At 38.0% G+C, this 72,089-nt stretch overlaps 1 protein-coding gene across 5 annotated transcripts; it reads right to left on the minus strand.

Annotated features, from left to right (window-relative positions):
- Positions 1 to 5,887: 5,887 nt before the first annotated feature.
- Positions 5,888 to 42,533, minus strand: LOC110612557 (ENHANCER OF AG-4 protein 2). Of its 5 annotated transcripts, none has more exons than XR_006350457.1 (14): positions 41,722 to 42,533; positions 40,924 to 41,000; positions 38,936 to 40,110; positions 38,005 to 38,836; positions 37,388 to 37,904; positions 35,704 to 35,812; positions 35,441 to 35,553; positions 35,108 to 35,295; positions 26,666 to 27,317; positions 26,074 to 26,566; positions 21,604 to 21,690; positions 21,401 to 21,493; positions 15,578 to 15,780; positions 5,888 to 6,249 (listed from the first exon to the last, which is right to left on the minus strand). XR_006350457.1 is itself a non-coding variant. In XM_043955969.1 (13 exons), the coding sequence occupies exons 1-12, from the start codon at positions 41,830 to 41,832 to the stop codon at positions 21,420 to 21,422; spliced, it is 4,428 nt and encodes a 1,475-aa protein (XP_043811904.1). In that variant the 5' UTR covers positions 41,833 to 42,533; the 3' UTR covers positions 15,504 to 15,780; positions 21,401 to 21,419. The 5 variants fall into 5 exon arrangements, 1 of the variants encoding a protein (XP_043811904.1); XR_006350460.1 differs by having other exon boundaries at positions 38,936 to 40,036; positions 41,722 to 41,771; XR_006350458.1 differs by lacking the exon at positions 41,722 to 42,533 and adding an exon at positions 41,251 to 41,710.
- Positions 42,534 to 72,089: the final 29,556 nt, after the last annotated feature.

Consider the following 72,089-nt stretch of genomic DNA (forward strand, 5'->3'; position numbering starts at 1 on the left):
CAAAGATGGATAGATTATGTGCTCCACAATCTGCAACTATTAGACTGAATTTTTTCCAAAAATTAACATCATCTCCACAATTCGTAGGAGTATTTATATGTTTCAGTCTTTTATTTTCCCACAACTCTTTTTCCAAAAGAGTTGTGTTCAGAACCCACCAGCACAATCTCGCAGATACTCAAATATCTTATGTGATAGAGTCCTTTATCTGTAACAGTTACAGATAGATTTGCAGATCTTTTAAATATTATTATCTCATAATAATAAATAATTAATAATTAATATTATTATTAATAATAATAACACTTTATTATTATTAATTATATTAATAGGCTTTTAGCCCATTAATATGTCATAGCACATCAACGTTCTTTTGTGTGTGACCTAATAGGCTCACATTAATTGGCAATAGGTCCAGTCTCACAAGACCCATAAGTCATAAGTGGCCTCTAGCAAGACATTATGATTACCCAACTAATATGAGGATCAATAGTCCGATAAAGCCTAATAAATAGAACATGTATTACTCCCTTTGTCACATGATATCTAGTTTGAACATAAGTCATGGTCAATGTCAAACTTATAATGCTCAAACTTATGATTTCTCGATCTCTAAGTAGATTGATAAATTCAAATAATATTGATCACACTATCAATTCATTTGAGCATGGCCATGCATTTTTCAGTCTTACTTATCGAGGGGCCCAGAAGATATCTCTCTCAAAGAGAAAGACAAATCATATCTTGATTGTTCATTATCTTTTACATAATTTCTATTATGCTCAATCATAACCTTTATGATTGTCCGATTAAAAACAATATTTGGTTATGTCAAAACATAATAGTCCTTATTTTAGAAATTATGACAATCTCAAGTCAAAGGATTAAGACATAACTACTTTGAGATTCACTTATGACAATAACCCATGTAGTGATCTCAAGGCGGGTCCATTCAATACTTTGTTCTCTAACAAGTATCTATGATTATTGAATTATATCAACATATACATAATCATCTTATAATTATCAATCAATAATCATACTAGCTATATTTTATTATTATCAACATAATAATAAGTAACTAGGGATGATAATCATTATTATGTAACATGCAAACAAATAATAATGATAAAAATCTCTTTTATTAATAACCAAAACGACATATAAAAAAGGTCCAAGATAATGACCTAGGACATATACACTAACAGTAATATCTCTGAAAAAATGACTTAACTCAGTTAATGCATCCCACACTGCTTTAGGTAATGCATCATGAAATGCAATTGGGATCAACCTTTGCATGAATATATGGCAATCATAACCTTTTAGTCCATGAAACTTACAATCCTCTACACTTATAGATCGTGCAGTGCTGGAAGCATAACCATCAGGCAACCTTAACTCCCTTAGCCACTTACAAATTGATTCCTTTTGTTCCTTATCCAAAATATATGAAGTTTTAGATTTGTAAAATCTACTATTATACTACACCAATTCTAATTCAGGACGCTTGCAATGAACCTTTAGATCCTCTCTTGCTTTAGAGTTGTCCTTTATTTTTCCTTTAACATTCATAACTATATAAAATATATTGTCAAATACATTAATCTCTATATATATCACATCTAAATTACATCGTATTAAATTTGCATGCCAATACAAAAGCTCTCAGAAGATACTCCTTTTGACCCAATTGGGGTTTACCCCAAATCTAGGTATCATTTGTTTTCCACTAGTAGTCCCAAAAGTTATATAAGGTAATGAATTCACCTGATATTTCATAATATCACCTTAAAAATGAGGAGGGGAGGACTCCTTTCTATGAATTTTTTAATTTATCTTTTTGCCTTTTTTATGGGTGATTTAAAGGAAGAAATTGGCGATGACAACATGATTTCCCTTCGTATTGCAGAACAAATGCTTTACTACTTTCCATACAATATAGACATGCTAATTTTCTATAAATGCTCCATCTGAAAGTTTTGCTTAGTATGAACATCATGAGTTAAAACTCTTTAGTCCATAATTTTCTCAACTCATCTATCAAAGGCTACCAAAACACATCTAAATTCTTGTTGGGGCTTTTTGGACCTTGAATCACCATATTCAAGAACATATAAGTATTTTTCATGGCCATACAAGGAGGCAGGTTGTATACTACAACTATTACTGGCTAACAAGAGTAAGGATTTGAGCATTGCCTAAAAGGAGTAAAACAATCAGCGCATAATCCATGCCTCACTATCAATAGGATGTGACATAGACCCATCAACATGTTGGTTAGCAACATGCCATACTATGTGCTCTGCAGTTTTGGATGATATAAATAGCCTCTGAAGCCTAGAAATCAATGGCAAATACCGTAACACTTTAAATGGTATATTCTTTTTTTAGCCTATTCTTGATTGCTTAGGCTTATATCGAGGGTGACCACATATAGAGCATGAGGTTTTGTTGATGTTTTCATTGTAATATAACATGCAGTTGTTGATGCACATATGGATCTTCTGATAACCAAGCCCAAGAATTGTCATTATCTTTTCATGTTGTAGAAGTTTCTTGGGAAAAGATTTTCTTCTGGTAGCATACTTTTTATTATTTACATAAGCTTATCAAAACAATTGTGACTAATATAAAACTTTGACATGCAATTTAGTAATTGAGATACAAAAAATAATCTTGTATGATTACTGCAACCTTCCCATAAGGGTGCATCTGCATCATGTAACAATCTATGAAAAATTAAAGTTTATGGACTTGGTTCTTCATGTTTAACACCTACCTCATAATTATCTGCTCCAATTGTGTCATCATCCATGTCCAGAGCTTCCATAACCATGCTTCTATAATTATTTATATAATTTGTTGGGTTCGTGCAATCAACTAAATAACTTTGAATCCATTATGAATTTGATACCCGTATAAAAGATTCATCGTGTGCAACCCACTTAGTGAATGCCCTAACAAATCCATTCTTATAAAGATGATAAGTGACATCATCTCTACTTAGGAATCTCTTGTTCTAACATTTAGAACAAGGGCAAAGAAACTTGTCATTTGAGACAAATTAAATTAGTATGTGAATGTGAGAAATTCAAAAAATTGTCTACTCCAACTTCAAACTCTAGCTTATTCTACGATCGATAGGAGATTGAGCTCTCAAACTTGAGATTGTTTCTAGTTCGCATGGGTAAGACGCAATCCTCTCCAACTTTTTATTTATTCTAAGTTCCAGTCCTTTTCTCTATTCTTTTCTCTTTTACTTTGATTTTCTTGGATTTATTCATTCCATTTCAGTGATAATCAATTAAAGTACTCATAGAGGAAGGAAGACCTAATTGAATACCTTTCTCTTCATTTTCATTTCCAATTTCAATTCCTATCAAATTCTCAATCACATCAGGTACTAATTCTCATTGTTTTTTTGAGATTTTCTTCCCATCTCTATGTTTATCCACGACAACCATTTCTAATCACTTCATGCTATTTGAGCTATACCATTTTCAATGTTGCAAATTTCCATTATAGAACAGCCCATGTTGATTTGGGATCTCTTTTTAATATGGGGAAGGACAAGGACAACCTTAAAGTTTAGATTCTAAAATAGGGCAATAACTAATGTGCAGGAACTTGATCATAAATGTTATGGACTTGTATTGATAAGTGCAGCTTGGAAAGATCTAACAAGTAATAGAAGCAAAACTTATGAACTAAACTCACCCTTCTAATGAGTATTGCTTCTTCTTTCTCATTAAAATCTTCAATTTATGAGGTTATCTCTTGATTATAAATTACTATCTAATTATGAGCTTAAAATGTCCTGCATTTTGGAAATTTGATGGGATGAGGCTTGAGAGTGAATGGCTAATTATTAAACCATTGCCAATGGTAGATGAAGGGATACAAAAGGTGAAAGGTATAACAGTCTCATTTTTGGAACAAACCTTATTGATGTTGTAATATTGATTAAAGAAATGATGGGTTTTAGGTGTCAATGCCACAATTGATGGTCAGGGTGATATCTGGTAGAATGTACTACGCAATGGAGAATTCATCTAATCTAGGCCTCGCTTGTTAGGAATCCAACCATACATTGATGAACTCTCCTTCATGGTACATCCTATTTATAGCAGGACCATTTATTGTGCTTATTATTCTCAATTCTATTATGTTTGGTTCTGATTAAGAAAATATTGAATGCAATACAACAATTTGACCTTTCCTTTCCCTTTTAACTTTGAACAACTCAAGTGAATTTTGCTACCATTATCCACGTGGCCAGTAATATCTATTCACTCAATATAAAGTAATTAGTTTTTTTTTTTTTTTGAAATAGAGGGTTGGGAGAGTCGAATCTTAGACCTTTCAAGACTACAGGATGCATTTTCCACCAGGCTAAGCCTTGAAGTGCAAAGTGATTAGTTTTTGCAATATCATTTTTCTTATTATCTTCTTATTTTGTGAATTGAAATGAAATTAAATATCCCAGCAAGTTGTTCTATGATTTCAATTACACAAACATTGTCACCCCTCACTGTCTCTCTCACTCCAGCCATTACTCGTGCTCCCGCCCATGTGTTGCTGCCGCTCTTGCTCTCACGTGCATTGTTGCGCTCTCGCTCTCGCATTCCGTCATTGTCACTCTTTCAGTGTCTTTACTGCTCTCGCATGGTCATCGTTGTTGTTCTCCATCTAGCCGTCACTCTCACTCTGGAAGTTATGGAGCCAAACATAGACCATCACTGTCGCCATTACTAGTTTTTCCTTAATCTACATATTTGAGTTTTGTGGTTATGTATATAACATTCATAGCATTATAGCATTTTACAAGGTCCCTTAAAAAGGACAACCATTGGGAAGGGGTTGAGATGCCGGCTTTGACTAAAAGATTGAATTAATTCCCATAAAAGGAATGCGTCATAAATTTTGCTGAATATCAGAAATTACATCATAAGTTATCCATTTCCTAAATATACTAATTTTATTTTGATCGTCTGTCATCCTGATATTTAGCAAACCCCGATTGCACCTGGACTAAATTAGAAATTGGATGACTTTGTTGAGGCTTAATTAATGATCAATTTCATTCATCTGCTATAAACTTTTGTGTCCAAATTAGTCCAGGAGTTCTAATTTAAGTCAAGAGATTAAGAAGTTTAATAAAAAAAAATTAAAGGTCCAAACAGGAAATCAAGAAATTTAACCATAATATTTAAGCCAAAACTTAAAAGACTATTCAGACAAATACTTGAAACTAAACCAAGTAGAACATCCATATAAATACTAGATTTTGTTGAACCATTTATGAAAGCATAAGGTTTACATAATATCACATTTGATCACACCAGCTAGGACATCACTTTCAACCATTTCTTTGATAGCCTCTCCTTCAAACACTCAGACATAAAAGCTGACGACTGTCTCAGCCAATTTCGTCTGCAGCCAGTCAACATCTTGCCTTTCAAATTCCTTAAAGCAAACCCAGAGGAGAACATGTGTGCTGCTCTCCCTTAACCTTATATAGATCAAGTGTTTTTCCCAACTCAAATATGCATTTCGCTTGCACCTATTATTATTTTATTTCATTTACTATTATTATTATTATTAATTTCAAATTCAGCAAACCTGTTCTCATGCGCACATTAAGATTTCTTTACTCAAAACCAATTAATTGCTAGAAGGTACCATTTTGCAAACTAATCTAGCAACAAATAATCACACCCTTTGACAAAACATATTATGCAATAAGAATCAATTGAATATCCTATCAAATAGCAATGTTTTGCAATTCACCATATAACCATCCTGACGACAAATATCAATTATCATTTGTACTCGGCAAGAATCATATCTGATGCAAGCTCAAAAAAAAAAAAAAAAAACGATATACTCCTGAAATCGGAACTTTTTATGTAAATATCAAAGAGGAAAACTTGACGGTAGTAAATACAAATCAGAACCCGAATGTATTATATCATAGACATTCACAAGGACTTGATACTTTGTTAACTAATTGCTATAACTTTTTCTTTCTTGGAAAAAAATAAACAATTGTTTATAGAACATTCTTTTAAGCTAATTTCTATCCAAAAAGACAAAATTATGTATGTCATCTGGCTTGAAAATCCATGATTAATATTTACCTCAATTTTTTGCAGAAATTGTCTGCCGGAGAATCTTATTCTTCAGTTTTTACGATGTCGAAAAGTCAAAAATGACAGCAATGTTTCGCATAATGTTTTGCTCAACCTGTAATAACAAAGCTTCCAGTTATCATCCTGACTCAGAAATTTGAATTCCCTGAGGTTGATAATTCATGCAGTACAAATTTATATATTTCATATCAGTCTCCTGCAACAGCAACACACACATACCCACACACAAGCCAAGGGCAAGCATGCATTGCAGACGAAGCCAGCAATCTCAGGTGGCTTAAGGGTACAAATAGAAAATTAGAAAGATACGGAGGTGGGTTCTGGATGCAGAGTGGCACATCGGTTTTAAAGCTAAAATCACAATCGTAAGATGGCTACAATAAATAATAGCAGCCATATGAGATTACTGGGGAGCTTTCAGACATTCACTCATGAAACATACGCACATACACACACATATATGAGTAGGGAGCTTTCAAGTAATCAAGTTGCTCACAAGTAAACAGACTCTGGAAGCTTCAAGCAAAAGTGATGCAGGGTTACTTTCATTAACTTCACAATCTAAATAAACTGAACTACAACTACTACGCCAAGGTTGAACACAGGTTGAACCGACATATAGTAAATAATATTTTTTTTAAAATGTAGAAAGACAATATTTGTTGTATATTATAATAGGGATTACAACCTATTTATACATGAGAGACTATATCTAAACAAGAAAAAAAATCAAGCTTATGATCATACAATCCTTAAGATTAAGCAACTGACACATTTATCAATATTTACTTTCTATATTTACATATTTACTTCCTATAACTTATAACACTCCCCCTCATGTTAGAGTATAGATGTTAATCATGCCCAACTTATTACATATATAATTAACTCGAGTCTCATTTAAAGCTTTAGTGAAGATATCTCCTAATTGTTCTCTAGTTCGGATATGTCCTGTTGATATTATCTTTTGTTGGACCTTCACACGAACAAAATGACAATCAATCTCGATGTGTTTAGTCCTCTCATGAAATACTGGATTGGAGGCAATATGGATAGCTGCTTGATTATCACACAACTTAGCAGGCACCGAATTTGTAAATCCAACTTCTTCCAATAATTTACGTACCCACAATACTTCACAAACGGTTTATGCCATGGCTCGATATTCAGATTCGGCACTAGAACAGAAGACCACATTTTGCTTCTTCCTTTTCTATGAGACCAATTTACCTCTCACAAAAACACAATATCCAGTAGTTGACCCCTTCGAGCCTGCCCAATCAGCATCAGAAAAACATTCAATATTTGAGTGCCCATGGTTACAATAGAATAGGCCTCGCCCTGGGGTCCTTTAAGGTAACAAAGAATCTGTCCCAGAGCATCTCACTGGGCAACAGTAGGGGAGGACATAAACTGACTTACCACACTCATTGAATATGCAATATCATGACGAGTTATCGTCAAATAATTCATCTTGCCAACTAATCTTCTATACCTTTTAGGATATGCAAATGGCTCACTATCTTCTGTGGTAAGTTGAAACTGTGTGGGTTATTGGGGCACTATAAAGCTTAGCACCCAATTTTTATGTTTCTGCCAACAAAGATAACAAGATGCTTTTCTTACACCGCATAACTTTGATTCCCAAGAAATATTTCAAGGAGCCCAAATCCTTTGTATGGAACTGTGTTTTAAGAAATTCTTTTAGGGATGTGATGCCAGCAACGTCACTTCTTGTGATAACGATATCATCCACATATACTACAAGTAGAATTGCTCCACTATCAGAATTTCTATAAAACACTGAGTGATCACACTTACTCATCTTCATTCCAAACTGTTGGACCACCTCACTAAACCTGCCAAACCAAGTCCGAGGACTCTGTTTCAAGCCATAAAGGGATTTTCGAAGTCTACAAACCTTGTCTAACACCCATTTGCACCCAATAGCCCGCTTTCCTGGGGGCAAGGACATCAACTCCCAAGTACCATTAGTGTCAAGGCCATCATTTCCTTTTCCATTGCAGCATGCCAACCAGCATGGAACAAAGCCTCAATAACAGTTTTGGGGACTGAAATAGAATCTAAAGCAGTGGCAAAAAAACGAGAAGAAGAGGATAATTGATCATAGGAAACACAAGATGAAATAGGATAAGTGCAAGTACGTTTACCTTTGCGAAGAGCAATGGATAAATCCAAATCAGACAGTGAATGATCAGTGAGAGCAGTATCTGTCAACGAAGAAGCGGGTAACAGAGCAGAGTCAGAGTCCTCTAAGCGTCTAGAATACACATGAAAGATGAGAGGACGACCTGGCACATGAGCGGAAGGTGTAGTAGTCTGAGGAGACAGAGAGCGAACAATATATAACAAGAGGTCATTTTCCTCCCCTTGGGTGTTATAAACAGATGATGGCGGAAAAAATAGAGTGAACTCAAAGAATGTTACATCAGCAGACACAAGATACTGATTCAGAAAAAAAACAACGATACCCTTTCTGACGTCGAGTAGCCAAGGAAGACACATTTGAGTGATTTGGGATCCAATTTGTTAACCTGTGGATGAACATCACGAACAAAACAAGTACAACCAAAGATACGTGGCTCAATAGGAAACAAAGATTGAGTGGGAAACAAAATGTTATAAGGGATATTACCATGAAGGATGGAGGAAGGCATGCGATTGATAAAAAACAAGTAGTGGATACAGCATCAGCCCAAAAACATTTAGGTACTTTCATTTGGAATAAGTGGGTTATCCAGGGTAACATTTGAAGACTTAAGGCTCTGTTCATTTGGATTACCCATAAAGGATAACATTTGGAGACTTAGGGCTCTGTTCATTGGGATTACTCATAAAGAGTAATATTTGGAGACTTAGGGCTCTGTTCATCGGGGTTACCCATAAAGGGTAACATTTAGAGACTTAGGGCTCTGTTCATTTGGGTTATCCATAAAGGATAACATTTGGAGACTTAGGGCTCTGTTCATCGGGGTTACCCATAAAGGGTAACATTTAGAGACTTAGAACTCTGTTCATTTGGGTTATCCATAAAGTGTAACATTTGGAGACTTAGGGCTCTGTTCATCGGGATTACTCATAAAAGTTAACATTTAGAAACTTAGGGTTCTGTGCATTTGGGTTACCCATAAAGGGTAACATTTGGAGACATCTGTTCATTGAGTATTGTTCACGAGAACTGTTCACGGCTACTGTTCATCGGTTACTGTTCTTCTGATCCTTTGTTTATTTTGATTGTTTTGGGTAGGTTGTTCTTATGGCTGAAATTGATTATATATGTAACAAGTTGGGCATGATTAACATTTATACTCCAACTTGAGGGGGAGTGTTATAAGTTAATAGGAAGTAAATACGTTAATATAGGAAGTAAATATTGATAGATAGATCAGTTACTTAATCTTAGGATTGTATAATCATAGACTTGATTTTCCTTCCTGTCTAGATACCGTCTCTAATGTATAAATAGGTTGTAATCTCTATTGAGAACAATAACAACAACAAAATATTATCTTTCTATATCTTGAAATATACCTTAAAATTTCTTTTTTTTGAGCCCTCAGCCTTATCATTACTTCCCTGTTGAGGATCAGTCTTGTCCTCAAGATTGAAGTAAGGAAATTGTTCCTGGAAGTCTGATAAATTCATCCATGTAGAGTCTTCAATCCCCTTTCCCTTCCATTTCACCAAAACTTGTTCCACTGTTTGATTTTCCAATTGATCTTGCTTTTGTTGTAAAATAGTTTCGGGTTCCACCAAGAGTTCTTCATTCACCTCCAGATGGTCAGGGATAGCTGCAATCACGGGATGGTTACCTACTACTTGTTTTAGTTGAGAAACATGGAACACTAGATGTATACGTGATTCTTTTGGCAGATTAAGCTTGTAAGCTACAGATCCTACCCTTGCTAGAATGGTGAAAGGCCTAAAATATCTAGCCAATAACTTTCCAGATGCCCTTTTTGCCACTGATTGTTGCCTAAGTGGTCGCAATTTGAGAAAAACCGCATCCCCAACTTCAAATTTTAAGTCCCTACGATGCTTGTTGGCACTTTTACTCATAATCTGTTGAGCTCGACATAGGTTATACTTTAATAGCCTTATCATTTCATCCCTGTCAGCAAGTTGCTGTGCTACCTCTTCTACTTTAGTTTCTCCTGGTAAGAACTGTTGAATAACAGGAGGTAATCTCCCATAAACAATCTTAAAAGGAGTCTTCCCCACAGAAGATTGAAAATTGGTGTTGTACCAGTATTCTGCCCAACACAACCATTTGGACCACCTTTTCGGCTGTTCTGAGGAAAAACACAACAAATAAGTCTCAAGGCACCTGTTTATGACTTCTGTCTTGCCATCCGTTTGTGGATGGTATGCTATACTAAATTTGAGTTTTGTTCCTTGCAATCTGAACATTTTCCCCCAAAAATTACTCAAAAATAGCAGATCCCTGTCACTCACAATGGTTCTTGATAACCCATGTAGTCTTACTACTTCCTTTACAAATCTTTCAGCTACTGTCTTAGCGGTGTAAGGATGACAAAGTGGTAAAAAATGGCTTAATTTAGATAAGCGATCAACAACCACAAAAATGCAATCAAACCCATTGGAGCGTGGCAAACCTGTTATGAAGTCGATGGAAATGTCTTCCCATATTCTATCTGGTATTGGAAGGGGTTGCAAAAGTCCGGCCGAGTGTTGTGTATCGTATTTATGAGTTTGATAGATAAGGCAGGCCGCCACAAATTTCTGGACATCCCCCATCATGCCCTTCCAATAAAAATTTGAGGGCAATCGTCGGTGTGTCCTATAGGCACCTAAGTGTCCTCCTTGACTAGTAGAATGAAATTTGGTGATTAATTTTGATACCCATTATGAATTAGCCGGTAGCACTAGCCTTCCTTGATAATACAGTCGGTCATGTATCAAAGAGTAATGAGCATGCCGGCGAGAGTCTATTTGTAGATCTTCGATGATCTTCCTTAGTTGCTTATCAGTCCATACCACATTAATTTGTTCCCAATCAGCCCAAAAAGGCACCGATATTGCTAGAATTTGCACCTCTTCCTCTTGTCTTGATAGGGCATCAGCAGCTTTGTTGGATTTCCCAGATTGATACTCCACCACAAAACTGTATCCCATTAGCTTTGACAACCAGTATTGTTGCGTAGGAGTGGTAGCTTGTTGCATTAGTATGTGCTTAAGACTTTGCTGGTCAGTCTTAACCGTAAACTTTTGCCCCATCAAGTAAGGTCTCCAATGCTGAATAGCCATAATTAAGGCCATAAGTTCTTTGTCATATGCTGAGTGAGCTAATGACTTTCCCGATACTGCCTTGCTGAAATAAGCGATCGGTCTATTTTGTTGTGTTAAGACAGCTCCCACTCCTCTTCCTGAGGCATCACATTCCACTAGGAACAGAACAGAGAAATTGGGCATACCTAGGACTGGAGAGGAAATTATGGCCTTCTTGAGTGAATCAAATGCTAGTTGTGCCTGATCACTCCACTTGAACACTCCGATGTTTTCTTTCTTTAACAGCTCGGTCAGCGACTGTGCCATTTGCCCATACCCTTTAATGAAACCTTCGGTAGTATCCAAAATCCCCAAGAATCCCCGCACCCCTTTTAACAGATCTTGGAGTCGGCCAACGGACAATGGCAGAAACTTTTCCGGAGTCCATTTCCACCCCTTTCTCTGAAATCATGTGCCCTAGGTATTCTACGGATAATTTGACAAAAGAACACTTTTTCCTGTTCACGTACAGTTGCTGATCTTGCAAGGTGGAGAAAACCTTTTGAAGGTGGACCAGATGAGACTCCCAAGTGCTACTGTATACTAGAATGTTGTAAAAAGAAAAACGAGTACAGACTTCCTCAATTGCGGTCGAAAAATATCATTCATCACTGCTTGAAAAGTGGCTGGTGTGTTTATCAGTCCGAATGGCACCACTAAAAATTCGTAGTGCCCAAAATGAGTGCGAAATGCTGTCTTGTGTATATTCAGAACAGCAACCCTTATCTGATGGTAGCCAGATCTTAGATCCAATTTAGAGAAATATCTCGCCCCGTGTAGCTTATCTAGCAACTCCTGAATAACTGGAATAGGATACTTGTTAGGCACAGTCGATTTGTTTGAGTTGGCGGTAGTCTATACAGAATCGCCAGCTTCCATCTTTTTTCTTCAACAACAAGACAGGACTCGAGAAAGGGCTAGTGCTAGGCTGAACGATGCCAGCTAAGAGCATTTCTTTCACCAATCTCTCTATTTCATCCTTCTGTGTATGTCCATATCGGTACGACTTCACTGAGACTGACCCTGTTCCAAGTTAAAGCGGAATACGATGATCTGTAGTTCTTCGAGGAGGAAGGCTCTGAAGTTCTTCGAAAATCTTCTTATTCTTGTCCAATAATTTCTGCAGCTCCATCTGTTGTTTTTCCAACAGGGTAACTTCTCAAGTGTTACTATGTTAGTGTAGTTGAAGGCTTGAAGCTTGAACTGTTGCTTTTGAACTTGAAGTTATCTTACTAGAATTTGGAACATGTAGGCCCTACTTTTTCGGGACAAAATAGAGAGTTTTGAAACAGATTTGGCGCAAAAGGCAATTAAGTTCACTAATCCAGGTACTAAGTTTATAAAATAAGTATAAATTATTTTTGTTCATTCATTTTTATACAACTAAGTTCATTAAAATAATAAAAATTTAAAAATATTTTGCAGCTGAATGGTGGATTAATTATGGAGAAAGTGCTCCTGAGTTGAGAAAAATCGCTATTAAAGTACTGAGCCAAACAACTTCAGCTTCAAACTGCGAGAGAAATTGGAGCACTTTCTCTCATTCACACAAAGACAAGAAACAGATTGAAGTATCAAAAATTACATGCACTTGTCTTTGTGCACTACAACATGAGGCTGAAAATTAGAAATGTGACAAGAAAAAGCCAATAGGAGTTAGACAGGAGCTACGATCCAATTAATTTGGATTATATTTTTGAAGAAGATGATCCGTTAAACTCTTGGTTAGAGGAAAGGGAACCTTCCTTGCTTGATGGGCAATCAAATCCATGGTTGGATGATAAAGAGGCGGGTAATGCTCCATCACAGTCTGAATCTGCCACTCAAACTCAAGGACAACAAGGTGGTGCTGGTGATGATGATTCTTTTATTTTATCCAGCTCTAGTAGTGATGATGATGATGGTGGTGGTGATCAAGGTGGAGGAGGAACCACAGTTGAAGGAGGTGGTAGTCGTAGTTCACAAGATGCACCTAGTCAAAGACAAAGTGGAATTAGAATTGCTTCTGAACCATCTCCGATGCGTACATATCAAAGATCACGAGGGTCTCATAGTTCTGGTATTGGTGGTGCTGAAACATCCCAAACAAGGGATAAGAGTGTTGCATATGAGGAGGGGTCAATTGATTCATTAAATTATGGATACGACGTTGGCACGTATAATCCAAATTTTATGTATGGTGGTGGACCTGAAGAAAGAAATCAAAGCAAATTATAGTGGACAATGAAGGCTCAATCTACTTTTCTCGGCCTCAAACAGGATCTCACCACTTCCCCAAATATTGGCTACACTTGATTTCTCAAAACCTTTTGCGTTGGAATGCAACGCATCTGGTTTTGGGGTAGGCACCATCAACCTATTGCAAATTAGAAGCTGTCAGCAAGATACTTTGGGCCATTTAAAATTATTGCTATGATAGGAGTTGTTGCCTATGAACTCCAGTTACCAACATATTCAAGAGTGCACCCTTTGTTCCATGTTTCTCAGCTAAAAAAAAAAATCAGTGAGGAGTCACTCTGTTATGACAGATTTGCTGAAGGGTTTAGAGGTCCAAGATGACAATTTTGAACCAAAAGATATTTTACAGCACCACATTCTGAATATTGACAATTAAAGTGGAAGAACAAGGCCCCAGAGGAGGCAACCTAGATGAATTACAATGATTTTGTTAATCAATTCTCCGCATTCAGCCTTGCAGACAAGGCTATTTTTCCCGGGGAAGGTATTGTTACAAGACAATCCAATGAGCCAGGCCCAGCTCCAAATCCATTAAGAGTCTGCTATCGAAAAAATATCAGAAAGAAAGATGATGCATGTAGTAGTAGTACAGAAGATTCCGGCCACAGACGCCTGGAAGAGAAAAGAGCAGGACACTTGCAGAAAATGGGGGCTGCTGCTATATCGTTGGGAGTGATTCTTGCTGGTTAGGAATTCCCTAATGGTCAGAGAAAACATTTGTGTGTATAAATAATAGGATCATTTGAGAGGAAGAGGGGGGATTTTTGTTGTTAATTTTATATCTCGGCTATAGCTGGACTTGGCTCTGAGTCGGGAGTATTCGGAAAATTGACTCTGTAAGAATTACTGTAATAGCCAATTTTCCCTCGATACAAATTATACAGACAAACTCTATAGAAAAGAAGAGAGAAGGAAAAAAAATTGAAATCTGAAAATATCGGTCAACTTTGAAGGAAAATGGGTTAAAGCAACCACAGAGTGATAAACTGAGAATAAAAACCATTACTTATGAGCCACCTATTATTCTTGCTCAACAGAGATCAGAACTGAACCCTAATTCCAAAGCTAAACTAAAGCATTTGAAAGAGACCGCAGGGGGGGGGGGGGAGGGGCACTAAACTAGGCTAGTGCTTAACATTATCAGCATTAACTAGAGTTTTATAGACTGGAACCCTTTATAAATAATTGATTAAATCGAGTGAGACTCGATCGATTCATTTAATTCATCATTGATTATTTCGATTTAGTCACAATTTAGGTTAGGTAGATTTGCAATTTAACCTATATATTTGAAAAGCTAGGATGTGGAATCAAATCCGGAATCGTAAGATTCGAATAAAGAATCATAAAATTCAGGTAAATTTAAGATCAACTATAGATTTGAACCAATTTATTGGGAAATTGATTCAAATTTTAAGATTCAAATCAAGAATTGTAAGATTCTAATAACAATGAGAGGATGGCTAAAAGTACACCCCATCGCGTAGCAAATCTCAATTGGGCTCTCGATGCACCAAAAGAAAAAAGAACTAAAGCATTTGTGTCACCTTAGAAAACAACTTGAATGTAATATTGACAATAGATGGAGGAAATCATTATGCTAAAGATAATCACTCTCTCTCTCTCTCTCAAAGAGAAAAAGGTCCTAACAAATCAAATTCATAAGCAAATTGCTTTGCAAGGAATATGAGCCATGATATTGCATCCATGGCCATGACAGACTAATGGTGAACAATATATCAGGCCTATATATATATATATATAGCCTTGAAATGATCATAAATTAACCATGCTCAAATCTACCACTTAACAAATTCTCTTATATAATAAAAATTCAAGTGTAATTACAGGAGTTGAGAAACAGAAGTACTAACCAAGTTAGAACATGGGCCTACACTCGAAGACAATGTTCCCGGAATACATTTGTCAGGAAATACTACAATATATACAGTCCTGCCAAGAGCTTCCATAGGGTATAAACATAGCCTTCAAATGCCAGTTGTCTCTTGTCCAGAAGTGGAAACTTCATTTTAAGTTGTACTTGAGTGAATTCACAAAATGTAGTCCTGCCTGCAGCCTTGACAAAATCCATAGAGATTGATCACCCATTAGTCAGATATTAATTTATCGCCGAAACTTGGATAATCATATTAGGCATGTTGAACTTGTTCTAAATAAGTTGCGTGAACATGAATTGTATGCTAATCTTAAAAAATGCACATTTTGTACTGATAGTGTCATATGCCTAGGATTTGTTGTTAGTTTACGTGGAGTTAAGGTAAATACTGAAAAGGTTAAGGCTATTAAAAAATGGCCTACACCTACGAATGCCGCTGAGGTGAGATCCTTCCATGAGCAGCAAGCTTCTATAGGAGGTTTGTTAGAGATTTTAATACTATTGTTGCACCTCTAAATGAGATCATTAAAAAGGCTGTTGGGTAAAGAACAGGAACTTGCTAACACATTAAAAGAAAAACTTACTACTGCTCCTGATTTAAGGTTACTTGATTTTTCTAAAACCTTTGAAATCAAATGTGATGCTTCTGGGATTGGCATTGCTGTTGTTCTTATGTGGAAAGGCCGACGTTTTGTTTTAATTGAATATTTGAATAAATGATTACTAATAAATAACAATTTTATTTATAATGTATGAATATAATATTTTGGGGTAAGAAATGCACTGTCGTTTATTTTGCGCCCCATAGTTTCTTTTTTAATGTTCTTGACTTTAAACTAATTTAAGTAACCAATTAAAATTTTATTTTAATTGAATATTAGAATAAATGATTACTAATAAATAACAATTTTGTTTATAATGTATGAGTATAATAATTATGGGTAAGAAATGCACTTTCGTTTATTTTGCGCCCCATCGTTTTTTTTTAATGTTCTTTGTCTTTAAACTAATTAAAGTGAACAATTAAAGTTTTGTTTTAATTGAATATTTGAATAAATGATTAATAATAGATAACAATTTAATTTATAATGTATGAGTATAATATTTTGGGGTAAGCAAGGCACTGTCATATATTTTGGGCCTGATAGTTTCTTTTTTAATGCTCTTGACTTTAAACTAATTAAAGTGAACAATTAAAATTTTATTTTAATTGAATATTTGAACATATGATTAATAATTAATAACAATCTTGTTTATAATGTATAAGTATAATATTTTGAGATAAGAAAGGCAAAGTCATTTATTTTGCACCCATAGTTTCTTTGTTAATGTTCTGGACTTAAAACTAACTCAATTGAACAATTAAAGTTTTATTTTAAATGAATATTTGAATAAATGATTGCTAATGAATAACAATTTTGTTTATAATGTATGTGTATAATATTTTGGGGTAAGAAAGGCATTGTCGTTTATATTACGCTCCATCGTTTCTTTTTTAATGTTCTTGACTTTAAACTAATTAAAGTGAACAATTAAAATTTTATTTTAATTGAATATTTGAATAAATCATTACTAATAATTATTACATTTTGTTTATAATGTATGAGTATAATATTTTGGAGTAAAAAAGGCACTGTCGTTTATTTTGCGCCCCATCATTTCTTTTTTAATGTTCTTGACTTTAAACTAATTAAAGTGAACAATTAAAGTTTTATTTTCATTGAATATTTGAATAAATAATTACTAATAATTATTACATTTTGTTTATAATGTATAAGTATAATATTTTGGTATAAGAAAGGCACTGTCGTTTATTTTGCGCCCCATCGATTTTTTTTTAATGTTCTTGAAATTAAACTAATTAAAGTGAACAATTAAAGTTTTGTTTTAATTGAATATCTGAATAAATGATTACTAATAAATAACAATTTTGTTTATAATGTATTAGTATAATATTTAGGGATAAGAAAAGGCACTGTCGTTTATTTTGTGCCCCATCGTTTCTTTTTTAAAGTTCTTGACTTTAAACTAATTAAAGTGAACAATTAAAGCTTTGTTTTAATTGAATATTTGAATAAATGTTTACCAATAGATAACAAGTTTGTTTATAATGCATAAGCATAATATTTTAGGGTAAGAAATACACTGTCATTTATTTTGCGCCACATTATTTCTTTTTTAATATTCTTCACTTTAAACTAATGAAAGTGAACATTTAAAGTTTTATTTTAATTAAATATTTGAATAAATTACTAATAAATAAAAATTTTGTTTATAATGTATGAGTATAATATATTGTGCCCCATCGTTTCGTTTTTAATATTCTTGACTTTAAACTAATTTATGTGAACAATTAAAGTGTTATTTTTATTGAATATTTAAATAAATGATTACTAATAAATAACAATTTTGTTTATAATGTATGAGTATAATATTTAGGGGTAAGAAAGGCACTATTTTTTATTTTGCGCCTCATCGTTTGATTTTTAATGTTCTTAACTTTTAACTAATTAAAGTGAACAATTAAAGTTTTATTTTAATTAAAAATTTGAATAAATGATTTCTAATAAATAACAAGTTTGTTTATAATGTATAAGGCTGCCTCATGAGCTCGTAATTCATATCGACCATTAATCTCTCAAACACTTGAAGGGACAAGAAGACAAGGTAAGTTGTACAAGCGGCATGATAAGTGGGTTGAGTATCTTGAAATCTTTCCTTATGTGATTAAATACAAGCAAGGTAAGAAGAATGTGGTTGTTGATGCATTATCTAGACGTTATGCATTGATTTCCATGCTTAGTTCCAAGTTATTAAAGTTTGAGCATTTAAAAGATACGTATGAGAATGATACTGATTTTTTTATGTATTTAAGGCACGTGAATATGGGGCATTTAATAAGTTTTATTTGCATGATGGGTTTCTTCTTAGGGGAAAACAAATATGCATATATCCAATTGTTCGGTGCATGAGTTGCTTGTTAGAGAACGCATTCAGGAGAGTTAATGGGACAATTTGATGTGCAAAAAAACTTTAGACATGTTGAATGAACACTTTTATTATCCTAACATGCGAAAATATGTAGAGAAAATTTGTAATCAATGCTTTGTACGTAAACAGGCTAAATCTAAGTCCTTGCTACATGGGTTGTATACTCCTTTGTCTGTACCTACTGAATCTTGGACCGATGAATTTTGTGATAAGTTTACCTATGATAAAAAGATGTAGAGATTTTGTATTTGTTATTGCAGATCGCTTTAGTAAGATAACACATTTTATTCCATGTCATAAAACTGATGATGCAACGAACATAATTGATTTATTTTTCAAGTAGTTCGTTTGTATGGTATACCTAAGACTATTGTTTCATATATATTCTAAGTTCTTTAGCCATTTGTGGCATATTTTTCAAGAAAGTAGTCCGTTTGCATGGTATACCTAAGACTATTGTTTCTTATAGAGATTTTAAATACTTTAGTCATTTCTGGCATGTTTTGTGGAGGAAATTAGGTACTAAACTTTTATTTTCTACTTGTCATCCACAAACAAGCGGCCAAACTGAAGTTATTAATAAACTTTAGAAAATATGCTTCATGCAATTGTGGGTAGGAACTTGAAAACTTGGAAAGAATGTTTGCCATACGTCTTATATTTTTCTAAATTACTAATTTTCAATTTATATCAAGATATTTTATTACTGTCTTATATTAAATATTTTTTTAATTCTGTTGAGGTAGCAAATTATTTTTATAAAATTTATATAATTTTTTTAAAATATATTATATCCAATAGACGTATGAAATGAAAAAAACAAACTACAAACATTTAAATTAAATTATTTATATTAACATGATAGAAAAATATTTAATGTAATACAGCTATAAAATGTAAAATAATTTAGTTCCTAAAACTTTATTATGTTAACAGAATAATCATTTCATTAAAATTCATTGTTCAACTATAATTACTTAATTATTTGAATTTCATTTTTTTATAACAATTTAGTCCTTATATTTAAAAAGATTATATAAATTTTATAGAAGTAATTTATTACTTTAACAAAGTCAAAAAAAATATTTAACATAAGATATAAGATTAATGGTACATATGATCCAAATTTTATGTATGGTAGTGGTAGCTCATCGACTGAAGCTACTTCATCAAGTTATGGGTCATGGACAATTTGGAGGGTGTTGTATCCAACAAATTATCTTTCTGCATATTCATATTCATATTACCCCCTTCAGGAGCAGAGCCAGCTTCATCATATCCTCAACAACCAACACATATGGTGATTCTTATGATACAGGTGGTCCCTTATTTAGCTTTAATCCACAACAATATTACCAATATTAACAACATCACTTTAACGATCAAAGCTCAAAAAGTTAAAATCAAGACCATTAAGAACCTGCAAGGCGTTCTTTTTTGTGGTCGTGAGGTAAGTAATTTTCTATATGATGTAATTAAACTGTCTATATATGATGTATTTATGTTTATTATGCACTTATATGCATTGTTCTGAACTAAATCTATCAAATTATGCCATTTTATGAACTTTGCAAATTGATTTAAAAATTTTGCACAACACCAGGCCATTACATTGTGACTATTGCAGGTCTGTTTCTATGGCTGCGACTAACATGCCTCTACCATCGCCTCGCCTCACTTAGGCCAAGTAAGGCGCCCTTCAATGAGGAGCTCACCCAAGGCAGAGAAGCGCCTTAACTCTTCAAAGCAATAGTATGTTTTTTTTTAATGAGTTAAACCCTAGCCTCCTCCATTCCAAAGAGAGGCAGCTAATCTCTCTCTCTCTCTTCTTCTCTTCTTCCCCTCTAAAGCTGACACACCAACATATCAGGGTTCTCTATTTTTTTTCTCTGGTTACTCCTTTCCTTTTCTCTTTTCTCCTCCCCCTTTTCTCTCCTTTTCTCTTATTCCCTTCCATTCTATTCCCCCCTTTTCCCAAAAAGGCAGCAACAACATTTGTTTATATTTAATAGTTAATATAGAATTTTTTTGTTGATTTCTTTTTTTTATATTAGTGTTGTTTTATTGCTATTCAACTTTTTAAACTTTTTTATTATTTCATAAATGATAGATTTATTTCCTCTTTTTTGGTTATGGCTCTATTTAGATAGGTGTTGTTTTATTGCTTCACTACTTGTTTCAATTGAAGATAGGTTGGTGTTGCTTTGTTTAATTTGTTTCAAATTAATCTACATTGTTTATTGCTTATGCTACTTCTTTCAGTTTTAAATTTAAACTTAAGTTGAAAATGCCTGTATGCATTACTTTCTACTTCTCTTATATTAATGCCCATAATATGTTATTTTAATATGTTTCTTTTACTTATAAGACTAGCTAAAGTATGATACTTTTTATGTTAAAAATATGTGTGTGTGTGCAATGGACAAGAAAATTTTTATGTCAAAATTATCATTTTAGCCACACGAAGTTCAATTTGCTCCTTTAGTATCATTTTCCGCTGACATAATCTCCCACAAGGCATTTCATTATTGCATTAGCTTTTTAATTACCAAGTAATAAAGCATATATATTTATATAATGAGTTAACTTTATGTTATAGGATACTGTAGGATTTTCCTCGTCTAAGTGCATTATAGGGTACTTTCCTCTTGCACTTTTATGGTAAATTTCAGAACAAAATATTAAAAATAAAGCCATTAAGCACAAAAGAATTTAAAATGAAGATGGAAAATGCATCTTAGAAGGAAAATATTTTTTTTCCAAAAGGTGCATGAAGCACGAAAGAATTTAATAGCAATGGAGAAAATACTTCAGTTTTTGTCACGTTCTTAAGCTGGTCTCCAGCAATTAAGGGCAGGCATGTCTGGTCTACATGGCAACATGTGTGAAACACCACCATGACCTGAAGAAAGACAGAAATGAAAAATGACACTTTAGATCATATTGGGAAGATCAAAATGATAGTACAGAAATCAAGAGCTCAGCCAGGAGATTTTTGCAGCAAAAGTTAACCTGGTATTGGAGCTCCAGCAGGTAAATTGTTGGGCTGGAAACCCATATTATTAGAAGGTGGTCCTTCAAGGGGTGGCCGAAAGTAGCCTGTCATGGAAATTTTGGATAGAATCAAGTGTAAAGCATTAAAGAAAAAAAATGATGGGAAAAAAAATAACAACAAAAGCTAAAAAAGAAGACAATAAATAGAAATAAACAATTAATGCAGCAGTGCCCTCCACTCAATAGAGCAAAAGAAGATGTATGTGTCAACCAGATCCATTACTTGCAAAATAAACTTTCCCATACTCAAATTAGAGGCGTTCAGTTTTGGTTCCAGTACAGTTCTATCTGCAAACTGTAACCATAACCAAACTTTGGTTCTTCGATTTTTAGGAATATATCTTGAACCAAACTTCACATTTGGTCAAGCTCAATTCAAGGCAATTTCAGTATGATTCATTTTGGTTCCCATTCTAGTTCAGTTGTACTTCAATTTCAACCCTAGTCACAATTTAGATCAAATTTTGATGTTTATGCCTAAAATTGTAACATCCGCTTATTCATTTTAAACAAGTAAAAGACAATATTAAAATTCTAACATGAAAATAACAATAAATATAATAGCACTAGAATTAAAAAAAATGTTATTAATATCAAAAATATGTTATATATAGTTCATAGTGAGAATATTATGTTATGTTCTACATATTTCTTAATTATATAGCTCTTAGCTAAAAGATACATATATAATTAATAAAAAGCATATTGCATAACCGCCATGTGATTTAGTCATAATTGAGGATTATCAGGTGAACTAATGCATTTAAGACAAATTATTTAAAAAGAATGTAGAAAATAAAAGATAACATTAAATTATATATACATATATTTAAAGATAAATTAGGTTATACACACACACACATGCACATTCTTCTATAGAAATTATAAAACATATCAGGACAGAAAAAAAAAAGTACAAAATAACTTTGTCAGTTTGGTCTGATTACGGTACAGCTCCAGACAGTTCTTGATGAAGAACCACAAACAAACCAAAACAATAAATATAAGTTCCATCCAAAACAGTTTTGTCCTTATAATAACAATTCTATTGCATTCCAATATTGTTCCTTTGCTCAGTTTCTTACCCCTCAGAACTATGCATAGCCCTAATATTTCAATTCCAAGATATACATGATTAAATACATTAAAAGAGAGGATTTTCTTAAGAAAACGAGCTAGAAATACCTCACATCCAAAAGCTAACTCAAGGAGAAGTACCCAAAATTTTATAAGAGGCACATTTATACTTATCTCAAATTGATGTGGGAACTTGACACGCCCTTCTCATGCCCAGCCCAGAACCAAACATCATAAAGTGTGGGAGGCCTTAGATTGAATGGGAGGCTCTAATACCATCTTCAAAAAATGAAATGAACCTAACTCTAAAGTCTAACCCCAAAAAGCTAACTTGAGGAGAGAGTACAGCTAAGTCTTTATATTTGTACAATTTCATTGTAAAAAATGAAATGAACCTAACCCTAACCCCTAAAAGCTAACTTGAGGAGAGAGTACAGCTAAGTCTTTATATTTGTACAATTCCATTGTCCCAAACCAATGTGGGAACTTAACACACTCCCTCACATATAAGGTCAAAATTTTGAATGTGAAAGGCCTAATATTAAGTAGTAAGGCTCTCATACCATCTTAAAAAAATGAGCAGGACCTCATCCACCTCCAAAAGTTAGCTCAAGCCTCAAGGGGAGAGGAGCACCCGACTAAACAAGGGGCATATTACTCCTATCCCAAATCATTGCATGAACTTAACACAATTAAAATTTTCACATAAAGAACATGCAAATTCATAGACTAACTGGGAAAAAATATAAATATTTTTTAGTGCTGATCATCACATGAAATGTTAGGTCCCAACTTCAAAGCTTTGAGAGAAGTCGTAAATTACTAGAATTAGTTAACAAAAAGCTCTGTTATTGATATGCATTATCCTTCTATTTGATAGATTCTTATTAAAGTGGTTGCAACAAATAAGATCAGTATTTTAGCTCTAATTTAATTTATTAGTTGCTATCTTTAGTCTAATTTTTAAATTTTAAATTTTAATAGAAGATAGGAAGTATTTTGAATTCAATTATTGATGCAATCTAAATGTAGCCCTCACTATAAAAAGGCACTTGAGATCATTGAATAGGACACTTAGAAAATATTATTTATCAATTTATGAAATCCGAGAATTCTATTAAACGTGTTCTTAATTTATTTCACAATAGATTCTTTAAAGAAAAGCAGAAACATTAACAAGGGAAATCAGTTTGGCAAGAGGAGGATTTTCTAGTTAATCAACTTGTGACGAGATCCTATTTAAGGGCACATAACAACTTAGTATCAGACCCAGTCATCATGGGCGATTCAACAAATATGGAAGAGAAGTTAAACTCTTTCATGCAATAAACCGATGCTCGATTCAACGACTTCCTCATCAAGTTTCGAAGCTCATTCGCACCTTCAATAGAGAAGCAAACTAAAACCAAGATGGAACGAGTGGCAGCCAACAAAATTTTATCCAACCAAATAATGATCGTTCTGAAGGGAGCGTAATGCTTAGATATACGAAATTTGATTTTCCCCCTCATTTTGATGGCTCCAACAACCCACTTGGATGGCTTAATCGTTGTGAACAATTTTTTTAAAATCAATGATGGAAGCAGATAAAGTCAGTCTAGTTGCCTTCCATCTTACTGGTGAGGCTCAATTTTGGTTTTACTTGAACAAGAAATTGGAATGACATGGCAAGTGTTCAAGGAGAACTGCAACTCGCGATTTGGTCCTCCTTTGCGGAGGAATCCCTTGGGAGGGTTGCTGAATTTGAATAGTTGGATCAGTAGAAGATTATCAGCGCTAATTTCAATCCTTATTGGCAAGAGCGACAACTGTTCGAACCAACCAACAAGTTGACTTTTTTACTGAGACTATTCAGGTTAAGGTGGAACTACAAAACCCTCCCAATTTAGCCTCCCAATTTAGTTATAGCAATGAATTTTGCTCAAACATTCGAAAAGAAAGAACAATTGGGTCAGATGATGACAGCTTACGGGTCATTTCAAAGGTCTGCACCATGCACCACCTACTGGCAGTTTAACTCAAGAGTTTAAGAGAAATAGTAACACAGTAAATGTCAGAAGCACCTCAACTCCATTTGTTAAAAGACTTAGCATGACAGAAATGGCTGAACTTTGAACTAAACGCTTTTGCTACAATTGTGATGAGACATTCTTTTAACCATCAGTGCAAAAAAATTATTTTGAGTGGAGTTGAAGGATCTAGGGTCTCCTATTATTGAACTGGGGACAAGCTTGAGGACAAGCTTTTTCTCCAAGAAGGGGTAATATTATAGATATGCATTATCCTTCTATTTGATAGATTCTGATCAAAGTGGTTACAAAAAATAACATAAGTATCTTAGCTCTAATTTAATTTTTTAATTGCTATCTTTAGTTTAATTTTTAATTTTTAATTTTTAATTTTTAATTTTTAAATTTTAATAGAAGATAGGAAGTATTTTGAATTCAAATATTGATGCAATCTAAAAGTAGCCTTCACTATAAAAAAGCACTTGAGATCATTAAATAGGACATTCAGAAAATATTATTCATCAGTTTATGAGATTCGAGAATTCTCTCAAACGAGTTCTCAATTTATTTCACAATAGGTTCCTCAAAGAAAAATAGAAACATTAATAAGGAAAAATCAGTCTGGTGAGAGGAGGATTTTCCAGTTAATCGACCTGTGACGAGATCCTATTTAAGGGCACATAACAAGCTCACTCTTCACCCTTACAGTTTTAGAATCATCTAAATGATGAACCTTTAGTCATGATATTTAAATGTTGATATGACCATCATATCGAAGGGTTTCATTAATGACCGACATAAGCATGTCCCCCTCGACATATAACATACATAAAGAGAACTTCTAGAAATCTAGTAGAATATCCTTCTAAGAATTAAATAACAATATACATCCATATCACCAATGTGATGCAAGTCAAACCATAATATGACGAGAAAATGAGAAGTTAAAAGCAGACAAACAGCACAGAATAAATGTTCAGTACATGAAGTTCATCATGGCAATAGATAATTAGCAATTACATCAGACTTTTGTGACATTTTATAAAAATACATAGCAGAGTTTATTATGTCAGGCACCTACATTGATCACCTGAAAATACAGAATCCCTCCAACAAGTAAGCATATGAACAGATCTCAGCAGTTCAAAAATAATAGCATCAGAAGGAAACTGATGAATTGCAATCAATGTCTATCCAGTATTGGGAAAAAACATATCTAACATTTAATCAGTAGAAATTAGATACAAATACTATAGATATTTAGATGCTGAGTCTACAGCTGGAACAAGATTTTTTTATAGTCAATGTTTACACAGATCAACACAGGCTAGCAGGTGCATACCTTCATGTCCAAAAGGGCCTGGATGTGCAGGAGTTCTTCCACTCATCCATGTGCCATGCTGATTATCTGTGTTAAATTCACTTGACGGCAACCTCCAAATATCATCACCAACAAAACGCCTTCTTCCATCAGGATGAGAAGGGACAGGATATGGATGAGGAAATGAATGCTGAGGATGTTGCTGAATCGCTGGCTTTGCAAAAGAAAATTGACCACATACATTTTGTGGCAAGGTTGAATGCAAAGATCTATGTGTGAAAGACGCATTTCCTGGTTGAAAATGTGGGTTTTGTTGAGAAGCTTGGGGATTTAAATACAGGTCATTATGTCCATATTCCAATTGCCTTGAAGGATTATATCCTGAAGATTCTCTAGAACTGCAAACTGCTGCAGGCGTGAAGCAAGAAGACTTCTGTGGAAACAGTTCACTCTTTACACCAACAGCCATAAGATTCCCATGAATATTTCCAGACATTTGAGTAAGTTGATTACCCTGAAAATACAAGAGAGGTCTTAATAAACACAATGGCATGATTCTAGAATGCATAAGGGGAGACGACAATTAAAAACAGATAAGATCAAGAAATCATACACTGGATGTACTGCAATATTCATGGGGTCCAGCTGGTGCATACGCCAACTGTGGTGAGGACTGTAATGATGACACAGATGGTAGAATTGATTGAGATATCAAGGAAGGTTGAGTTGGTGTTAACGGTTGAGGTACCAATGATTGTGGAGGGCCTGAAGGTGGTACTGGAGGAGGTGGCTGTGATGGAAGTGGTGGTGGAAGAGGTGGTGGTGATGTAGGGGGTGGAGGTGGGGGTGGTGGTGATGGGGGCAAAGGCGGGGGTGGGGGAGGAGAATCAGGAGGCAATGGTGGAGAACCCTCGGGTAGAGCAGGAAGCTCAACAGATTTGGTGACTACAGGCTCCAGAACTTCATCTGAGCAAAGTTGTGGGGCATCCACTTCAACAGAACTTGATAATAATGATCTCTCATCCTTTTGATGTCCAGACACATCTTCCATTTCAAGTTCACCATCCACATCTTCTAAGATGCAATGACGCCTGTCATTTGGAGTAATATTAAATGTTTCCTTATCTCCTAAAGTACGAGTGGTGTCTGCTAGCGTTGACACACAAGCACCTTCCTTCAATGAACTACCAGGAAGATCATCTTCCTCATCTTCCTCTTCAAATACACTAGAAGATAAAAAGCCAGGCAACTGAAATGTAGCATTGCTGGCAAAACAGCCAAAAGAAGCAGAAAAAAATCAGAAAGCCAAACCACTCAAGCTACGGCACAATAAAAATCAACAGAAAAATTTTGGATAATTTCAGATATCATCTAAAACAAATCCGTTACAGAAGATGAACAAGAGATGAATATAGCATGCTGCACAGAACCAGAAACCATGCACAAATTTGCATAGTTAATGTTAATACATTTTCAAACATTGACAATATCAGACTTCAGCATTCAACAAACTGTACAAAATAAAACTCAGGTAGAGGAAATTATATACTTGTAACCCTAGGGAAGTGTTCCCTGACTTGCACTTTGAAATATTGAATTTTTCCTATTAATATTACTTGGGATGGATATGGCGTGCTACACAGAACCAGAAAAGTGTGCACAAATTTTATGCAACTAGTACAATACATTTTCAAGCAATGTCAAAAAACAGTATAAAACATGCAGGTTCTTGTGTACAATCTCAACCTTGTATATAGAAAATTACCTACTTATACCACTAGGCAGTGAGCACTTTGACAAATTAAAATTTTTCATATTATCACTGTTTACTGTAAATGAATCCTCGACTACATACTTTAGTCAGTAATTTGAAGGTAAATGAAGTTCACGTTATGGATTCTTCAGCGTTGTCCATTTTTTTCCACTGTCAAATCACAAAAATAAAATATATTTTCAGGGAAATGGCCAAAAGATTTCCAAATTTTACCTATTTTACAATGGCATCCTGAGGCATTTTAACAATTGTAGCCTGAACTTTGGAAAAAACGCCCTAGTGTTAATCCTTAGAATCTAACATAGTTGCAATGCCAGCTGCCTTAATACCCCAAAATTAAAATAAAATAACCTAATTAAAAACATCAATTAATAAAAGAAAAAACTGCCTCTTTTTCAACCCAGGTCTGTTCTTCTGCAAATAATCAACCGTCTCCAACCCATTATCTGCAGTTTCTTGCCTTATCTCCTCAAAGGAACACCAAACCCACAAGAACCAATGTGGCCTGAGATCCTTGATAACAACTGGGAAACATAACCTCCTCAACCCTCTTGACCTCACTGTTCGGCAACTAATTTTCCACTGTGGCAATCTCTGGTAGGTCACCTGTGATGCCTCCAACAATGATAGAATCACCATCCCAAGAACAACTTCTTCCAAAAGATGAGGCTGGAAGACATTGAAAACTACCAAGCCTCTACTTTCCTATATGGGATGGTTCATGTTAGCTTCTCAGAAGCCTCCATCCTCCACTCTCAATCCCAAGAATCCTAGGACAAACCTTACAAGATTGGTCACTGTAGAAAGATAATATTTGTTGTATTGTACAATAGAGATTACAACCTATTTATACATGAGAAACGGTATTTAAACAGGAAAAGAAATCAAGCCTATGATTATACAATCTCTAAAATTAAGGGACTGACCCATCTATCAATATTTGCTTCCTATATTAACATATTTACTTCCTATAACCTATAACACGCTCCTCAAGTTGGAGCATAAATATTAATCATGCCTAACTTGTTACATATATAATCAACTCAAGTTCCATTTAGAGCTTTAGTGAAGATATCTCCTAATTGTTCTCCAGTTCGTATATGTCATGTTGATATTATCTTTTGTTGGACCTTTTCACGAACAAAATGACAATCAATCACGATGTGTTTAGACCTCTCGTGAAATACTGGATTTGAGGCAATGTGGATAGCTGCTTGATTATCACACCACAACTTAATAGGCACCGAATTTGTCAACCCAACTTCTTCCAATAGTTGACGTATCCACAAGACTTCACAACCGGCTTGTGCCATGACTCGATATTCAGATTCAGCATTAGAACATGAGACCACATTCTACTTCTTACTTTTCCAAGAGACTAGGTTACCTCCCACAAAAACACAATATCCAGTAGTTGACCTCCTATCAACTTTCGAGCCTGCCCAATCAGTATCAGAAAAGCATTCAATATTTGAGTATCCATGGTTACCATAGAATAGACCTCGCCCTGGACCTTCTTAAGGTAATAAAGAATCTGTCCCAGAGCATCCAACTGGACAACAGTAAGGAAAGACATAAACTGACTTACCACGCTCACTCAATATGCAATATCAGGACGAGTCACCGTCAAATAATTCAGCTTGCCAACTCATCTTCTATATCTTTTAGAATCTGCAAATTGCTCATTGTCTTCTGTGGTAAGTTGAAGGTTAGGGGTCATTGGGGCACTACAAGCCTTAGAACCTAATTTTCCTCTTTCTGCCAACAAATCAAGAACATATTTTCTTTGAGATAACAAGATGCCTTTCTTACACCGCATAACTTCAATTCCTAAGAAATATTTCAAGGAACTCAAATCCTTTGTATGAAACTATGCTTTAAGAAATTCTTTTAGGGATGTGATGCCAGCACCGTCACTTCCTGTGATAACGATATTATCCATATATACTACAAGCAGAATTACTCCACTATCATAATTTCTATAAAACACTGACTGATCACACTTACTCATCTTCATTTCAAAATGTTGGACCACCTCACTAAACCTGCCAAACCATGCCCGAGAACTCTGTTTCAAGCCATAAAGGGATTTTTGAAGTCTACAAACCTACTCATCTTCATTTCAATAATGGCCAATTCAACTCATGATTTTAAATCGTAGTCTTTCAGGTTGTAATAAGACAAGGAATAATTGGGTAATTTCTGTGTATTTTCTCTATTAAAGTAAATGTGTTTGTATACAAATTACAAGGTCAAGTTAAGTCAACTCCTAACCGTAGAAAGATAATATTTGTTGTTATTCACAATAAAGATTACAACCTATTTATACATGAGAGACGGTATCTAACCAGGAAGGAAAATCAAACCTATGATTATACAATCCCTAAGATTAAGGGACTGATCCATCTATCAATATTTGCTTCCTATATTAACATATTTACTTCCTATAACCTATAACACTCCCCCTCAAGTTGGAGCATAAATGTTAATCAGGCCCAACTTGTTACATATATAATCAACTCGAGTTCCATTTAGAGCTTTAATGAAGATATTTCCTAATAGTTCTCCAGTTCGGATATGTCCTGTTGATATTATCTTTTGTTGGACCTTTTCACGAACAAAATGACAATCAATCATGATGTGTTTAGGCCTCTCGTGAAATACCGGATTGGAGGCAATGTGGATAGCTGCTTGATTATCACACCACAACTTAGCAGGCACCGAATTTGTGAACCCAACTTCTTCCAATAGTTGACGTACCCACGAGACTTCACAAACGGCTTGTGCCATGGCTCGATATTCAGATTCAGCACTAGAACGGGAGTCTACATTTTGCTTCTTACTTTTCCATGAGACCAAGTTACCTCCCACAGAAACACAATACCTAGTAGTTGACCTTCTATCAACCTTCGAGCCTGTCCAATCAGCATCCGAAAAGCATTCAATATTTGAGTACCCATGGTTACCATTGAATAGGCTTCGCCCTGGGGCCCCTTTAAAGTAACAAAGGATCTATCCCAAAGCATCCCACTAGGCAACAGTAGGAAAAGACATAAACTGACTTACCACGCTCACTGAATATGCAATATCAGGACGAGTCACCGTCAGAGAATTCAGCTTGCCAATTAATCTTCTATATCTTTTAGAATCTGTAAACGGCTCATTGTCTTCTGTAGTAAGTTGAAGGTTAGGGGTCATTGGGGCACTACAAGCCTTAGAACCCAATTTTCCTCTTTCTGCCAACAAATCAAGAACATATTTTCTTTGAGATAAGAAGATGCCGTTTTTACACCGCATAACTTCAATTCCCAAGAAATATTTCAAGGATCCCAAATCCTTTGTATGAAACTATGTTTTAAGAAATTCTTTTAGGGATGTGATGCCAGCACCGTCACTTCCTATGATAACGATATTATCCACATATACTACAAGCAGAATTACTCCACTATCAAAATTTCTATTAAACACTGAGTGATCACACTTGCTCATCTTCATTCCAAACTGTTGGACCTCACCAAACCTGCCAAACCATGCCCAAGAACTCTGTTTCAAGCCATAAAGGGATTTTCGAAGTCTACAAACCTACTCATCTTCATTTCAATAATGGCCAATTCAACTCATGATTTTAAATCGCAGTCTTTCACGTTGTAATAAGACAAGGAATAATTGGGCAATTTCCGTGTAATTTATCTATTAAAGTGTGTTTGTATACATATTAGAAGGTCTTGTTAAGCCAACTCCTAAGTGTAGAAAGATAATATTTGTTGTTATTCATAATAAAGATTACAACCTATTTATACATGAGAGGCGGTATCAAAATAGGAAGGAAAATCAAATTTATGATTATACAATCCCTAAGATTAAGGGACTGACTCATCTATCAATATTTACTTCCTATAACCTATAATGCTCACCCTGAAGTTGAAGCATAAATGTTAATCATGCCCAACTTGTTACATTTATAATCAACTCGAGTTCCATTTAGAGCTTTAGTGAAGATATCTCCTAATTGTTCTCTAGTTCGGATATGTCCTGTTGATATTATCTTTTGTTGGACATTTTCACGAACAAAATGACAATCAATCACAATGTGTTTAGGCCTCTCGTGAAATACCGGATTGGAGGCAATGTGGATAGCTGCTTGATTATCACACCACAACTTAGCAGGCACCGAATTTGTGAACCCAACTTCTTCCAATAGTTGACGTACCCACGAGACTTCACAAACGGCTTGTGCCATGGCTCGATATTCAGATTCAGCACTAGAACGGGAGTCTACATTTTGCTTCTTACTTTTCCATGAGACCAAGTTACCTCCCACAGAAACACAATACCTAGTAGTTGACCTCCTATCAACCTTCGAGCCTGTCCAATCAGCATCAGAAAAGCATTCAATATTTGAGTACCCATGGTTACCATAGAATAGGCCTCGCCCTGGGGCCCCTTTAAAATAACAATGGATATGTCCCAAAGCATCCCACTGAGCAACAGTAAGAAAAGACATAAACTGACTTACCACGCTCACTGAATATGCAATATCAGGACGAGTCACCGTCAAAGAATTCAGCTTGCCAACTAATCTTCTATATCTTTTAGAATCTGCAAATGGCTCATTGTCTTCTGTAGTAAGTTGAAGGTTAGGGGTCATTGGGGCACTACAAGCCTTAGAACCCAATTTTCCTCTTTCTGCCAACAAATCAAGAACATATTTCTTTTGAGATAAGAAGATACCTTTCTTACACCGCATAACTTCAATTCCCAAGAAATATTTCAAGGAGCCCAAATCCTTTGTATGAAACTATGTTTTAAGAAAGTCTTTTACGGATGTGATGCAAGCACCGTCACTTCCTATGATAACGATATTATCCAAATATACTACAAGCAGAATTAGTCCACTATCAGAATTTCTATAAAATACTGAGTAATCACACTTACTCATCTTCATTCCAAACTGTTGGACCACCTCACTAAACCTACCAAACCATGCCTGAGAACTCTGTTTCAAGCCATAAAGGGATTTTCGAAGTCTACAAACCTACTCATCTTCATTTCAATAATGGCCAATTCAACTCATGATTTTAAATCGCAGTCTTTCACGTTGTAATAAGACAAGGAATAATTGGGTAATTTCTGTGTATTTTTTCTATTAAAGTAAATGTGTTTGTATACAGATTACAAGGTTTTGTTAAGCCAACTCCTAAGAATCCCCTTCTAAAGGCGAGAATATCCCAAAAAACACACTTCAAAACTTTAGAATCAAGTTTAGTCACATGAGGTCTGACATCCCAAATATAGCAAGTGATGCCAAAAAGTCGCAGTCCTAAAGTCAATAAACGAGTTGTCTGCTTTTGAATTAGTTCATTTGGATATTTGGATCTATGTCCGGTTGGGTCTAAAACTGGATTCAGATATTTTATCACTTTTGTGGATGAATTCTCTAGAATGACTTAGATTTATAATATGAAGTATCGTTCAGAAGTGTTTTATCATTTTTTTTGCCTTTTGTACGAACCCTTAATATTAATATTATAGATTGATTCATCAGCTATAGTAACAAGAGAAGGCAATTTATGAGATTGAAAGCTGGAAAAAATATGAGGATCACCTCTTATGCGATCCGTGGCACCAGAATCAATGACCCATTTATGTGAAGAGAAAATAAGACAAATTTTACCCATCTTAGCTGCTACTAGAGACATTGGAATAATTTCAGTAATATAGGTCCTACTGTCAAAGCTATTTCAACCAATACTAGACCTTAATAACACTTCACCCAATAATAAAATCACCAAAACATCCCTCACACAGCCTTGAAGGAAAGAAACAGAACCTGGACAGCTCCAACAGAAGAGAAACTCGACGGCACTAAGGTCTGATGACAATAGCAACCCCAGAGACTGGTCGGAAATGACGAGGCAATCTCAAAAGTGGAACTAGAGACTTGCCAAGGTGCGACGCGCGTTCACGCGCCGGCACATGAACAAACCGAAAATACAAATGGCGCGTGGAGACCACTCGCCGGCAATCTAACCACGGATCTTCGGGGAGAGGCCGAAAACTCTGTTTTGCCACTTCCTAGGATGGTGGTGCGATCAAACAATCACATGGACCGGTGATTCAAAAAAGAACAATATCCCAAACCCAAAAGACATAACAGATGAACCCTAAAGGCTCTGATACCATGTAATAAAATAAAAACTAATTGGATAATTTCTATGTAATTTCTCTGTTGAAGTGTTTTTATATACAGATTACAAGGCCTTGTTAAGGCAACTCCTAAGAATCTTCTATCAATCAATTAGTATCAATTAGCCTATGATTATATAATCTCCTTTAATTATGTATAGATATGTTCCCACTCTAACACACGTCATGATCGTGGGTGATGAAAACTAACCTATAAAACCCATAACATGATGGTAATGGCCTGCTGCTATATGAATTTTTTTAAAAATTTTCAGAGTTCATGAAATGAATAAATATTGACAGATAGAAGTAAGATTAATATACACAACTACATGATAAGCATGATACATCAAATAAAATTATAAATCTATCATTCTTAAACATTATTATCATTAATAATAATGATAATGATAATAAGTATGAAGACAATAAAAAAAAATTATGTATCATAATGTTATTATGATAATGATAATAATCATGTATCATGATAGTAATTACGATAATAATTATTATCGTTACTTTTCAAAAAAGATATTACCTCTAATTAATTTATAGTTAAAATAATTATGTAGACAATAAAAAATTTTTGAAGAGGTCAATTGTTGGTAACAACCGTTACCATTACATAACAACCGTTGCACTTGCAAATTACAGGAAGCCTGTAAATAATAGTGAAACAGGTAACAACCCCTCAAAATCCCATTACATAACCGTCATTATGCTATGAAATGGTCGTTATTTGATTCCAGGACTCGACTCCTAAAAGTAGGTGTAAATAACCATGGACTTACCAACACAGGCACCATAGGGTTCTGATTGTGTTTGTCCTCAGCGCTCACAACATGTGAACAGCTGTGAATGCACAAGGATAGGGTTTAATTTGGAAGAATTTTATTTTATGCTTCTATGTATCTGCATCCTAACATTCCAAGAAAAATAATTTTAGGATCACATTCATCATAAAATACCTACAAACTACAAAGCATTTAGGATAAAGCCTAAAGGTTTATTAAGGAAGAAAAAACCATCTAAAGTGAAAAGGCCATTACAAGATTGTAATGACTTAAAAATTTAACAAAATATAAAGAAACAAACCTGCCATATTCATCTACAAGCATGCCTTCCATTTCTCTGATGGGATCATCTACAGCTCTCTCAGCTCGAGATGGGCGTCTAAGGGTAACTCCAGCAGAAGAATCATCATTTGAAATTCCAATATCATCCATATATTGCCTCAAAACAGATTCAGGTAAAATTTTCCTCTCAAGCCACAAACGTAGAACCTGGTGAAAAAATAATGGATCCTAATTCACCATAAAAAAATATATATACACATATATCCATAAACACATACACACATGCACATGCATATGTATATACGAAGGTTTCCTACAGATACATTAAATAAAAATAAAATAAAAGAATTGCCTTGAGACACTGACGACGATTTTCACGAGCACCGTTTCCCGGAGGAGCAGCAGCACTCAAAAGTCGTGGTAATGCTGCTTGAACTGTTGGAACATATGAAGCTCCAGCAATCCCTGTACACATATTACAACAGGAGTATGGCAAGAATTATATTCATTAGGGCACAAGGGTTAAATCAAATGCTCAACAGCTTTTATATCAAAAGCGAAGGATTAATTATGTGAAGTAAACTTTGAAAGAATCATCACTAGGAAGGAGATAACCTTTTTGATTATGTGAACACTGAGTGATTGAATCAACAAGAAAAAATAGGTCCACTTTACGGTGGAAACTGGATTCAGATTCCAATTTCCGGATTAGAAGTTCCACAACCTGCACAATCATTTTGCATAAATTCAATTCTCCCTGAAAGACACATGCATTTGCAAAATAACAAGAATATGACTATCACCATGCTGGTGCCTGCAAATTTCCTTATGTACATTTATTCCCTTCAAATATGACCATGCTAAACTAGAGCATTGATTCAGGAAAAGAAGAAGACCCTCTATTCTTACAATGTCCATAATTAATGCTATACATATAAACAAATCAATTCATAATTAGCATCCTCAATAACTTTGTTACTGTAATAATCCCAAACAAATTAGTGAACCAAAATTATGTCACAGATTTGACCTGCAGCGATTATCTACCAGAGTGCAATAACATCAGTTGCAGTATGTTTCAGTTACCAGAAATTCAAAGAACTATATCACACCTGATCGCAACAACCCTAACACATATTTAACATCATCATAAGCTCTAGAAAATGGGGAAGTGGAATTTGTTGCACTAACTATTACTCCCATAAAAATTGGGGAAAAAAAAAGGGAAAGAAAATTAGGCTTAAGCTTCCATGCATCTGATATAAGATGCACTCGAAATCGAAAATCCTAAAACATAGCTGCAAAGTGTTAACCAACAAACTACTACGATCACCAACTAATTGTTTTTTTGAGCAGCAAAACTGCAAAAACACTTGCCAGCTTTTGTAGATAACTAAAACAAGGAGAAAACTATCTCCCAGCATCTGAACTGAACACTAGCATAGAACATCAAGCAAGGATATCAGATATGTAGGCCTCTCTATGTTGCATTTAACGAGAATAGGATCAATCACAAGAAAATGATTCAAAGAATAATTTAAGGCATAGTACATGTCAAGGTTTGTTCGGCATGGTTATTAGAGTTGTTGCTGAGAGAAGCACCTCCTTAAATATGTTGGAGCATTTTAAAATTTTGTTTAAAATAATATGTATTAGCCATACAAACTGAAAATTACTAAACAGCATTTTTCAACAATATCTAAAATGGTATTTTTTTTCAAAAAAAGGGTAGCCCCGCAACCTCAAGCACGAGCCTCAGAGTCTAAAGGATGATTTGATAGTGCCAACCAAAATTGCTAAAACAATTTATAAATGATCCTCAAAAAGCATCAGATTTTGTTGAAAATTCACTAATAACTACATCTTTCAAAAATACTATAAAATTACCAGCTCCTCAGCATCACTATTCTCACTATTGCTTATTCTAAAATATTAATCTGACAAGATGGAAAAAAATTATGAAACAATTCCCATATATTTGTTCCTAGACCCAGACATACCTAACCCCCACATCCAAGATGGATAAGCAGAAACTGAATTACCAGCAAGGTGATAAATTTATAATTGTCGAGAGATTGTCTTGGAAAGATTATGCAAACAATTAATAATTCTTTTAAATAGATTGGCAATAGAGGAGCCAAACACTCAATCCTGCAATCTCCTCATCAGAGGACATAGGTAAGCAGCCAGTACTCAGTAGGCTGTGCCTCGGCTACGGCAGAACATCCAGAGTAAAAAAAATTTCTTTCACATGAGTCAGTTCAATGAATGGCAAAACTTAAAAGTATATTTAACCTACCTCATTGGAAATGCCATACTTGGCACAGTCAATGGCAAGCCGAGTTGCACGGCCAATACTTTCCTTTGTCCTTGATAAAGTCTCTATCATCCCCTCAAAAGCATCACGAGCTACAGCAGCCTCAGTTCCACCACTCAGAGAGCCTCCAATAGCTCTGTGGCCAGAACTAACTCTTTGCTCCTCAAGATCTTCTGTATCCACTTGGTTGCATGATGCTGATTGATGATCATGAGCAGATGAAGAAACTACATGCTGTTGGAAGCCATGTAAATCAGTATGTAACACAGTGCTGGTGCCAGATAAAAAAGGTTGGAATGATGAGGGACTGGGACTTCTTCCTTGAGAATCATTGATGGATATAAAAGAAGAATAAGGGTTTCCAAGAGGGAAATGTTGTGAGTGAGCTTCTCTCCTCTTTGCTTGAGCGGCAGCAATAAGGTGCTTCATGGACATAACTGAATCTGGAGTCTTGGAATCAACCAATGAACTGCTTCCATCTTCTGTAACCACTTCTTGTCTGTAAGTAGGCAAGAGCATAAAATATAAATTGACAGCAAATGATAAGCATATGATCAATTCACAACAATACAAGCATTTCACCAGGCAAAGGATTATACTCTGTTGATGGTTCCATTAAAACAGCAGGGTCACCCATCTGTCCTTTAGGAGTACTTTTGAGTCTTTCTCCTGATATACCTTGTCTATTTCTTTGACCCACCACATGATTTTGAGAAGTATTCAAACTATCAGAAACCAGACCCGACTTAGTAGACACAGACTGGGCTTTTTTCATAGGACACCCGTTGGAAGCTTTAAATAAAGGTTTTGTGGCTTCATGCTGTTCCAGGGGTGGCCTGGTCACAGGCAGATGAGGAGACTTCTTGGGGGAATTCAAAATTAATTTTGCATCCTTGGACAATAACTGCTCACCTGCTAATTTCACAGGACTAAAAAAGTCCAGTGTATCAGGCAACTTCACACTTTTCGATCGGAAAGGTGAAAGAGATTCAACATGCACTTGTGAAAATGATTCCTTTGAACTGCTACGCTCAAATCTGGTGGAATCATCAACACTTGATAGAACGTCAATAGAGCCGCCATGCTGATGATTAACAGAACTCCCAATATGAGAGTCTGTTCTTATAGAAGTACCAAACACAAGTGAAGGTACTCTAATACTTTTGGAGGATCCACCATGAATTGGAGTTTTGGGATCTTCCTCTTCATCATCATCATCATCGTATAGGCAAACAGCTCTCCGTCTTTTGGGGAGTTGATTAACTAGAACACTAACATTATTAGAAGCAATCTTCAGTTCTCCACAATCTTTATCAGTCTTATCATTTGAATTAAAGAAAACAGAGTCGGACATTGCCTCCATTGCCCGCCTATGACATTTTGATACAGGCAGCACCGCTTCATCACTGGAAATGGTGGATTTACCTTTTCCTGTTTGAGCAGAAACATCAGAATTAGCTTTACCCATTTGGGCAGATGCATAAGATTTAACTTTGCCAGCGTGGGAAGGAGAATGAGATTTAGCTTTACCTGTTTGTATGGAGACAGCAGATTTAGCTTTCCCTGTTTGGGAAGAAATATTAGATTTATTTCTTGCAGCTTGAGAAAAACCATCAGTTTTCCCTTTTCCTGTTTGGGCTCTTAAAGCCAAGAGGATTTCTCTTTTGTCATGTGAGGTAGAGTGTTTGACTGCATTTGAGCTTGGGGAATCATTCTTTGTGTTTTTTGTGAGAGATGCCTTAGCAGCAGCATCCCCTACATGTAAACACTTTGTTTTTTTTGCAGGATGTGAAGTTTCACTTGTTTTTCCAAGCCCAGATTGGGCCCTCTTTTTCTTGTCAGAAACCTCACCCATGCAATTTGATACATTTTCATGCATACTATCAGGCACTATACAGCTATTTTTTCCTTTTTGCAGTTGTTTTGGTTTTATTCCAGTTCTGATTTCAGAATCTGACTTAACAGCTTCAGAATCTGATACAAGAGCATCAGGAGAAAACCCTGTTACAGTGCCACCCGAAGCATTTTTTTCTTCCTCTCTATCTTTCAATTTTTTAACATTATTAGAGAGAACATAGACCCCAGAACTATCTTTTTTATTCCCGCCAGTAGCATCTTCATGTTTCCTCTTTGTTTCATTAGCCATACTCTTAAACTTATGAATATTCATCCCTGCTCTCTCAGCATTGCCAGGTTTCTTTGTGCAACTAACATTTCCATGTACATCACCAGACTCTTCATCCTTTATATTAGATAATACTAACTGTGGTTCACCATTTGATATTTCAGCTTTCTTCTCAGAAGACATAACCAGGGATGAAGCATCATTCGCATCAGATGAAATAGAAGGCTTTATATCCTCATACTCAGTTTGACCTTGTCTATGTGAACAATGCTTCAACTTAGAATCAAAATCACCCTCATCATCCCATGTTTCTATTTTGGATTCGCTAGTGCCCATGCCACCATTCAATTCAAGCTCTATATCATCTGTTATCCTATCAACAGAGGCACCCTCACAGCCAGGTTCTGATCTATCAGTACCTTGTAAACTGCTTGACTTTTCCTTCTGTAACTGTTGAAATGCTGCAGAGATTTCTTTCACTGCTTGGGCAAAATATCTACTTTTACCTTGACATCGAGCCAACAATTTACTCATTAATTCACTTGTAAATATCTGAATATCAGCAGGTGCAACAAAAGCTCTGGAGGACAAGAAAATAAAACAATGGAATGAAATGAGGTCCCCAACACGTGTTAATAAACCTAATAAATGAGGAACAGAATCCCTAGCCCTTAATAAAGTACTAAAAGAAAGAAGAAAAAACTAGCACATTTGCCCTCTCATTGTAGCTGTTAAATGCTTTGACTTATTTTTCTTTTCTTTTCTTCCCTTGCTAGTGTACAGATAACTTACAATAACATCCCCAGACTAGTTATAATTTGCTTTAGCTTATCTGTTTAATCTTCTTCAAAAAAAAAAAAAAATGATAACACGGCAAAAAGAAAATTATGTAGAGAAAATAAAGTTGAACCATTTTCTTAAAATAATTAAAAGACAGAACTTTGTTCATCTATATTTAAACAAAATACATTGTGGGCTTCATAATCTTCACTTGGAAATGGTAGTGTCCCTACTCCCTAGTCCCTACCCACATCTATCTAAGGAAGAGTTAAAAGGAAATATAACAACCCCACAACCAGCCTACTAAAGCAAGGCTACTATTTTACATATAAATAACTACTATTGTTCATATAAATAATGTGCCCATGAAGTACATAAAAATCCAGTGCAAACTTTTGAACTAAAACATTGACAACAATTCCCTACTTATAGGAACTCAATTATGTAGCTAAATAGTCTACATAACCATACAAACTGAAAACAAACGAACATATGAGTAAACCAACTAAAGTCGGCAAGATATTCTATTCCAAGAATTCGCCATGCACAAACAAATTAGATAATTTAAAGTACCAGAAAAAAAAAAAAAAAAAAAAAAAAAAAAAACAATTACATTTCTTCAGTTCCAAAGAACTGGACAAAACATTTCTTAGGGTCAGGAACTCTTTCCCAATCTTCAGGGCGGCTTATCTGAAAATAAAATTAAATAAGCAACAACATCAGCGGCAAAAACTATCAGGCATACAAGCTCAAAAGTTCATCAACATAAGCCAAATGCAACTGAAGATGAAAGCTTTGATCCAAGTTCACATAAGTAAGCTTTTTATTGGACTACGAGTACAACCCAATACATGAAAAAAGAATGAATCATTTACTTGAATATTAAACTGAAGTACAAAGGAGAGAGAAGAAAGACAAGGAGATAGAGAGGCCTATCTACCTAACTTATCCAAGATAGTCACCAGTCACCACGGATAAACACCCCATGAAACCACAAAACATTGCCCAAATCTTCAATTAACATTTACACTAAAAAGCATATTTAAGAAAATGAGCGAAAATCATTGAAAATTTAACATCAAAATAAAGGATCCCACAAATAGCAACAGAAACAATCAATGTATGTGTACTCACCAGAGTGCATCTTGAAAGCGATAATTTCGACATAACCAGCGCTTCTATATGCAAAATAATGCATAGAACTAAAACTTAAACCAGAAAGAATAAAAATCCTTCGGACAAGTCCACAGGGCATCATAAAATCCGTATTTAAGTAAATTTGCGATCGAACTATGTTTAAGTCCCAGAATTGATTCATGATAAGCAAACAGAAAATTAAAGTTTTTCTCTAGATGAAGCATGTAACCAATTTATCGACATTGAAATGGACAAGTAAAACAGAATGAAATACCTTGGCAGGCCAAGCTGGGAACCCCTTGACTTTAGCAAGAACAAGATCGCCCAAAGTCAATTCACTATTTGCTTTTACCTTGTTCGCTCCTTTTTTACGCCCCGGAGCCATAGGCGTTACTGCTGTTGTTGCAGTTGTTGATTGACAGTGCACACCAAAAGAGAAAGAGCAAGAGCTAAAGATAGAGAGAGACCCTAGAATTCAAGAAGTAGAATCAGTACCAATCGAATAGAATAGATAAACCCTAAAATGAACAGCTCAAATAAGTCCCGCCGGAGAATTCGCCGGCGGTGAATATCCAATTAGGGTTCCGCCGAGAAGAGAAGAGAAAGCACGAGAGATTTGCATTGTCAATTGCAGGCGAAGGATGCAGAGAGATTGCAGGTTTTAGGGAAGAATAACGGTGAATCGAGGGGGAGAGAGAGTAGATTTTTGTGAGATAAGTGGAGAGGGTCTTCGAGCGCAGGAAAGAGCATTGGCTGGGGGTTTTTTGAGTAATTTAGGATGATCTTTTAAGCCGAGGACGCATTGTCGGCGTTGGAGTGAAGCTCCTGTCATCTCTGCAAATTTTATTTTGGGCAAATTTCTACCCGAGGCATATCCTTTAGATTAAAATGTCCTTCAAAATTATCTCCATTAATGGAAATCCATCCAATTTTTTGTCTTTTTGATATTAGTCGCTCCCAGTTTAGCTGGTCAACGAGAAGAAAAAATTTTATGAGGCAAATATAAAGGGAATGATGAGAGAACTTTATGAGTTTCTAAATACCCTCTAAAAGACATGAATATAAAGAGGATAAGAAATTTTCTTTGGGACAAATCTCTTGCTCGTCTCACTTGTCTTGCTCTTTTCTCTATTTCTGTACTATATATATGCCATGTCAGTTTTTAGCTGCTATTGCATTAACGAGGAATGAAGATTTATAAACCTCAATTATAGATGTGAAAAAGAGCTAATCTAAGAATATATGATAATCCAAATAAGTTCTACTATTATAGAGACAGTAAGTATGGAAGCTTTTTAGATTGAGCGATCTTTACAATAAAAGTTTTAAATAGAATTATCAAGGATCTATGAAAGTTTATTGAAGAGCAAAAATTGGAGTCGATGAAATTGAAAGATTATAACAAGGATGTTTTTTGCCAAACTTAAAAGGATTGAGATGGTGTTGAAACATTTGAATATCATAATTAGTATTCTAATTATTGTTGTCGTGTTTGGTTTAAAAGCGTTTTAAATTGTGCATGGTTAGCAGTAAATTAGTGTAGGTGTGTAAGGTTAGATTTATTAAATTGTATCTTAAGTTATTTGGGGTATTTAATTGTTCGGATGTCATGTTTATAACATTGAAATATATTTTAGGTTATATTTAAAACCTTGTTTTATGAATTTGATGATTGTTCAATAAATTTTAATTATGTATATGTATAAATTTTTTAAATGCCAATGATCTGTGTATATTATGAATTAACTTATTGTTAATTAACTTGAACATCTAAACTATAGCAAAAGCAACCAAAATACAAACATTTGAAAAGCTGTATTAATTATAAATAAAACATTACAAATGGTAATAGGATGATAAAATACATGTTACATGTTATATATATATATATATATATATTTACAGCAATCCATCTGTCAAAAAGAAGCCAAAATATCCAAAATAAAAGCAACCAAAATAGTGATCATGTACATCAAATCTAAGCCAAACATATCCTTAAAAGAGCTTTACATCTAACAAAAAGAACTATGTCAACCATGTACCAAATACTAAAATCCAAAATCTATAGTTTCAAGTGCCTAAATGTTCTAACTTTTCAAAATAATATTAATGTATCAAAGGTCTTTTATACAACAAATCTCCCTCCTACTCCAACATTTAAGCTTGATGATTCACTATGGTTCATAAGATGCACAAGTTGTATTGCACTGGATGTGGAGGCCCTATTTGACTGTAACAGATTTTCAAGACTTTAAACTTACATGTTAGTTAAATAACACATAACCAGCAAAGATATATGTAATTCAACCTAACTCCAACAGGTGCATATTTTCATATTATCTTGTTGTGTTCCATCTATTTACAATATGCACAAATCACTGTAGAATGCATCGTCAACTTAGCTGTTAGTTTATCCTCTCCTCTTTTTGCCTTCCTAATCGTCTCTTTAATGGAGGGGGCACCATTGTAAGATACTCTTCATCAACTTCAATTTCTCTTTAAGGAAGGGCATGTATCATACACTCTCAAATATGCCTCAACGATGTAGTATTCATGACAATAATCTTGAATGTCTACTATATTATAACCAACCGTCCTAGTTGCATGCTTGTTGGGAAGTCCACTAATTGCCCACTATCCATAAGTAACTATCTTAGTTTGTAAACTAATAACAGACCTATAAGGGCCTTCATGTAATTCAGATTCTTCATTTCTTCCAAGTGTCAACTTAAGGAATATTCTCTTACTTATGATATGATCCAGTAATTTCTTTGTCCTTGGTGTAATCTTATCCTACCATGACTTTGTCTTTGTGTGTCTCTTATGAAACATTAGCATGAACTTTTCTTTCATTGAATCAAAGAGATTGATTAGTGGCATTCCCCTCAATTTTAACCTATCCATTAAAAGACTCAGTGCTGTCATTTATTTAGTGGTCACACTTGCTTCATTCCAAAAAGCATGCCTGGACCATTGGGACATTGGAATTATTAATAGCCAGTCATATGGCTTCTGCTCTCTCTTTGGCTCGAGATTTCTCATATGCATCCAGAACTCATAATTGTGAGTTGATTTTGCTACATTCCATAAGTCATATCTCAACATTAACCCAAGAAACTCTTTCTTGTAGCTCATGTAAATGTGTCTACAATAATATCTACGACATGCATTTGGAAAGACGTATTTAACGACATCAATCAATCCTTGTGTTAAACACATTTAGTAAAATGTAAACAACATTATTATAATTTTGAAATACTTAATATGAAAAATCATAAATATACCTTTTATTTGTCTGACATAAAGGTTCATAACTTGTCATCACTATTGGCAATCTTATGAGCTTAATATTAGATTGGCACAGCGGAAAAAAAACAAACAATTTTAAACTATAAGAACAAACAAGAATTGATGCATGCAACAATGACATTAAAGTTGTAAGAGTTACCTTTGCTGAATTGTTTGCAAGACTAGACCAAAATGAAACGAATCAAAATCACATTTTTTTATCTCCTCTCCAGTAGCAAAACGTGACTAAGGGACTGCCCAATAGCGACTCCTCTCTATAATTTCATACACTAAAATTATCGGCCAAAGGAAGTGTGCTAGCACCTTGAATGTTTGTCTCTTCCTTTCGGTTTTGTGAATTCGGCTTAGGTAGAGAATTGGAGATCTGATCTTTATTAATTCCTGATGTATTTAATACCAAAAACTTTAGAGCAAATAGGAGAAAAATCTCTTCATTTCTCTAAAAGGTTCAGCCAAAAAGAGGAGGTGGAAGAAATTACAGTTTTTCTCTCCTTTTTCTCACTTATGTAGCCGCATCTATTGAGCCATAAATTAGAGTTTTATTTTCCCTTTTATACTCAAATCTAATTCGGCCTCAATGAGAAGAAAACCTGGAGGGAAATTTTGATTTAATTTGAATTCAAATCCAATTAGATATTAGCATTTAATTCAAAATAAATTTCCTTAAAACAAGTTCTAATCCTATTAGGACTCTCTCTCTCTCTTTTAACTAATTAACTAAACCTTTTAATTAACTAATTATATTAGACTTTAAACCACATTAAGTGGGCCTAGGAATGTGCACCAAAATTCACATGAGTCCATTGATAATATTTTAAACAAAACACTTATTAATGGCCCAATAAGGAAAAGACCAAAGTACCATTTATCCAAATTTTATCGTGTACGATCCTGTAGGACTATTCAATATTGGCAATGGATTTTTAAGGTCCATAAATTATAATTAGTCTCTAGTAAGATATTATAATTACCCAAATTGAATAGTTATGAATTTGCTCAGAAAATCACCCTACCAGTGAACTAATACAATCATTTGCTATAAGATATCATGATTTGCATAAGGCATGGAACGAGTCATCCTTACTCAATGCTAAATCATTTTCCTTGACCTATTAGTGATACTGAATTAATCAAATTAATGATAACTCTTATCATACAACTTGGGTGTAGCCACTCTTTTTAGTTTCACTAGTCAAGTGGCCGATGATATTTTTCTCTTTCTTTGAGAGACGCAATCTCTTCACTTCTCTCATATTGCTTAGCATGAATCGTGACATACCCAATCATATCTGTTCTTGCCAACCCATTTACGGGCGCGTTAGATGTAAGTCAAAGTATACGAAGACTCATCTAGGCATCCATAGAGATTTTCAGTCTAAAGACTTCTAGTACAAGTATCACTAGAGAGACACTTATGACTTTCAACCCTGTAGTGTTCTCGTAAGTGGATCATTTCCAAATAAAACATTCTTAACTTGTATTTATGTTCTCTGATTGATATCCAATGTCTTATGATCCGTAAAATATGATCATCTCACAGAGAATATACTAGCCTTAGTTCAATGTCACTCCCATGACAAAAATTGACTATGAAAGTTTAGAATATTGTTCTTTAATGTTCTAAGGTTTTACTACCAAGTGCCTTACACTTGATAACTTGAACAGACCCAACATTCAAGAATGTTTTATCAATTTAATATGTACAATAATAAATAAAGTGATTAAATAAATGGCTCATCGTTATTTATTGTAAATAAAATATCTTTACAATGTACATGGGACTAGGGCTTACACTAATAATCACTGCCTCTTCCAATAGTACTATAAAGATTCAACAAAAAGAATACCTAACTATCATAGCATTCTGACTTTGCAATTGCAAATGCTAGTGGCAAAACACCCCTATTTCTATCCATCACAATGACAGCTAGAAAAATCCCACCAAATGGTCTTTTTAAATGGCATCCATCTAACCTAATGAAAGGCTTATGAGCTTTCAAGAATTTGAATTTGATTGCATCAAACGTCAACCAAGTCCTTTTAAATATAATAGGATAATTTTGATTGATTGTCTCAGATTGTATCTGTAACGATATGGAAACCGGACCGCTACCGGCGCTAGGATTCAGATCGACTTAAGATCACCGGAACCCGTAGCAAGCCTAACATACATCCTGTTATACCTGATGAAATCCCATACATGATCATACATTTTCATAAAAACTTTAAACTTTTCATAGACTAAACTTAACCTGTGCATGCATCATAACTGTAAACATAAAAACCCCATACTAGAATCCTCATCAAATGCTCGAGTAGGATCAACATCTCATATGTCAAGTCTGGTTCAACATATCTCGTCATTAGAACATTTACATAAAGATCATGTACAACAGGGATTTACAATAAACATTAGGGCCAAGCACAATACTAATCCTCATTACATTACTTTACATTACATTACATGTCCACTACAACTCTATTACATGACATAGCCATTACCCTTGCTGACTTCCTGTTATCTCTAACCCTGCAAACCTGGGGTTAGAGGAAAGGGGTGAGTTACAAAAGTCCAGTGAGCAGAACAGTAAAAACGGTTCATTAAACATATGCTTTCATGAAATGCATCACATCACAAACAATTCACATCAAGGATGGACTTGTCACCAATGGCCCTCTACATAATCCAATGTGCCCGGCCCACAACGGGAGCTCCTCAAGACTTTCGCTTAACATATCATAATGACAGTGCGGTTGTCGAAGCCGGTCAAAAATAACCTTCTTGGTTACCTATAATTTACAACTGCAGATAGTGGTGAAGGATCGAATCCACAGAGAATTGATTACTTATTTATATGTCTTAATCAAGACCAAGAGAATTAATTGGAAACACAATTGAAAGCAAGTAATCAAAGAGAAATAGAAACAAGTGCAATAGAAGTAAAAGGGGGGTTTTGAGATTTGATTTAACTAACAACTATTGTGAGCAATTAAAACAGTATGTAATCAAAATAAAACGAGAAATCAATATGGAAAAAGTCTAGTTGAAGATATGGATCCACTTTGGTTGTTTGGGTTGATCGTTGAAACATGTTTATCTTGATTGATTCAATAGGTTGGTTATGGGGGTGGAAGACGCTTCTCACCACCATGTATTTCCTTATGAACAAACTGATTAGGGAACATACTCTAACCAATTACTAATCAACAAATTGCCAAGGAACGTCCTTGGGCCAAAGGCATCAAAACAATTCCTAATTGCATGAAGAACAAGAAAGATCCAAACCCTAGCTACTCAAACGCATGAGATGTTGCTAGATCATACAATTTCTTGGGTTTTTACACCAAGTGTTCTATGGACAGAATATTTCCAGCAATTACGGACTAACAAATATCCTAATCCAACAATCAATTAACTTTGCAATCAAGAATCAAGTGGCCAATTTGATCAAAACAACAAAGCAATCTTGGAATTAAGCACAATTGCATGAATATTGAATGAATCAAAAGCAAACACTTTATGTTCAGATCTCACAACCCTTTAAACAACCTTAGTTTCAACCAAACTGCAACTAGAGAGAAGGGTTTCAGCCACTCATGGTTGAACCAAAATAGAAAAATAGAAGAAAAGAAGGAAGAAGATGAAGAACCAAAGTGTGGAGAGGCTTGGAGAGCCTTGCCGAATTCTTGAAGGAGAGGTGGATGAAAATCCCCTTTCTTGTCTTCTTGAAGCTTTTAAATAGATCTTGAGAGGCTCCTTAGGGTTTGGTGGCAGTCCATGAGTCTTTTAGAAGCTGTCCAAAGTGCCCTTGGTCCCATATGTGCCTTCTTTGTGCATGGGTGAAGGCAAAAACGAGATGCATGTGATGGGGGGGCAAGTGGGGGTTCTTTGGTCTTTTTAATTGCTGCCCAAGGTCTTCAAGATGTTGCCTAAAGAGTTAAGAGGCTGCCCATGCACTAATAAGGAAGGTGGAGCCTCCTTTTGAATTTTGAATGTGCATGATACTAAGTGGGAAACATGTGATCTTTGGATTTGGCTTCCTTAAATAGCTTGATCTTGAAATCCAATATTTGAATGTGAATCTTGAAGATTTGGATCTCAAAATACTTCCCTTGTTTGGCTCCTTAAATATGGCAACTCGAGATATGGCTTCTTGAATGAGGAAAGAGAGTGTTGAGAGGGATTTTCGGCTGCCTAAAATGAGTTTTGGAGGCTAGACTTTCGGCTTTGGACGCAAGGTTCTGCGGCCGAAGGTGCCGCTGAAGGTGGTAGAGTTTCGTCTCTGGAGTCCTCTTTCGGCCGCCGAAAGTGCCGCCGAAGGTGACTGGTTTTTGGCTTCCGAAAGTGCTTCCGAAGGTTGCTGAATTTTGGCTTCCTTTGGCATTTTTAAGAGCATTTTCTCCAATTTGTTTCTTCACACCTAATATTTGCAAGACATGTTTAAAACCACAAAATTAGGTAGAATAGGTGCAAATAAACATCAATAAGATCATGAAAATATTGACTAAAACATGCTCTATCACATAACATAACATATCTATATGTGCCAGGAGCGTAGAATGGGCCTCGACCTGAACTTTCTCTTATTCTGTGCCAGGGGCGTAGAATGGGCCTCGACCTGGACTTCCATACCATATCATATCATATCATATCAAGGGCCAATGGGTCATCCAACATCCATCCACATCAACATCATATTATGCAATGCGTCATATTCATGAATTCTAATGCAATACAACCTATTACATACATGGCATTCATGATGCATGAACATGCTTAAAAGTTTAATTGCTTTGAAATAAAAAGAGTTGTGTTCTACTCAACTCTGGCTGATATTTAACTGACTCTGGAGCAGCTAACTCACTACTGATCACCTCGGTTCCTCAGGTCCGATCCTACACAGGAGGACTCAAATGAGGGACCAAACATACTCTATAAGGACTCTAAACATCTCCCCAAAAACCCCCTAAAATACCATAAAACATGCATGCAAAACAGGCAAAGGAAGGCTGGACAGGGGACAGGGGACTTTCGGCTGCAGGTTCGGCGGCCGAAGGTCCCTACAGATCCGAAAGTCGGGGTCCTTCGGAGGCAGGTTCGGCGGCCGAAGGTCCTCCATAGAATCCGAAAGTCAGGGACTTTCGGGGGCTGGTTTGGCGGCAGAAACTCCCCTCCAGAGCCGAAAGTGCATGTTTTCGGAGGCAAGTTAGGCGGCCAAAAGGCTGCTTCCCAAGTAGGTTCGGCGGCCGAACCCTTCTTTGGCGGCCGAACCTGGGCTCCCTAGAAAGGCAGAACCTGACACAAACTCATGCATTTCAGCCCCACAACTCTCAAATCCTATCTCCCAACTTCCCACAGCATGCAAACACACTCCAACATGCATAAGGGGTATAAAACTAGCCTAAACCCCAACAAACAGCATCATAAACATCACATTTAACAATAAACCAACATAAACCTTAACATTTTACAACTAGCCTAAACATGCATCAAAACTCTCAACCCCTTCTTAAAAGTTATTCAAAACATGAACAAAGGTATGGATCTACACTTACCTCTTGAAGATCGAGGGTAGGCGTGATCCAAACTTGGAGATTAAGAGAAAGGGTCTACGGGGGTCTCCAAACTTCAAAACTTCGGTTTTGAGCTTAAAAACTTCAAAACAAGATAAAAGCTTGTCAAAAAACTTGTAAGATTTGAAGGAAATCATAAAATCAACCAAAGGAGGGTGAAATCTCACCTATGCCCGAAAATAGAGAGAGAAAACTTGCCCATTTTAGGACAAGGGGCCCTTTATAGGTGGCTGGCCAAATCACCTTCGGAGGCCAAAGGTGCTCCCGCAAGAGAGCCATGTTCGGCGGCCGAACCTGGGCTCTTCCTCCATGGTGTTTTCTTTCAAAACTCAATTTTCTTTCTTCATTAAAATCATAAAATCATTAAAAACATTTTATGAAAACCTTATTTTACCCTTCTAGAAGGCTCCGACATCCGAGAAATTTTGGATTCCAACGGAGATTCCGCCGGAAGGTAGGAATTTCGATGCCGGGGTCTAGCCGGGTATTACAGTATCTTAACAATCATTCCTGGATTAAATATTTATAATAAGTGAACATGTTTTTTCAAATTTCTATAGCTCTCAGAATGCAATCCTTCATGCCTTTGTTTTGCTAGACTCTTAGCCTTGTATAATTGCCATATAGTCACTTCAATTTCCTTTTTTTCAATAAGCTCATGTTGCATTAGATCATAACTCATATCTGAATCTGCTCTTCATTAGTCTTTAAGTTTCCCAATAACCCACTTAGCTGTTGAATTAGAATTTTTATTTCCTAAAGGCTTGACACAAGTATGTTCATCTTGCAAACTCGTAATCACAAATGTCATTTCGTCAACGAAAATTGATGCATGGAATATCCATGGACGTCCTACACTTGCACAAGTTAAAGTCAACCTTTGTAAGTCTGATTTCTTTCTCATCAATTCATACCCCTCTTTAATTGCATAGTCCTTAATTGCATCCTTTACTGTATAAATATCCTTAAATGTTTATCCTATTATAAATATAATTTCCTCCCTTTCTCTATATTCAAATACATCTAAATACATACCCTTAAAAGGATCAGCAGGTCTTCTCTTTCCCCTGTTGTTTTCGCCTTCTTCCAAATATAAAACATCAACCTCATTTTCATTGTCACTATCTATATTAGAAAGTTCATCAGTTTCATCAAAATGAGCATCATTATTTAGTACATCAGTACATACCTAATGCTAGCACAAGAAGGACTAGGCTCTTCAACAATAAGTTGTGCATCAAATTCTTAGCATTCTCCGAGGAATTAAGTCATCTAAAGTGAATTCAAGGCATTCGAGATGAGAACTATGTTTGCAAAGCTAGGGAGCAAGTATGAAAGGATGATCGTGGACAAAATACATTAAAATCACTTGTTGGAGCTAGGCCTAAACCTGCATTTTCTTATGATGGCCTGTATTTTTTACTGTGCAGATTTTAGACTTTGAATTATTTTGGGCTTCAATGTTATTATTTAGAATTTATTTAGACCCAATATGGATAAATTTTGGATAGACCATATGTATTAGAATTAGTTTATTTTGGATAAACTTCAAGAGAGAAGATTTAGCTTATAATTTATCCAAGTAGAAAATTTAGCTTAGATTTTCTCCAAGTAGCTAATTTTCTAACTTCTCTAATTAGGAGATTTTTTTAATAGTCCATATTTAATTAGGATTTCCTTTATTAGTATGCTTAAATTTAGTTTTTCTTATTCAAATGATTTAATTTGGAGCATTTTCACAAATGATTTTCGCAGAGAAACTTCTATATGTCCATTTTAAGGTTAAGTAATATCAAATGTGAACTAAGTTGGCAAACATGTTCCGGAGCTCCGGTACCCACTTTTGTAATGGTAAAATTTTATCCTCAGTTAGAACATTTTCACAAATGATTTGCGTATAAAAATATAAAATTAATCATTTTGGCATTGGGTAATATTAAATATAAATCTAGTTAGCAAACTTGTTTTAGAGTTTCAGGACTTACTAGCCTTAGTTCAAAGTCACTCCAATGACAATGATTGACTAAGGAAGTTTAGAATGTTGTTCTTTAAAGTTTCAAGATTTTACTACCAAATGCCTCACACTTGATAACTTGAACAGGCCCAACATTTAAGGATGTTTATCAATTTAATATGCACAGTAATAAATAAAATGATAAAACAAATGCCTCATTTTTATTTATTGTAGATAAAATGTCTTTATAATGTACATGGAACTAGGGCTTACAGTAACAATCTCCCATTAGAACTAGTCCCAATCAAGCATAGCTCTAAGCCCAAATGGTCTAACATGACCATCATGTTTGTATCTAGCTAACTGCTTAGTTAGAGGATCAGCTATATTGTCTCGACTTGCAATCTTGCTTATCTTGACGATCCATTTTCCGACGATCTCTCGGATGAGATGGTACCTTCAGAGTATATGTTTGGATTTCTGGTGTAACCGGGGCTCCTTAGCTTGTGCAATAGCCTCGTTATTGTCACAAAACAGTTCTAATGGATCTATGATGCTTGGGACAACTCCTAATCCTTTAACGAACTTTCTAATCCAAACAACCTCTTTAGCAACTTCACAAGTTGCAATATACTTAGACTCTGTAGTAGAATCAGTGACAGTTTCTTACTTTGAACTCTTCTAGCTTATAGCACCTCATTTCAAGCAAAACACATAACCATTTTGCGGTTTAGAGTCTTCTATGCTGGTTTGGAAAGCAGTATCGGCATAACCTTTTATGACGAGCTCTTCCTGACCACCATACATTAAGAAAAGATCTTTAGTCATTCGAAAGTACTTTAAGATCCTTTTAACAGTAGTCCAATGTTTTACACTTGCATCCTATTGATATCTGCTTGTGATACTTAGTGCACATGTGACATTAATTTGAATACATAACATGGCATACATGATAGATCCAATAGCAGATGCATATGGAATCTTACTCATGTATTTCCTATCCTCTCTAGTAGAGGGACAATCCCCTTTACTAAGAGTTACTCCCTGTAATAAAAGTATATAACCTTTCTTGGAGTCTAGCATACTGAACCTCTTTAGTACTTTGGTTATGTAATTTTCTTGACTTAGTCCTAAGAGCCGACGTGATCTATCTCTATAGATCTTTATACCAAGTATAGTCTCGGCTTCTCCTAAGTTTTTCATTAAGAAACATTTCCCTAACCGTTGCCTAACAATTCACAATGTTGGGATGTCATTTCCAATGAGCAAGATGTCATCTACATATAAGACTAGAAACACCACAATGCTGCCATTAGCCTTCTTGTACACACAAGGCTCATCTTTGTTCTTGAGGAAGCCAAACTCTGTTACTACTTCATCAAAATGAAGATTCCAACTTTAGGATGCTTGCTTCAATCCATAAATGGATCTTTGAAGCTTGCAAACCTTATTAGGATTCTTTGAATCGACAAAACCTTCGGGTTGTGCCATATACACATCCTCAAGGAGGTTTCCATTAAGGAAAGCCGTTTTGACATCTATTTGCCATGTCTCATAGTCATGATATACAGCTATGGCAAGCATAATCCTAATGGATTTGAGCATAATGACTGGTGAAAAAGTTTTATCATCGTCTATACCATGAGTTTGCTTGAAACCTTTTTCCACTAGTCTACCTTTGAAGTTATTATTGGCCTTGGGTTTATAAATCCATTTGCATTCAATTACTTTAGGACCTTCAGGTGGATCAACCAAAGTCCATACTTAGTTATCATACATTGATTGCATCTCACATTTCATGTCTTCAAGCCATCTTTCTGAGTTAGGACTCTCAATCGCTTCTCGATAGGTAACCGAATCATTTTGATCCACTAACTCTACAGTTTTATCATCATTCATAAGAAAACCATATCTTATGGGCTCGTGACTGTAATACCCGGCTAGACTCTGGTATCGGAATTCCTACCGTCCGGTGGAATCTCGAATGTCGGAAGCCTCTAGTAGGGTAGAAACATATTTTCATAAAATGTTTTAATGTATTTCATGGTTTTAAGTAAAAAGGAAATGTGTTTTTGCATGAAAACAACCTTGGAGGAAAACCCAGGTTCGGCCGCCGAACATGCAGGCATTTCGGGTGTGCCTTAGGCCCCCGAAGGCATAAGTGAAGGAAGTCCAGGTTCGGCTGCCGAACCTCAAGTTCGGCCGCCGAACATGGTATGCATGCGGAGGCACGTTCGGCCCCCGAACATGGCCTGGCCAGCCACTATAAAAGGTAGGGGTGAGCATTCGGTCGGTTCGGTTCAAAACCGAACCGAACCAAAATAACCGAAAACCGAATTTTAGAATTTTACACAAACCGAACCGAACCGAATAAGAGGAATAACCGAATCGAACCGAACCGATTTAGTTCGGTTCGGTTCGGTCGGTTCGTTCGATTCGATTCGATTTTTAAACTTTTTTTTTCACATTCATTCTAAACGCCGATTACAATATTTTACTTTTAATTTACAAAACCATCAAATACATCAAACGAATACAAAAATTACACGGAAATTTCAGCGCAATATAAAAAATGACAATCCCAAAGCAAAATCAGCCAGCTAAAACCCAATTTGACCAAAAATGATCAAAAAAATATTGGATTTTATCTCAACAAACCAAATCCAACCCATGAAAGTTAAGCACCAAGAACAATCGAAAGAAGAGCTGATTACTCAAATTTAAGACACAGCTAATCAAACAATAAAAATTGCAAAACCCACTCGGCAAAGAGCATCAACAAAGTATGAAGAGGACAGAATCATAAGAATGACAAGAAATAGAGCAAAGGATCTGAATTAGAAAGCCTACCTGTCTTTACAAATAAAAAATCAATACTGAAGACTGGGGACGGGGACGGGGACGGAGGAGGACGGAGGAGGAGCCAGGAGCCAGGAGCGAGGGGGGAGGAGGGAGGAGGGAGGAGCGAGGAGGGAGGAGCGAGGAGGAAGGAGCGAGGAGGAGCGAGGAGGACCGAGGAAGACCGAGGAAGACCAAGTTGTTGACGGTGCGGAGAGCCGATAGACTGGAGAGCGATGGCCGATGATTCCGTGCAGAGTGACGACCGACGCCGACGATTCCGTGGAGAGTGACGACCGACGCCGACGATTCCGTGGAGAGTGACGACCGACGCCGACAGTAAGGTGAGGAGTCGTCAACGTTGCTAATTCGCGCATCCGCAACGTAGTGAAGATCGATGACCCAAGTTAGCCGCGACAGTTAATCGGTCGATGTCGGGAGGAGAGTGGATGTCGGACGGTGGACTGTGGAACTGCTGGAAGTGGTGGAGCTCAATGCTCAGAGAAAGGCACAAGCATGTTTGATCTGTGATGTGAGGCGGCGTGGAATGGAGATGGGTAGCGTGACTCAGGCTTTTAGATTTAGGGCAAATATAAGGGTACATTTCAAAACGACGTAGTTTAGTGATTTCGGTTCGGTTCGGTCTAATCGAAATTTTTGAATCTAAAACCGAACCGAACCGAAATCACCGATTTTTCAGAAAATTAAAACCAAACCGAACCGAATTAAAAATAAAACCGAACCAAATTTTTAGTTCGGTTCGGTTCGGTCGGTTATTTCGGTTTAAACCGAAATCTGCTCAGTCCTAATAAAAGGGTCCCTTAGCCGAAAATGGGCGAGTTTTTCTCCTCATTGTCGGCCAAGGTGAGCTCTCCGCTGTCCCTCACCAATCTTTGAGTTCTTCCTTCAAATCTTTCACGATTTTTACAAGTTTTCATCTTGTTTTGAAGATTTTCAAGTTTTTGAGCAAGTTTTGAGCTTGGAGACCCAAGGAAGTTGAAAATCTCCCATCTCCAAGATTAGGTCGTCTCTCTCTCGATCTTCAAGAGGTAAGAGCCGATCTTAAGCTCATTGCATGTTTTAAGAAAGTTTTATGAAGATCTATTGGGTAGAATGCATGTTTAGCTCATAGTTAGGTTTTTGAGTTATGTTGTGTTTTTGATCAATGTGGCTTGCCAATGCATGTTTGCTGTGTTGTAGATGGGGTTTTAGATAGTTTGAAGCCCCTATGAGCTTGTATGCTTGTGTATGTGTGTTGTAGAATAGGTTTATGCATGTTTGGAAAGTTTGGAGGCAAATGTGCATAGAAGAGCTGAGTTTCTGCCATTCTGGGAGAAACCAGGTTCGGCAGCCGAAGGAACATTCGGCCGCCGAACATGCTTGTGGAGGCAGCCTTCGGCCACCGAAGCTTGCCCCCGAAAGGAGACTTTCGTCTCTGTCTGGGAGTTTCGGCGGCCGAAAGTGCCGCCGAACATGCATGAGTTTCGCCTCTGTCTGGGAGTTTCGGCCGCCGAAGGTGCCGCCGAACCTGCCTGACTTTCGGCTCTGAAGGGACTTTCGGCCGCCGAACCTGCCGCCGAAAGTGCCCTGTCCAGCCCTCTTTTGCATGATTTTCTATGATTATTTCATGATGTTCTAAGGGGTTTTTGGGGGATGTTTTTAGAGTTATGTTCTAGTTGTTTGGTCCCTCACTTGAGTCCACCTGTGTAGGTTCAGACCCGAGGAACCGAGGACCCCAGCAGTGAGTTCAGCTGCTTCTGAGTCAGTAGAGCTTCAGCCAGAGGTGAGTGGAATAACTCTTATGCTTTTAAATAAATAAACCAGTTTTAGCATGATTCACACATCATGAATGCCATGAGATATAATAGGGTGCTTGCATTAGAACTCACGAATATGTTGCATTGCATAATATGTTGATGATGCGGATGAATGTTGAATGATCCTTTAGTCCTCATATGTTATGATATGACGATGATACGGTACGGAAGACCAGTGAGGCCCATTCTACGCCCCTGGCACCATGTAAGAGAAAGACCAGTGAGGCCCATTCTACGCCCCTGGCACAGTTGGAATGTTATGTTATGCTATGTTATGATTATGTAAGAGAAAGACCAGTGAGGCGCATTCTACGCCCTTGGCACAGTTGGACCATGTAGAGGACTATTGGTGACAAATTCATCCTTGATGTGATTAGCTGTGATGTGATGCATTTCATGTTATCATATATTTTAAATGTTTTATTATTCTGCTCACTGGGCTCTTGTAGCTCACCCCTCTCCCTTAACCCCTAGGCTTGCAGGTACAGGGTAGACCAGGAGGTCAGCAAGAGTAATGAAGTCTTATGTATGTAATAACTAGAATGTGGACATGACGAATTTGTATAATGATGTATAGATATGTAATGTAATGATATTGAGGTTTAGAAGTGTGCTTGACCATAGTATATTGTAATCCCTTTTTAATACATGATCTTAGATGTTTATTGATGCTTATATAAACCAACTCAACACATATTATGCCACCCATTGGAGGCATTGATGAGGTCCCACAGAGGGACCAATATTTATGATTATGTTTATGTTCAGTGCATGCACAAGTTGAGTTGGTGGATGAGAGAATGAATGAAAGAAAAGTTTTAATTTTTATGTATGTTGTTGATCATGTATGGGATTAATCAGGTTCACAGGATGCATGTTAGGCTTGCTACGGGTCCCGACGGCCTTAAGCCGACCTGAATCCTAGCGCCGGTAGCGGTCCGATTTTCGGGTCGTTACAGAATGGTATGAAAGCCCTAGGTTCACATGGTCAGACCTAGAGTGTCGGGCTCATAGATGTTATAGAAGGTCGAGCACAATAGGAAAGATCATGTCCACTAGGATAGGATGTGGAGTCCTGTCTTACATGATGATGTAAAATGCCATGATTATATGCATGTGCATTAATGATATGTGATGTATGTGATGAGGGTTCATGTGTGCCCACATGAACCATATGATGCTAATGTTTGCTTGTTATATGCTGCCTTTCAGAAAACAGGATGAGAGGAACTCGTCGATCTGCACGATTGACTGGAGTGCCACCTGAGGATGAGGGCACGAGCGCCCGTCCTCCTACATTGCCTAGGGCAATGTCTAGTAGGTCTAACAGAGAAAGAGCAGTAAGAGACCCTAGAAGGTCTTTGGATCTGGGTAGAAGCAGATCAGTAAGAGGAACAGTTCAGGGAGGAATGTCGGAGGACATGGGGGATGATATGGATGTGGAGCAAAGGAGGGATGGCAGTCTGGGAGTTAGCATGTCAGAAGAAGGAATGGAAGAGTCCCAAGGAGGCACTCAGGCCTCGGGATTTGTTCAGCCACCCCACTAGCCACACTTCTCACAAAATCCCGGGTATTCGATGGGAGGTACATCGGATTACCCTAGCTTCACCCCTTATCCCACACAGATGCCATACCCACCCTACTACCCACCATATTCACAATACCCAATGTATCCACCCCCACCTTACTATCCAAATCCAGCAAACCCTACCTCAAAAAATGTTGCACCACCTCCACCACCTACAGAACCAGCAACCCCAGTTACCCAACCTTCTAGACCTAGCTCAGCCAGTGGGAGCAAGGTCAAGATGACCGACTACATGAAACTGGGTGCCCCTCAGTATGAAAAAGGGGATGACCCATTTGTGTATCTTGAAAGGGTTAAGGTGATCACAGATGAGATTAGGGCTGATGACAGTAGAGCCATTCAGATGGCTGGGTTCACGCTTAAATGCAAGAAGGCACGAGAGTGGTTCAAGAATTATGTGAACCCGAGAGTGGACAGCATGTCTTGGGAAGAGTTTGCAAACGAGTTTGCAGGTTGGGCTTTCCCAGATAGTTCAAGGGAGCTGAAGATGATAGAGTTTGAGCAGTTGAGGTAGACTGATGAAATGAGTGTAGAGGAGTTCACAGACAGATTCTTGGAGCTGTTGCCATTTGCAGGGCAAAACCTTGACTCAGACCAGAAAAGGTCAAGGAGGTATATCATGAAACTCCACTCCAGATATTCCTCCTTGATCCAGTCAGCAGATAGGGAGAGCTTCCATGCCATAGTGGATATGGCCCGGAAAATGGAGGCCAGTGCCATCGTTCAGGGAACAGTCAGACAGTCAGTGGCACAGCCTTCTGGTTCTAAGACCCCAGGCTCTTCTTCTTTTAGTGCAGCAGCTTCAGGTAGCAAGAGGTGGAGCAGTACCACCAAGAAGTCAAAGAAGAACAAGTTTTGGAACAAGGTCAAGTCCAGTCTGGGACTAGGGGGTGGCTCGAGCTCTGGTACGGATAATGCAGTTTGTGCAAAGTGTAGTAGGCCGCACAGGGGAGTTTGCCGGGCTGGGACAACAGCCTGCTTCAGATGCGGGCAGGAGGGACACATGGCTCGGGAGTGTCTTAGGGCAGCTTTTGGAGCACAGTCTCAGCAGACAGCTTCTGGTAGTGTGGCTCAGCCAGCAGCTCCAGCCGTGACTCAGGCCAGTGGCAGAGGTAGAGGGAGAGGAGCAGCCTCTTCTTTAGCGGGTTTCAGAGGTGAAGGTCCATCAGCTCCAGCACGGATCTTCACAATGACTCAACAGGAGGCAGATGCATCTAACACCGTGGTGGCAGGTAACTTAGTCATTGGTTGTTCAGATGTGTATGCCTTGATGGACCCTGGTGCATCTCATTCTTTTATTGCTCCGAGAGCCGTTCAGAGGTTGGGGTTGATGATCTCTGAGTTAGAGTGTCCTCTCTGGGTCAGTGGACCCAAGTGTGATCCATCAGTGACAGAGTCAGTCTGCCAGTGCAGTCCAGTCTTTGTTGAGGGAAGATGCCTTTCCGCCGACCTTGTGGTTCTAGACTTGACAGATTTTGACGTCATTCTAGGGATGGACTGGTTATCTACCCATGGTGCTACCTTGGACTGCAGGGACAAGGTAGTCAGGTTCAGAGGACAGGATGGGTCAGAGGTTGTCTTCAGGGGAGACAGGAGGGGTACACCTAGAGGTCTGATATCAGCTCTTCAGGCTCGTAGGTTGCTTAGGAAGGGATGTCAGGGGTATTTGTCTCATGTGAGAGAGCTTAGCAGTCAGGTTAGAGAGCCCGCCTCGGTGCCAGTGGTTAGAGAGTTTCTAGACGTCTTCCCAGACGAGCTGCCAGGTTTACCACCTGCTAGGGAGATAGAGTTCGAGATAGAATTGATGCCTGGAACCCGACCGATCTCTATTCCTCCCTACAGGATGGCTCCAGCTGAGTTGAAGGAATTGAAAGAACAGTTGCAAGAGCTGGTAGAAAAGGGCTTCATCCGACCAAGCACCTCACCTTGGGGTGCACCAGTTTTGTTTGTGAGAAAGAAGGATGGATCCCTTAGACTTTGTATCGACTACAGGCAGTTGAACAAGGTCACTACCAAGAATAAGTACCCGTTGCCAAGGATCGACGATCTATTTGACCAGCTAGCCGGAGCAGGTTGTTTCTCCAAAATAGATCTGAGATCGGGGTACCATCAGCTAAGGATAAGGGAGGAGGATGTGCCGAAGACAGCCTTCAGGACCAGATATGGGCATTATGAGTTCCTTGTAATGCTGTTCGGGTTGACCAACGCCCCTACAACATTCATGGATCTCATGAACAGAGTGTTTAGCCAGTACCTGGATCACTTCGTTATTGTCTTCATAGATGATATCTTAGTGTATTCCAGGAATGCAGAGGAGCATGCCCATCATCTGTGGTTGGTTTTGCAGACCTTGAGGGAACATGGCTTGTATGCCAAGTTCTCTAAGTGTGAGTTCTGGCTGAGGAGCATCTCTTTCTTGGGGCATGTGGCGTCAGAAAATGGAATCGAGGTAGACCCCAAGAAAGTGGAAGCTGTAGCTAACTGGCCTAGACCCACTTCAGTGACAGAGATCAGGAGTTTCTTGGGTTTAGTAGGTTACTACAGGAGGTTCGTTCAGGACTTCTCAAAAATTGCAGCTCCTCTGACCAGGTTAACCAGGAAGAATCAAAAGTTTGTGTGGACCGACCAGTGCGAAGAGAGTTTTGAAGAGCTTAAGAAGAGGTTGACTTCAGCACCAGTGTTAGCTCTGCCATCTAGTGAGGAAGACTTTACAGTCTTTTATGATGCGTTCCGTGTGGGACTGGGTTGTGTACTAATGCAGAATGAAAGGGTAATTGCTTATGCTTCTAGATAGCTGAAGAAGCACGAGTTAAATTACCCCACACATGACCTAGAGATGGCAGCAGTAATCTTTGCGCTCAAGATGTGGAGGCACTACCTCTATGGGGTAAAATGTGAGATCTTTACAGATCATAAGAGCCTGCAGTACATCCTGAGTCAAAGAGATTTGAATTTGAGACAGAGGAGATGGGTAGAGCTGCTGAGTGACTATGATTGCAAGATTCAGTATCATCCGGGTAAGGCGAATGTTGTGGCAGACGCCCTAAGCCGAAAGTCACTAGGCAGTCTATCCCACATCACGGCAGAGAGGAGACCAGTGGTGAAGGAGTTTTACAAGCTCATTGATGAAGGTCTACAGTTGGAGTTGTCTGGTACAGGTGCTTTAGTGGCCCAGATGAGAGTGACACCTGTGTTTCTGGAGCAAGTGGCTCAGAAACAGGATGAGGACCCAGAGTTAGTGAAGATTGCCAGGACTGTTCAGTCAGGCAAGGACAGTGAGTTCAGATTTGACAGTAAAGGGATCCTCCGCTATGGGAGCAGACTTTGTGTACCAGATGACATAGGGCTAAAAGGAGACATTATGAGGGAGGCTCATAATGCAAGATACAGCGTTCACCCCGGAGCCACCAAGATGTATCAAGATCTGAAGAAAGTTTATTGGTGGCCAGCGATGAAGAAAGAAGTGGCACAGTTTGTGTCAGTCTGCGAAGTGTGTCAGAGGGTGAAGCTGGAACATCAGAAGCCGGCTGGAATGCTTAACCCGCTACCTATTCCAGAGTGGAAATGGGAGAATATAGCTATGGACTTCGTAGTGGGGTTATCGGCGACGTCCAACAGATTGGACTCCATATGGGTGATTGTGGACAGACTCACCAAATCTGCTCACTTCATCCCTGTCAGGAGTGGCTATTCTGTGGACAAGTTGGCGCAGGTGTATGTTGATGAGATCGTCAGGCTGCATGGGGTTCCTGTTTCGATAGTGTCCGATAGAGGGCCCCAGTTCACCTCCAGGTTTTGGCGGAGTCTGCAGAATGCCATGGGTACCAGGTTGGATTTTAGCACTGCTTTCCATCCACAGACGGACGGACAATCAGAAAGGACCATCCAGACCATAGAGGATATGCTTAGAATGTGTGTGCTGGACTTTGGCGGTTCTTGGAGGCAGCATCTACCCTTGGTGGAGTTTGCCTACAATAACAGCCATCATGCTAGCATCGGGATGGCTCCATATGAAGCTTTATATGGGAGGAAGTGCAGATCACCTGTTTGCTGGGAGGAAGTTGGAGAGAAGGCCTTGGCAGGGCCTGAGCTAGTAGAGATTACCAGCAGGGTGGTACCCATAATAAGAGAAAGGATCAAGACTGCTGCAAGCAGACAGAAGAGTTATGCAGACATCCGCAGACGGCAAGTAGAGTTTCAGGAGGGGGATCTGGTATTGCTCAAGGTGTCTCCAATGAAAAGGGTGGTTCGGTTCGAAAAGAAAGGTAAACTGGCTCCACGGTACATCGGACCCTTTGAAGTCTTGCAAAAGATTGGGAATGTGTCGTACAAGCTGGATTTACCTGCTTCAATGGAAAGAATCCATCCGGTTTTCCATGTTTCCATGTTGAGAAAGTTCGTGTCAGATCCGGGCAAGGTTCTTAGTGAGCCTGATGTGGAGATCCAAGAAGATCTCACCTTTGTTGAGCAGCCAGTACGGATCATAGACACCCAGATTAGGAAGCTGAGAAACAAGGAAATCCCGATGGTGAAAGTCCTTTGGAACCACCACAATATGGAAGAGTGCACTTGGGAGACACGGGAGTCCATGCTCCAGCAATATCCTTATCTATTCTGAGGTTAGTTCTTTGTGAGTTATATGTGCCTTGTATGTATGATATGTGTATGCCATGCTATGTGCAAGTTGAGGAACATTCGTGTAATACCCGGCTAGATCAGGCATCTGAATTCTTATCGTCCGGTGGAGGGTAAGAGAAAGGGTTTCTAAAATGTTTTCAAGTGTTTAAAGGTTTAGAGTGGAATAGGATTGAATTTTGAAGAGAGAAAAGACCAAGGAGGATTTGGCCAGGTTCGACCGCCGAAGGTAAAGTTCGGCCGCCGAAGGTAAAGTTCAGCCGCCGAAAGTGCTTTAGATTAGGCTTCTGAAACTCCACGTTCGGCCCCCGAACGTTGCATGGTTTTGCATGCAGGTTGGACTGCCGAAGGTGAGTCCGTTAGCCCTCTGTATCAGCACCTCCAGTCGGTGAAATGGATAGGTTTCACTTTCCTTTCACTCTCTGAGGTAAGGCCACGTTCTTCATGAGTCATGTTTATAGGTTTTATCAAATCATGCAAGGATTCAAAGAGTTTTTAATGTTGTTTTGAAGGTTTTGGGTTCAAAAGCTAAGTTTTGAGGTTTGGTGAGTTAGAAGAGGAGTTGGTTCAGTTTTCTTTGTTCAGATCGTTCATCTTCTTGTCTACAAGAGGTAAGTGAAGATCTTGAACTTGTTTTGATGTTTTATAGGGGTTTTATGGAGGTTTTCGTAGAGATGCATGTTTAGGTTTTAAGGGATATTTTGATGGTTTATGCATGAAAGCATGTTTATGTGTTATGATATGTTGTTTGTTGGGGTGTTTAGGTAGTTTTGGACCCCTTTGTGTATTTACTCTCGTACATGTGGGTTAAGGAGTTGTGTTATGCATGTTTTGAGGGTTGCAATGGATTGAGGAGCTTGGTTGTGCACGAAGCTGAGTTCTGGATGAACTCAGGTTCGACAGCCGAAGGTACATTCGGCCGCCGAACCCCGTAAGAGGTGGCTTTGGCTACCACAGCTCACCCCCGAGAGGTTTGAGGTTCGGCTCTGGAAGGGGGATTCGGCAGCCGAAGGTGTCGCCGAAGGTTAGAGACTTTCGTCTCTGAAGTGTGTTTCGTCCCCGAACCTTGCCCCCGAAAAGGTTCGGCAGCCGAAAGTAGAGCTTCGGCCGCCGAAGGTGCTTGAGTTTCGGCTCTGGAGAGGACATTCGGCCGCCGAACCGGCCGCCGAAAGTGTTCTGTCCAGCCTTCTTTTGCATGCTTTATGTGCTTGTTCTAAGAGCTTTTAGAGGGGTTTTAGGGAGTTGTTTTCGAGTTGTTTACGAGTTGTTTAGAGTATGTTTGACACCTCATTCGAGTCAATTTGTGTAGGATTGGACCCGAGAGATCGAGGAGGTCGCCCGTGTTAGGTGTTGCAGAGTCAGTTCAGTTTTCTGCCAGAGGAGCAGAGGTGAGTGGAACTAACTTCATGTTTAACTTGAGAACCTAAATATTTTTACACATGTATCATGCATCATAAATGCCATGTTTATGATAGGTTGGTAGGCATTGCACTAGTATCACGAAGATGTTGCATTGCATTATTATCTGAAGGTGGGACGGACATTGAGTAGGACTCATTAGCCCTTGAGCATTGACGAAGTCCTGTGGTGCCTTTGTAAAGGCCGGGCATATACGAAGTCCTGTGGTGCCCTTTGTAGGGCCGGGCAATGAGCTGAGGGATTTTGTGGGTCAGTCCGTCTGTGGTATGATTTGTTTGTGATGTGATGCATTGCATGCGAGCATATATTATGACTTGTTTTCTTGTTCCTACTCACTGGGCTGTAGAAGCTCATCCCTTTCCCTTAATCCCAATTTTGCAGGTTCAGAGTAGCTGGGAAAGTCAGCAATAGCAGAGTGTTGATTAGAAGACTGCATGTGGAATAGAATAGTGTGGACATGATGTAAATTCAAGAGATATATGTAAAGGCATGTAATAGATAGTAAGTCAGTATGTTATAGTTTAGACTGTGCTTTGCCTAGTGTTTACTTATCCCTTGTGTATGCATGTATCCTGTTTTATGTTTCTTGATGAGAAATGAGTCAAACCAGGCTTAATAGATGTTGTGTTTCGAAAACTCCAGTGAAAATATAATTGTGAGGGTAGACAGAGTTTGATTCCCTTGACCCAAGACCAGACCGTGAGGGAAGACCGGGTTTGATTCCCGTGACTCTACGGACAGAGTTACTGGTGTAAGCCCAGGGGGCTATGTAACAGCCCGAAAACCGATACCCTACCGTAACGGCCCGAACCGCCACCGGCGCTAGGATCCAGATCGGCTTAAGGCCGCCGGGACCCGTAGCAAGCCAAACATACATACTATTACCTGGTCAAATCCCATACATGATTAAAACTGAACCATAAAAACATGAAAACTGAACATCTGTTGAACACAAACCTGACCTGTGCATGTATCCTGACATGAAACATACATCATAAAATCATAAAACCTCCACTGGAGTCCTCATCATATACTCCAATGGGGTAACATTACATGCCTCAAGTTTGGTTCTCAACTCAACATATAACATAAACATAACCATGCATCAACAGGGACTAACCAGTCTATAGGGCCAAGCACAACTAATCCATACACACAACTTAACTTAACATTACATTACATCAACTTATATTACATGTCCACTTCTAGAACTACTAAGCTGAAACATAAGCATAAACTATTACATAAAACACACGTCTCTTAATCTTTACCCTGCTGACTCCTGAGCTCTGACTTAAACCTGCAACACTGGGGTTAGGGGAAAGGGGTGAGCTAAAAAGCCCAGTGAGTAGAAACATAGAAAACAGTTCATTAATTACATGCTTTCATGAAATGCGTCATAACACAAGTAAATCACATCACTTTGTCCGTCTCGGGGCTCATGCAGATAACTATTCCCCACGGAGTGTTTTTAGAGAGTTCCTTTGAATTGCTAGCATCTTTACTCTCAAGGATCGGACATGACCCCAAAAATCCCTCTGTCGGTGCCCGGCTCCCCCAAAGGAGCTCACACAGGACTTTCACATACATGACGGGGTACCTAGTCCATAGAGAGCTCACAGTGACTTTCCTATATGTACTCGTCCGGCTCTCAAAGGACTTACCCAAGACTCAATGACAGATATGGGCTATTGGAGTCGCCTTGGTCCAAACCTACCTCAACATCAACATGAAATAATGTAATGCAACATATTCGTGAACTAGTGCAGTCAACCTACTATACATAATTATGATGCATGAACATGCTTTAGGCATTAGATTTTGTGCATAAAATATTAAGTTTAGTTCTACTCACCTCCTGGCAGACGCCGACTGACTCTGCACCTGCTAGCACTACTGGCCTCCTCGGTCTCTCGGGTCCGATCCTACACAGGTGGACTCGAATGAGGTGCCAAACATACTCTAACAACTCATAAACATACTCCCCAAAAACCCTCTAAAACATCACTTAAACATGCATAGGAAACACCCAAGAAACGGCTGGACAGGGCACTTTCGGCGGCACCTTCGGCGGCCGAAAGTCCCTTCCAGAGACGAAACTCGGGTAAGTTCGGCGGCAGGTTCGGCGGCCGAAACCCCGGACAGAAACGAAAGTCCCTCCTTCGGGGGCATGTTCGGCAGCCTAAAGACTGCCTCCCATGCAGGTTCGGCGGCCGAAACTCCTTTCGGCGGCCGAACCTGGTCCCCTCTGGACGACAGGTCCGATTCTGCCAAGCCAAAAACCAAACTCAAAACACCCCAAATCCTCACATACTCTCTCCCAAACATGCATACTCACTCCCACAAGCATAAAGGAGCATAAACTAACATAAACTCCTCAACACAAACATCACATAACATACATTGGGTATAAAACCCACATAAACCTTAAACATGCATATCTACCCAAACTCAACCATCAAACTCTATAAAACTTACTTAAAACTCATTAAAACATAAAGAAAAGCAGAGATCTACCCTAACCTCTTGGAGATCGAGGGTTGGCGTGACCCCTAACTCGGAGGTGTGGAGAATCCAAGCTCCAAAAGCTCCAAGTTCCCAAAACTCCTTTTAAGCTTTAAATCTTCAAACACAAGGGTAGAAATCATGAAAAACTTGAGAGATGGGTAGAGAAAACACGAAAACGACCAAAGGAAGGTATAAACTGAGCTCGAGAATGGGGAGAAAACTCTCCCATTTCCGATCTGAGGGCCCTTTATAGGTGGCCTGGTCGAAGATCTTCGGCAGCCTAACGTGCCCCCTAAACTCATGCATGTTCGGCGGCCGAACTTGACTTTCGGCGGCCGAACCTTGGCTCGTTTAAACAAGACTTTCGGAGGCCAAAGGCGCTCCCGAAGCCTTTCCATGTTCGGCGGCCGAACTTCACTTTCGGCGGCCGAACCTGGCAATTGCTTCCTTGGTCTTTTTCCTTTCAAAACTCAATTCTCTTTCAATTAAAACCCTTAAAATCATTTGAAAATATTTTAGAAAACACATTTTACCCTTCTAGAAGCCTTTGGCATCTTCAGAATTCCAGATTCCAACGGAGATTCCGCCGGAAGGTAGGGATTCCGATGCCAGAATCTAGCCGGGTATTACATTCTACCCCCCTTACAAAAACATTCGTCCCCGAATGTTCCTCAACTACTCATGCATAAAAATACATAAGAACGTATCATCGTACATACACAAGCATGCAAGCAAGCAAGCGAATCCTAAAGCTTCTCTCCAAAGAGAGACACCAAACGCTGGACTAAGAACTCCCAGGTTCCTAAACTCCACGAGCTTCTGCTGCGCTACTCTGATCCTTCTCTATCTTCCTCCTTCTCTGCTCTTACTCTTCTTATCTCATCTTTACTAACTGGCTTCTTCTCACTACTAACCCAAAGCTAACTCTAACTCTCACAGGTAGTACCCGAATTTTCGATCTACCTTGGAAAACAACCAGCTCTTACTAGCTGTCCCAATAGATCATCCATCCTACATGGGAATACCTGCCCTTGGTAGTGACCTTGTTTAACCGCTTACAGTCGTTACAAAGTCTCAAGGATTCACCCTTCGTTTCCCACAACCACACTGGAACACTCCAGGGTGAGGTACTAGGTCGGACAAAACCCCTTGTCTACCAAGTCTCGCCTCTACTCCACTGCTACCTCTCTCTATGCAGGCGCCATCCTATAGGGAAGGGTAGAATTGGTTCTGCATCCAGACACCACTCCTACACCAAACTCTAACTCCCTGACAGATGGTAAACCTGACAACTCGCCTGGGAAGACATCTAAGAACTCTCTCTCTAACAACTGGCACTGAGGCTGGTTCCCGACCCAACTACTAACTCTCCAGCGAGAACTAGAATCCTCTGACAACCCCTCCTACGCACCCTATGAGCCTGACAGGCTGACATCAAACTTCTAGGCAACCTACACTGTCCCCTCAAAAAACTATCTCTGACCCATCCTGCCTCTGAACCTGGCCACCTAGTCTCTACGGACCAAGGTAGCACCACAAGTAGAAACCCAATCCATCCCGAGAGTGAAAATCGGGTGAATGGATTCTATCCTCAGTTGACACCTAAACTGAACCGGCAGACTGACTCTGCCTCAGATGGATCACCCTTGGGTCCACTGACCCTGAGAGAACACTCTAGCCTAGAAGTTATCAACCCAACCCCTCGACGACTCATTAGAGTAACTAAGGAAAGAGAAACACCAAGGTTCACAAAAGCATGCACATCAGAACATCAAAGTGAGCGTACCTGACACCACCGTGTTCGATGTGTCTGCCTCCTGCTGAGCCTGGACGAAGATTCGAGCCGGAGCTGACGGACCTCCTCTAAGGGAACCTGAAGAACGAGGGAATGACCCTCTTCCTCTGCCTCGACCACTACCCTGAAACACGGCTGGAGCTACTGGCTGAGACTGTACTAAACGGGGCACAGTAGGACACTCACGTGCTATGTGTCCTTCCTGTCCACACCGAAAACAAGCTGTCGTCCCATAACGGCAGACTCCCTTGTGCGGTCTTCCGCACCTCATACATCCTGTAGTGTCTCGACCAGAACTCGAACCATCTTCAGCATCTAGCCTAAACCTCTTCCACAGCCTACCCTTCCTAGTTCTGCCCCATTGCTTAGGGGTTCTTCTCCCCCTTCTACCTCTCTTGGCGGCTGTACTCAGCATGGAGGGATCAACTTCCCTTGAACTTGAACTCTCAGAATCCTTAGACTCTCCCATGCAGTCCTCATCCATATTCACTTGCACACCTATGTCCCTCCTCTGCACCATTCCTTCTCTACTGACATCAACAGACCTTCCAGGGTCTCTTGATGTTTCCCCACTGCCAACCATACCTGACTATACTCCTGGCAGAACGGGAGGAAAGGTCTCCGTGCCTTCCCACTCAGACGGATCTGACTCCACAGATCGACTAGCACCTTGCATCTTCAGCTCTTCTGAAAACACAACAAGCGCACCGGTACACATAAGCATACGATCAATCATTAGCATCATACGGTTCAAGTGAAAACACATGAACCTGCAACATACATAGCATACATACCTACATAGCATAACATCATGGCATTACACATCATCAATCAAGACAGGACTCAACATCCTATCCTAGTGGACATGATTCTTCCTATTGTGCTTGCCCTTCTATGACATCTAAACCAACCTCTTTCCGATGTGGGATATCTCTAATCCTTGAGCATCTTTGCTCAACACACCGTACTTATGAGGCCCAAAGCTCTGATACCATTCTGTAACAGCCCGGAAACCGATACCCTACCGTAACGGCTCGAACCGCCACCGGCGCTAGGATCCAGATCGGCTTAAGGCCGCCGGGACCCGTAGCAAGCCAAACATACATACTATTACCTGGTCAAATCCCATACATGATTAAAACTGAACCATAAAAACATGAAAACTGAACATCTGTTGAACACAAACCTGACCTGTGCATGTATCCTGACATGAAACATACATCATAAAATCATAAAACCTCCACTGGAGTCCTCATCATATACTCCAATGGGGTAACATTACATGCCTCAAGTTTGGTTCTCAACTCAACATATAACATAAACATAACCATGCATCAACAGGGACTAACCAGTCTATAGGGCCAAGCACAACTAATCCATACACACAACTTAACTTAACATTACATTACATTAACTTATATTACATGTCCACTTCTAGAACTACTAAGCTGAAACATAAGCATAAACTATTACATAAAACACACGTCTCTTAATCTTTACCCTGCTGACTCCTGAGCTCTGACTTAAACCTGCAACACTGGGGTTAGGGGAAAGGGGTGAGCTAAAAAGCCCAGTGAGTAGAAACATAGAAAACAGTTCATTAATTACATGCTTTCATGAAATGCGTCATAACACAAGTAAATCACATCACTTTGTCCGTCTCGGGGCTCATGCAGATAACTATTCCCCACGGAGTGTTTTTAGAGAGTTCCTTTGAATTGCTAGCATCTTTACTCTCAAGGATCGGACATGACCCCAAAAATCCCTCTGTCGGTGCCCGGCTCCCCCAAAGGAGCTCACACAGGACTTTCACATACATGACGGGGTACCTAGTCCACAGAGAGCTCACAGTGACTTTCCTATATGTACTCGTCCGGCTCTCAAAGGACTTACCCAAGACTCAATGACAGATATGGGCTATTGGAGTCGCCTTGGTCCAAACCTACCTCAACATCAACATGAAATAATGCAATGCAACATATTCGTGAACTAGTGCAGTCAACCTACTATACATAATTATGATGCATGAACATGCTTTAGGCATTAGATTTTGTGCATAAAATATTAAGTTTAGTTCTACTCACCTCCTGGCAGACGCCGACTGACTCTGCACCTGCTAGCACTACTGGCCTCCTCGGTCTCTCGGGTCCGATCCTACACAGGTGGACTCGAATGAGGTGCCAAACATACTCTAACAACTCATAAACATACTCCCCAAAAACCCTCTAAAACATCACTTAAACATGCATAGGAAACACCCAAGAAACGGCTGGACAGGGCACTTTCGGCGGCACCTTCGGCGGCCGAAAGTCCCTTCCAGAGACGAAACTCGGGTAAGTTCGGCGGCAGGTTCGGCGGCCGAAACCCCGGACAGAAACGAAAGTCCCTCCTTCGGGGGCATGTTCGGCAGCCTAAAGACTGCCTCCCATGCAGGTTCGGCGGCCGAACCTGGTCCCCTCTGGACGACAGGTCCGATTCTGCCAAGCCAAAAACCAAACTCAAAACACCCCAAATCCTCACATACTCTCTCCCAAACATGCATACTCACTCCCACAAGCATAAAGGAGCATAAACTAACATAAACTCCTCAACACAAACATCACATAACATACATTGGGTATAAAACCCACATAAACCTTAAACATGCATATCTACCCAAACTCAACCATTAAACTCTATAAAACTTACTTAAAACTCATTAAAACATAAAGAAAAGCAGAGATCTACCCTAACCTCTTGGAGATCGAGGGTTGGCGTGACCCCTAACTCGGAGGTGTGGAGAATCCAAGCTCCAAAAGCTCCAAGTTCCCAAAACTCCTTTTAAGCTTTAAATCTTCAAACACAAGGGTAGAAATCATGAAAAACTTGAGAGATGGGTAGAGAAAACACGAAAACGACCAAAGGAAGGTATAAACTCACCTGAGCTCGAGAATGGGGAGAAAACTCTCCCATTTCCGATCTGAGGGCCCTTTATAGGTGGCCTGGTCGAAGACCTTCGGCAGCCTAACGTGCCCCCTAAACTCATGCATGTTCGGCGGCCGAACTTGACTTTCGGCGGCCGAACCTTGGCTCGTTTAAACAAGACTTTCGGAGGCCAAAGGCGCTCCCGAAGCCTTTCCATGTTCGGCGGCCGAACTTCACTTTCGGCGGCCGAACCTGGCAATTGCTTCCTTGGTCTTTTTCCTTTCAAAACTCAATTCTCTCT

The sequence above is a fragment of the Manihot esculenta genome, chromosome 4 (assembly GCF_001659605.2).
Source record: "Manihot esculenta cultivar AM560-2 chromosome 4, M.esculenta_v8, whole genome shotgun sequence".
NCBI lineage: Eukaryota > Viridiplantae > Streptophyta > Magnoliopsida > Malpighiales > Euphorbiaceae > Manihot > Manihot esculenta.

Coding starts and splice junctions, on each gene's coding strand:
- LOC110612557 (XM_043955969.1), bottom strand. CDS start 41,832: ATGGCTCCGGGGCGTAAAAAAGGAGCGAACAAGGTAAAAGCAAATAGT. Junction 35,554..35,703: donor GTGTTCACATAATCAAAAAG/GTTATCTCCTTC, acceptor ATATGTGTACAG/GGATTGCTGGAGCTTCATAT. Junction 26,567..26,665: donor AATATTGCAGTACATCCAGT/GTATGATTTCTT, acceptor TTGTATTTTCAG/GGTAATCAACTTACTCAAAT.